Below are 72089 nucleotides of genomic sequence, written 5' to 3'. Positions count from 1 at the left end.
AGGCAAGTAGCAATTAATCATGGAGTATTGGAAGGAACGAACATTTCATTATAGAATAATTAATGACAAGTAACAAGCTACGGCATAGAAGGCAATTAAAGCATGTAACAGTTAAGACATGGAATAAGATATTCATGAAATACGAGAAAGCATGGACACAATTATGTTGACGGAGTATATATAATCGTCACCTCGTATATACGATGTTTCATACGTAAGTCACATAACATATAGTTCAAGGGTCCCAAATTCCCTCACATCAAGGTTAGAACCAACACTTACCTCGCTCTACAATCTAATCAAAGCTCAACCGGGGCCTTTCCTCTAAAATCCTCGTCCAACCCAATCGAATCTAACCAAAATCGACTCAATATCATCAAACAATACTAGTAAACCAATTATAATAGATAAAGCAAAGATCTTTATACTTTTCCTAAAAGGTCAACAAAAGTCAACCCCGAGCTCGCTTGGTCAAAACTCGAGATTCGGACAAAAACTCAATTACTCATTCACCCCCGGGCCCGATTATTTGGTTAGTTTCGAAATCTAATCTCAATTTGTGGTCTAAATCCCAATTTTACAAAACCCCTCAATTCTACCCAAATTCCTAATTTTCTACCTTGGAAGAGCACAGATTAAGGTTAGAAATCAATGGGTGTTGATGGAAATAGAAGAAAAAGAGTTAAAATATAATAACCTATGAAGTGGGGATGAAATTCTTCTTCAAGATCGCCTCTAGGCCGAGCTCTAATGTGAAGATGGTGAAAAATGAAGAAAATCCCGTTTTTGGGACATTTAAGTCACTGGGCGTCAGGCCTTCTTCGCGATCGCGACGGGCCTGACGCGATCGCGAAGTGCATCTGCACAAGTGGACTTCACATCCGTGATGGCCTGTCCCTCTGACCTTCGTGTTTGCAAGACTAGGTTCGCATTCGCGTAGAGCTACAGGCCACCTCCCCCCAGAATCCCATAAACCTTCGCGTTCGCGAGAGGGTGGTTGCGTTCGCAAAGGGTAAGCCCCCCAATGCTTCGTGTTCGCGACTGGTCCCCCGCATTCACATAGAATAAAACCACCACAGCCCCAAGTTCCCCTTCGCATTCGTGAGAGTAGCTTCGCGATCGCGAATCACAATGCACCAGATATTAGAAGCCTAAGAAAGTAGAAATTGCCTAAGTCCAAAAATTACTCTGTAGCCTTTCCCAAACTCACCCGAGCCCTTCAGGCTCCAAACCAAACTTGCACGCAACTGTAATAACATCATAGGAAGTCGCTCATGTGATAAAAATACCAAAATAACACCTAAAACTATGAATCACACATCAAAATGAATGATATTTTTAAAGAAACTCAAGAACATGCAAATTTAAAATTGTACGTCTGAATCACATCAAATCAAATCTATTTTGCACTAAATTTTGTAGGCAAGTCAAAAATGGTAAAATTAACATATTCTAAATTTCGGAACCAAAATCCGAACTCGATAGCAACAAAGTCAACCTACCGTCAACAACAACATACCTAGTAATATTCTACACCATTGGGGTCTGGAAAGGGTAGTGTATACGCAGACCTCACCCCTACCTTGTGAGGATAGAGAGTTTGTTTCAAATATACCCTCGGCTCAGAAAAGCATAAGCACCCCATTAATAAAAATATAGACAAGAAGGGACAGCACCAAAAAGCCATATAAAAGCAGAATAAAAATAACAAGATAGTAAGGTGATCAACAACGAAAGAAAATAATGATTAGTCATAAAAACCTACTACCAACATAGGTGAGACTGTGTGCCAATACTACTATTATGAACACTTTAAACTACCTACTCTACCACCCTAATCATCAACCTTCATATCTTCCTATCAAGGGTCATGTCCTCGGTCAGCTGAAGCTGTGCCATGTCTTGCCTAATCACCTCTCCTCGCCTCTTCTTTGGCCTACCTCTACCTCTCTGTATGACCTGCAATGTCAACCTCTCACACCTCCTCACCGGGGCATCTGTGCTCCTTCTCCTCACATGACTAAACCACCTATGTCGCGCTTCCCGCATTGTGTCCTCAATAGGGGCCATACCCACCTTGTCATGAATAACCTCATTTCTAATTATATATAACTTGATTTGCCCACCCATCCATCTCAACATCCTCATCTCTGCTACCTTCATATTCTGTACATGAGCGAGCTTGACAGGCTAACACTCAGCCCCATACAACATCATCGGTCTGACCACCATTCTGTAGAACTTACCTTTAAGTTTTAATGGCACCTTCTTGTCACACAAAACACCAGAAGAGAGTTTCCATTTCATCCATCTCGCCCCAATACGATGTGTGACATATTCATCAATCTCTCCATCCCCCTGAATAATAGAACCAAGGTACTTAAAACTTCCTCTCATAGGGATGACCTATCTAGCCTCACCTCCCTCCCCCCCCCCCCAAAGTCTCACCACTGAACTTACACTCCATATATTATGTCTTGGTCTAATAGCGCATTCACACCGCTTCGCGTCTCGTCAATCAATACAATATCATCTGGAAATAGCATGCACCATGGCACTTTCTCTTGGATGTGGCACGTCAGTACGTCTATCACCAGGGAAAACAAAAAAGGAATGAGTGTCGACCCCTAATGCAACCCAATCATAACCAAAAAATGGTCTGAGTCCCCACTAACCATCCTCAGTCAAGTTTTTACTCCATCATACATGTCCGTAATCACCCTAATGTAGGCAACAGGTACACCTCTAGCCTCGAAACATCTCCACAAAACTTCCCTCGGAACTTTATCGTACGCCTTTTTCTAAGTCGATGAACACCATATGCAAGTCCTTCTTCCTCTCCCTATACTGCTCCATCAATCTCCTAACAAAATGGATGGCTTTTGTAGTCGAACGCTCCGACATGAACCCGAACTGGTTCTCGAAAATAGACATACTCCTCCTCACCCTTAGCTCTACCACTCTCTCCCAAACTTTCATATTATGGCTAAGCAGCTTGATACCCCGATAACTATTGCAATTTTGGATATCACCCTTATTGTTGTATATAGGAACCAAAATGCTCCACCTCCATTCTTCGGGCATCTTCTTCGTTCTAAAAATGACATTAAATAACCTAGTGAGCCACTACAAGCCTGCCTTGTCCGCACTTTTCCAAAGCTCCACCAGAATTTCATCCAGCCCAGTCACTTTGCCCCTACTTATCTTACGCATAGCCCCATCCACTTTATCAACTCTAATCCGCCTACAATACCCAAAGTCACAACAACTCCCAGAGAGTTCCAAATTACCCAGTACAATGCTCATGTCCCCCTCCTCGTTCAAGAGACTATGGAAGTAGATTTGCCATCTTCGACGGATAATCCCCCCCCCCATCCAACAAAACTCTATCTTCTTCATATCCTTGATGCACTTCACTTATTCCAAGTCGCGGGTCTTCCTTTCTTGCGCATTAGCTAACCTAAACAAACTCTTATCCCTACCTCAGCCCTAGAGTTCCTCATACAAATGACTAAAAGCTGCAGTCTTGGCTACCGTAACTGCTAGTGTTGCCTCTTTCTTAGCCAACATATATTGCTCCCTATTCGCCCACTTCTCCTACTCGTCTACACATTTTACTAGTTTCAAATACGTCGCTTTCTTGGTTTTCACTTTTCCTTGCATCTCTCCATTTCACCACCAGTCTCCCTTGTGACCACTAGAGTAACCCTTTGAGACACCTAATACCTCTCTCGCGGCTTCCCTAATGCACTACGCAGTCGTGGTCCACATAGCGCTTGCGTCCCCACTGCTTCTCTAAACCCCCATAGTCAGCAGCTTGACCCCCAACTCCTGCGCTATAGCTTCCGTCAAGGCTCCCCACTTAATCCTATATTGGCTATACATCACCTTCTTCCTCCTCTTCCTCGTGATCTCAAAGTACATAACTAGGAGCCTATGAAGGGTCAAGAGGTTCTCACTCGGGTTGACCTTGCAATCCGTGCAAAGACCTCTATCAAAATTCCTGCAGAGTAAATAATCAATCTAAGTCTCGGCCACCGAACTCCTGAAGGTGACCAAGTGTTCCCTCTTCTTCGGGAAACTCGAGTTTGCTATCACCAAATCTAATGCTCTAGAAAAGTCCAGCAGAGACGTTCCTCCTCTATTTCTATATACAAAACCATAGCCACCATGCACATCATCATATCCCCCAGACGTCGCTCCAATGTAGCCATTGAAATCTCTTCCTATAAAAAGCTTCTCGGTATGCAGGATACCGTGCACCATCTCATCCAGATCCTCACAGAAACGCCTTTTGACTTCCTCATCCAAGGCTGCTTGGGGTGCGTACGCACTGATTATGTTCAAAGTAAAACCTCCAACAACTAGCTTAATAGTCATCAGCCTATCATTCACCCTCCTAACCTCCACCACTAATTCATAGAGGTCCTTATCAACTAAAATACCTACCATGTTCCTGCCCCCCGCCCTCCCAGAATACCATAGTTTGAACCTGTCCACATTTCGCGCCTTATCTTCTACCCACCTAGTCTCCTGTATACAAGCTATATTAATCTTCCTTTTCTCGAGAATCTTCGCTAACTCTACAGATTTTTCAGTCAAAGTTCCTATGTTCCAAGACCCCACTCTCATCCTAGTATCTCCCTTAGCCCTCTTACTCCCCTTATCCCCTGCACCCCCTCCCCCGCGATGACACCTGTCACACCTCCTTTTTACCTACACCCCCCGAAAGGGAGTATAAGGGTGTTTTTTCCCAACTTAAAGTGACAATCGAAATGAGATTATTTTATTAAAAATTCAGAGTCGTCACTTGGGATAATTTATGGTGTCCCAAGTCACCAGTTCAAATTCCGAGTCGAGGAAAAGGTTGACTCTGTTTTACAGTCCGCGAACACAGAAATCCGGATAAGGAATTCTGTTAACCCGGGAGAAGCTGTTAGGCATTCCTGAGTTCCGTGGTTCTAGCACGGTCTCTCAACTATTATATTCGGCTTAATTACTAGATTTTAGACAATTATGAACCTATGAAAATTTAACTTTTTATCCGCTTTTATTCATTTTTTAGAGAAAATTGCAACGTCATTAAAACATGTCTCAAACCACGTCACATAAATGCACCTGTGATCTTTGACATATTTTAACATCATTGTGATTTGGATTTGGGTCACATAAATGCGCACCCGAATTTAGGAAAGTAATATTATTAAACTAACGTTCCTAAAGCAATTACGAATTTGCAACTTTGCGAGGGCCATGAAAATTCGCTAAATGGCACGCCTCGATTTCTATGGATAAATAAGATTAATTAAATGATGGCCATGCAATCGTCATTTTTGTTTGGCATGGCGCACCTCAACTCTAAATTAAAGAGGTATTCCAACTAGGCTTCGGAGGGCCATAAGCTATTTTGCGTTATTTAGTATGGCTCACCTCATTTTTTTTAAAAAAACTAATTGTTTAAAGAAAACTGCAAGATTCCTAATTAATCAAATATTGCCTAATGGATTTGTTGAAGGCCAAAAGAAGGTACTACTTTATTTTAAAGAAGAACTCAAGCCCAACTAACGAGCCCAGTTCGTATGGGACATGCGCAAACAGAAGGTCAGCTGTATGTTAATAAAAAGGAAGTTTACCCCCTTTGGGTTTGACATCGATTCCCCAAACATGGTCATCCATATACAATGATTTAATTTTGGATCCTAGTAACTAACAAACATTAATTAAGAAAGATAATCCATTCATGAAATGTGACAATGAAACTAGCCCGAAATTAATTTAAAAAGAAGAACTTCATGTTGGGCTCATCTGACATAGACTCATATGTGTGACACTAAAATTAAAACCAGAAATCAATGTGACAAAGGCATTTATTCGAAATCTAAAACAACTCAAACATCCATTTGACTTAACAAAACCGGCATTTCTAATATCATTGTCTCCCCATTGTACCAATTTACGTAATGGACTTAGTGTTGTTCTATCTTGGTTTATTTGAAGAACCAATCAACATGGAAACACAGAGCACGAATTGAAACCTATGAGAGAACCATTGACGCTAATTTGAATCCTACTTGAACCTAGTACTCAATTTCACTGTAAACGTCAGGCACATTAACATGCTACCTCCACACAAATCCATTCCTTATGACCTTTCTTACACATTTGGTAGTCAACACATTGAACCAGCCGACTGGCGTTATTACATTATCCCATACTCAAAGCAAAAATATAAAGATGTATAAAAAAATTAAACTAAACTAAGTAACTTCAACAGATTAATGGAATCAAAGTTAGAATTCATGACATTTTTATTAATTTCAAGTAGGGATAAACAACTACACATTCAAGCACAGATGGTCAACTTAGATCCAAAAGCGTACCTGGAAGTAAACAAAATAAGAAAATGAAGAATCATCAGTAATAGAAGCAGGCAATCAGTAGCAGAAACCAACCAGATTCAACAATTAAAACGCAGGAAATCAACTAAAAAACCAAATGGAAGAGTAACCCTCAACCAGCTTGAATCAAAACTTTCGACAACCAAACATCAATCCATTTTGAATATCAGAATAGGAACTTTTGTTTTTCAGAAGTTAAGAAATCATTGAAGTTCAATGGAACAGTAGAATTTTGCCCTTTTGTATTTTTCTGGATTTTTTTCCATCTTTTTTCTCCTTGAAAAGCAAGAATGAAATGTCTTTATAGGCAAGGCAATAGGGCAAAAATAGAGAATCAGATTTTTCATTTTAACACTTTTGAATTTTGATTTTTGCTACTTAATCCTTGCATCTTTGACTTATCTGCCAAGTAAGGCTCTTTTTCAGCTTCTAGGAAGCTTCCTAGGCAGTTACCAACAGATTCTCTACCCCTATTTCCCCAAATTACCCCCCTTAGAGCCCTGTTTTTTACTGCAGCATGCCACATGGGTCAAGTTGACCCAAGGTTCAGCCCCAAGCCTAGGCTTGTGATCCAGACTGACTTTCCTTTCCTTTGGGCTTTCAAATTAATAGAAACCCAACCCAATTCAGCGATGCACAATAAACCTACCCCAAAATTCAAGCCAACAGGGGTTGCAAACCAACCCAATTAATGACAATCGAGTAATTTCAGAACATGCAATCTAAGCTACGAGTGATGATTTTCCTTTCTTATTTTTCCTTAAGCCAACATGCTAGATTGACATTAAAACTAAACTACTAATTCGAAAACAATCTACCTAAACTAATTATTAGAAAACTTCATAGCCTAGAATAAAAATTAAATAAAGACAGGAGAATATCGACTAAGAGAAAGAAAACTAAAGAGATGGAAAAGAACCAAATGCCCAAACACATATCAAACAAACTGCCTTAGAGAAGGAAACTGAATTCAAAATACGGAGATAGAAAAAAAGAACCAGGAAGAGACGAAGCAGAAAGACGAACAAAAAATGCGAAGAAAGAAAAAGAAATTACCAATTTAGACTTGAAATCAACGGGTAATTCTGATTTAGTCTTGAAATGCTATATATCTTCTGTTCTTTGTCAAGAACAAACGAAGAACATCACTTCGAGACGAACCAGGCTTGGAACAAACGGGGAACTTGGAGGGGTGACCTTGCATGAGGAAACCCGACTTCGACCTCTAGAACTTCGAACCCTATATTTACGATTCGAGAGGCTTTGGGGGAAATTCGAAAGAAACTGGATGGGGATTTGAGGTGAGGGAAATGAGGTGGTTATAGGATGTGATTTTGGGAAGGATTGGAGGTGGCGCCGCCAGGTTTCTAGGCGGTGGGCATGGTGGCAGCTAGGGTTTTGGGCGGTCTCTGAAGAGGGGTGGGTTTAGGAGAGATGATGAGAAGAGAGAGGGGGCCTAATTCGGACACATATATAATAAGCCCACCCCCACTTCCCCACAGTTGGATCAAACCAATCTCGACGACTGAGATTATTAGTTAACTGAACATGGTCGTTTGGGGGTGGGGTGAAGATGAACCGGGTCAGGGATGGGTTCTTGGGCTGGGTCTGAGGGAATTTCAACTGGGTTGGGGTAAGATTACACAATTTCAGCCCAAAAATTCAGCTCCCTTCTTCTTTTGTTTCATTTCTTTCCAATTTTTCAACAATTCTTTTTTACTTCTTTTTTTTCTAAAAATAAAATAAAACAAAACCCAACTTAATTCCTAAACCAAAATTATCCTAGAAAATTAAATTAATTACCCTAATAATTATTACAACTGATTAAATACCAAAATTCAAATCTAAAAATTGAACAATGCAAGAAAAACCATTTTTTGTGATTTTCCATTTTTGTAAAGCAACTAAATTACTAATTGATTTAAAAATGCAAAATTAAATCCGAAATGCAAATGCAACATATTTTGTATTTTTCATAATTTAAACAAAATTGAACATGCGCAGACAAATGCAAACAATAACAAAATATTACGAAAATCCTACAAAATTGCAAATAATGGGAAAATTATTTTGTTTTGAATTTGTGGGAGTAATTCATATAGGACAAAATCATGTGCTCAAAGCTGCCTATCTTTGCCCGAAAACACGAAGAGTTTTCGTGCAAAGATAAAGTGAGCGGATAAGAGCGATTTTTGCCCATTTGAATACTCCGTGGGAAGCATTTTTGAAAGATTTGACCGCACCCTGCTTTCGAGGTTGCCTACATATCCTTGGCTATAAAGGAATCAGGTCAGTGTAGTTCGGGGAGTTTCGGTAACTGAGACTACCATGAAGCTGTGATTTCACTGTTGCTGTTGCTGCTACTGTTTACTGAACCCCCTTATTACACCATGTCAAAAATAAAAGAAGCTAGACTAGACTATGATCTATGAGTTTACAAGAGATCCTATCTATATCTTCAAACTTGCTTCTTGTGGTTCTTGTTGCCTTGTCGACTTGTATTCTCCCGGTGAAATCCCTTTGTTGCCGCCTTGAATTGTAATCTGAGATGTTTTCCCTTTCTCCAGGTGGATGGCTGACTGCCAGCTACACTTTGAGATATTTTTACTTTGAAACTTGAACTGATTCCCTTTGTTCTCTAGGTGGACTCCTAATTGCTGAAACTTGAGTGTGTTCTTTGTTCTCCAGGTGGGCGCTTGATTGCTGAACTTGAAATATATTCCCTTGGTCTCCAGGTGGGCGCCTGATTGCTGAACTTTGAAATGTATTCCCTTGTTCTCCAGGTAGGCGCTTGATTACTGAACTTGAAATGTATTCCCTTATTCTCCAGGTGGGCGCCTAATGTCATTAAAACAAACAAAACAAACGAAATTTTCTGCCCCAGTTTGCACTAGGAAGATTTGTGAGTTGTTAGCAATATTATAAACCACTTATACTATTGATGCAATGATGAGAGTAAACTAATGACTAGACCAGGATGTGCGTCTCCTATGAGTAAAACCAAAAAACTTTGACTAGCAACTGTGTCTGCTAAAAATAAAACCTGAATGACCCAAACTAGGAAGTGCGTCTCCTAGGGATGAAATCTAAATTTAGGAAGTGCATCTCCTACAGGTGTATCCTGAAAGACCCAGACTAAGAAGTGCGTCTCCTAAGGGTGAAATCTCAATTTAGGAAGTGTGTCTCCTATAGGTAAAACTTTAATGACTCAAACTAGGAAGTGCGTCTCCTATGAATGAACTCTCAATTTAGGAAGTGCGTCTCCTATAGGTGAAACTTCAATAACTCAAACTAGGAAGTGCATCTCCTAGGAATGAACTCTCAATTTAGGAAGTGCGTCTCCTATGGGTGAAACTTTAATAACTCAAACTAGGAAGTGCGTCTCCTAGGAATGAACTCTCAATTTAAGAAGTGTGTCTCCTAAAACAAAAAGATAACCTAAAAAACCCAAACTAGGAAGTGCGTCTCCTATGGGTGAAACTCCAATGAATCAAACTAGGAAGTGCGTCTCCTACAAATGAACTTAAATGAACCAGACAAGGAAGTGCGTCTCCTAGGGGAAAATCTCAATTTAGAAAGTGCGTCTCCTAAAGCAAAAATATAACTCGAAAGACCCAGACTAGGAAGTGCGTCTCCTAGGGGTGAAACATCAATGACTCAAACTAGGAAGTGTGTCTCCTAGGAATGAACTTGAATGAACCAAATAGGAAGTGTGTCTCCTAGTGGTAAAATCTCAATTTAGGAAGTGTGTCTCCTACAATGAAATATAACTTGAAATACCAAGACAAGGAAGTGTGTCTCCTAGGGGTGGAACATCAATGACTTAAACTAGGAAGTGCGTCACCTAGGAATGAATTTAAATGACCGAGACTAGGAAGTGCGTCTCCTATGGGTGAGAACTTCAGTGACTAAAACTCATATGATCCAAACTAGGAAGTGCATCTCCTAAGGGTATTACTCTCGCTACATCTTGTTATCTAAGTCGATCTTTAAACTACACCCCATTATCCAGGAGGGTCCTGACAACTTTTAATTAAACGATAATTTTAAATCTAAGTTATATCTTCTGAAGGTATTACTTCCTCTACATCTTGTTATCTAAGAAATTATTAAAGCTACATCCCATTATCCAGGAGGGTCCTGAAAATCCAAAAGTCAAGTTTTATCTTAAGAGTGACTATTTTACGGCTAAATTATATTACCCTACACCAGAACTTATGCTAAATTTTGTTATCCAATGGAAATTTTAAAGCTAGGTTCCATTATTCAGGAGAGTCCTAACAACTCTTAATTGAATACTATCTCAGACATGCAGCCTTTGAAGCCAATTTATATTCCTTGGGGTTACATTTATGCTAGATTATGTGACTCATGATTGTTTTGAATTTTAAACTACGTCCCATTTTCCAAGAAGGTCCTGAGAATCAAAAGTCAAACCTGTCTGGTGCTTGCTTTTCCCCTACGGAGGGTTTCTCCGAAACAATCGAAACTTTCTGCCCCTATTTCAATCAAAGAAAAATCTTGTCAGTTTAAACATGGTGGTTGGTTTGTGGCCTTGGCTTTGCGGCGATTGCTCCTTCACTTGCCATGATAACTTTGATTTCACCTTGAAAGACATTGCTTGCTTATTGACTAACCAATTTCTCTGTCACCCTTATCACAGAAAATACCTCTTCTCCGTTCAGACCCAATACCCTCTATTTGTTGCATTGCTCATGAGCTGACATTTACCAAACCTTTGTGTTTCACATGAATCCCAAAACCACGTCAATTTCCACCCACTCAGTGCGTATGCTATTCTTTCTTGATTTAACCCACTGGACCTGGCCTTGAAGTCTATTGCTCCTTCACTTGCCATGATAACTTTGATTTCTGCCTGGAAGACCTTGCTTGTTACTGGTTAACCACTTTCTTTGTCAATCTTATCAGAAAAAATGCCTTTGATCCGTTCACCCTACACCCTCCATTTGTTGCATTATTCATGAATTGATATATACCAAACTTTTTTATTTCACATGAATCCCAAAGCATATTGATTGTTAACAACTCAGTGCGCACGTTGTTCTTTCCTGACTTATGCCTTGATGTGCTAGCCAAATTTCGTTTTGTACAACTGGAAAGTTGGTAGAAAATTTTGAAGTCATTTCTCACTTGTTTTGATCAAACAAACTCAGGAAGAGAAAGTAAACAAGAAAAAGGAACAGAGTAAAGGACAAAGGAAAGAGATGATTCCTAACAAGAAAACTACAAAGTAGAAACCTATCAGATGTGGATACCAACTCTAATGACCATAGCATGCACATGTGGCCTATTCTATTGAGCAAGTCTGATGTTCAACTCCTGTTATATCCCTAAACCGCGAAACTGGGCTTCAATGCTCTGATTACCCAATCTGATTCACAATCCTTATTTGACTTGTAGTGCCCGAAGGGTTTTCACCATCAAACCTCTCTCATTTTGTTCTCAACTTACCGTCGCCTTACGGTGCCTGCGAGGGTTTTCACCAATAAGACTCTCTCTTTTTCATTTCTCTCAGCTCCCATCGTCTTACGGTGCCCGTGAGGGTTTTCACCAATAAGACTCTCTCATTTTCATTATTTTTCTGCTTGGACCAGAGTATTGCCCCTTATATGAATTACCTCTCCTTGCTAGACTTAGCATCTCTCAAAGACTGATCGGAAGGTCTTTCTTTGGATCGTAAGGTGGGCTTTTGGATAGGGTTAAAAAGAAAGGATATCAAAGGCTCAAAACAATTCACATGGGTTCAAAATTACAACTTTCGGAATCAAATTTCTTACAACAAACACAAGTTCTGCCCCAGTTTCTTTGCTTGGGGACTTTTGAATTTTTATTTTGATGGGACCGAACCGTGAGGCTGCCTACGTATCCTTAAAAGGAATCAGGTCGAACGTAGTTCATGACATAGGAATTGCTCTGCTGTTGTGATTTTTCTTTTCTTTTCTTACTTCCTTTTTCTCTTTTTGTTGTTTTGTTGTTTTTTCTTTCTTCTTTTCCTCTTTTTTCTTCTCTTTTTTTTCCTTTTTTTTCAATTTTCATCTTTTCTTTTCTCTCTTTTCCTTTACTCATCTTTCGCGCTTGCGTTTCTGATCTTTGCTACTGATTCCAAAAGAAGGGTACGAAAGGAAGTAAATAAGGCTCAAAGGTGGTAACAAAGGATAAAGTGTTTAGATAGCAGAACAAAATGTCTTCGTCCTTCCAATCTTCAAAACATGCCAAATACAAACAAACACAACTTAACCAAAGAAATCATACATAATATCTTTGGACCGCATCAGAATTGATAGTCATTTCTACACATTTGCCTTCTACATCTGTTAAATACAAAGCACCATTGGACAACACTCTCACTCTCATTACCACGAACGGCCCCCTGAAATTTTGGGGCGAACTTGCCTTTAACTTCGACCCGATGCGGCAGGATGCATTTCAATAGGGTTTCTTTAAGTTCTATCTGCCAAAATTTCAACCAATTCGGGCTTGAAGTGATTTCAAAATTCCTTTACTTATTTCCCCTCGCATGTCCTTACATCTTCAAAATTGCTTCATTGCTTCATGACTAAATTGACTTTCAGAACCAGGCTGAGAATTATGTGTTCATGTCATGTCACTACAGTCAACAGAAAAAGAACTATAAAAGATAAGAGAACTAAACAAAAATGACTAGCAGTTACAGAAAACAAAAAATTGCATTAAACAGTTGGTGAAAGGATTTGAACAACAAAACAATCAAGCTAAACTGGGGTTACAAACCTAAAACAAACCTAGACAACACTAAACGAGCTGCTACGACTAAACAACTAGGCAAAATAAAAGGATAGAAGGGTTTGAGTCACAAGACAATGTCCGGATTACAACCCTGAAATAACCCGGACAAAAGAAATGACAACAAACTAAACCACCAAAACTCCTGTCAAATTACCAAGCGCGGTATCTTAGCCACTGAGTTCTGCATTAACAATACTAGGACTTTCACGAATCTTCATCACATTGTTCTGAACAAATTGCTTTTGGGTTCCTTTTGTCGGCTCGTTCTTAAGATCAACCTCTGATAGCACTGAAAGCTTAGTAGAACATGGGACTCCGAGGCTCCCAGAAGAATTCTCACATTCCTTTTCAAAATAAATCATACCCACCATATGTGTCTCATTATGCACAGGCGATGGACTTTGGCTAGTGTCTGCTGCATCTTAACTTTGTACGATAATGTCACCTGCATCAATAAGCTTCTGAATTGCTTTCTTCAGATTCCAGCACTTCTCTATGTCATGCCCCGGGGTATCTGAGCAATATGCGCACCTTTGAGAAAAATCAAACTTCTTTGAAAGAGGGTTTGGCATTTTTATCTGGATCGGCTTCAACATGTCCGATTTTCTTAGCCTCTGGAACAGACTGGCATATGACTCTCCCAATGGAGTGAAGGTTTTATTCTTCCACAACCTCTCATTTTTAAATGCTTGATTGGGCCGGAAACCTGATCCAGGGGGGTTTCGATAGGCTCGTGGGGGTGGATAGGCATTTTGTGAAGCTGAGTACTGGGAAAGTGATGTACGACTTTGAGAGTTCTGTGGAGAGAAGTAGCATTGGGGAGGATCATCTGGTACACAAGGATATCCACGGGGACGATGTCGAGGCTGGAAGTGTTGAGCAGGAAGGCCCATCGGATCATCTTTTCTATTTCTCTTTCTTCCACCCAAACTTACTGGGATGTTCTGAATGTCTTTCGTAGTATCTTTTAATGCCGAATAGCTCATGATTTTGCCTGACTTGATTCTCTCTTCTACCATATCCCCCATTTTTAACACATCATTGAAAGGCTTACCCAAGGTCGGGATCAAATGACTGAAGTAGGTGGGCCCCTGGGCTTGTAGGAAAAGCTCAACCATTTCTTTTTCACCAATCGGGGTTCTAACTTGAGCAGCTTGCTCCCTCCATCTGAGCCCAAACTCCCTAAAGCTTTCCTCCGACTTTTTTCCATTCTGGATAGGGAAAAGCGGTCTGGGGTAACGCCTGATTGTATTGAAAGTATCGAACAAAATCTTGAGCCATGTCCTCCAATGTAGGCCACTTACCAACATCTTGACTATTATGCCATTCCAAAGCTGCCCCAGTCAGGCTCTCACTGAAATATGCCATCAACAAATCATCTTTCTCGCCAACACTTCTCCTTTCACTGCAATAATCCCTCAAATGGGTTACCGGATCTCCACACCCATCATACAAGTTAAACTTTGTCACTTTAAACTCCGTAGGCAGACGAACGTCGGGGAACATAGATAATTCTTCGTAAGACATGCGACCCTGGTCTCCCATTCCTTGCTTGTTCTTTAAGGACTGTTCTATGCCTTTCAACCTCCTGGGTATCCGATCTCGCCCTTTTCTTCCTGTGAACGTTTCATTTTCAACATGAGGCTCATCCCGCAGGCCCTGCTTGTATGAGTTGGTAACCTTGTGGGCAACCTCTGAGGGATAATATTAGGCATTGTGAGCTTTGAGTGAGTGTTCATTGTTGGGGATGATGGATAAGACAGGAGAGCAATTTTTGGGAAAGGTAATTGGAAGATGAGTGATGGAGCTACTAGGGTGGTTGGGAAAGCCATGATAAGCGGGTGGATCTGGAGAGTATGGGGGATCATCTGGCACTGTGACCGGTGTTTGGGTAAGGGTAGCATTTAGGAAGCTAGGTGGTGGTGGGGGTGGTGCCTTCCCAGCCACCAAGGCCTGATATATGTCCGCCATGTGTTGTCTTAACATCCTCACCTCTTCAACCAACCCATTGTCTTGTTCGACCAATTGCTTTTGGGCACCTATATCAACCAACTCAGTTTTGTTGTTGTTAGCCATTGCCTTTTGACTTTATGTTGTGGAGAGAAGTTACTACTTCGGGAACCACAAACCAACCACCTTTCTGCTATGAAGATATCAAAAGGAACAAAATGTGGTCATCCTGTTAGCGTTAGGGCATTTAACATCAAAAATATCACATTGTGTGCAATGCACCTAGCAACAATTAATGGTTCTAGAATGACTTCGAGGGTCATAAGGTCACTTGGCATCATCCCAATTTGTCCATTTGAATCTTCTCTTTTCTTTTCTTTCCTCGCACTCCTTAGCTCGCTCATTTTCTTTCCCTTTTTTCTTTCTGATTATCACTCCTTTTTTTCCTTCTCATTTCTCACATCCCATAATTTCACCATTTTTTTCTTCTTTTTTTTTCCTTTTTCCTTTTTTTCTTTTCTTTTAATAATAAAAAAAATATTCGATCGAACCATATGTAGGTTGCCTACGTATCATGACGCCGCATGAATCAGATCTTTGCATAGTTCGAAAAAATCAGGAATAAAGGAAACAAACTAACATTCTCCTTTTTTTTACCTTAATGACTAATCCGATGAGAAAAGAGAAATAAAAGAAGCAAAACCTTTTTTTTGGAATTTTCTAGACTTAATGTTCTATAACCTATTCTAAACTCAAGCTTAACGGATTTTTTTTCTTTTTCTTTTCTTTTTGGAAACAAATACTCTATTAAGGAAAAATCTTAGAAGAGATAGATATTTTTTGACTCTTTTTTTTTTTGAATTTTCATTTGACATCCGTGAAGAAAACTTCGTAACGAGAAATGAAAAAGATAAAAACTGTTTTTGAATTTTAATTTTTAATTACCTAAAGGAGAAAATTTAAAAATAAACAGAAGATAAGGTATGTTATTTCTTCTATGTACAATGTCCTAAAGTTCTTGTAAAATAAAAAAGAAATTTTTTTCATTTTTTCATTAATTCCCCAAAGAAGAACCTCAAAAGAAAATCTTTTTGGATTTTTGATATTAATACCTTACAGAAAATTCTTTTTTTTCTTTGAATTTTTAGTCCTGATATACTAAAGGAAATATAAAACAAATTTTATTTTGATATTAATTGCCTAAATGAAAAACAACCTCAAGGGAAAAAAAATATTCATTTATAGAATTAGTATTCTAAAGAAAACTTATAACGAAAATATAAAAACGCAAAATTTCTTTTTTTTTTGACTTGTAGCACATTTCCAAATACCAAATAAGGAATACAATAACAAAAGACTAGGCAAACTTAACTAGACTATTACAAACTCTAACATCACCTAAAAGACCGAATACTACTATACATGACTAGAAAGTAAAATATGAACAATTGACTCAAAAATATAAAATGACTCCTCGAGCAACTTCTAAATGCAGTGATCCTGGGGTATCTGTCATGCCCAAACTCCAGTAAGTAAATCCACACCTGTACAAGAAACTTAAACCAACACTATGTGAGACAATAACATTCCCTACTAGACACATGCAAGACATGGTTGCGACTATGTTTTCTAAATTTAACCTATGTGGCTAAAAGTGGCTAAAAATGCAAGATTTGGCTAAGACCTCGCGAAGCCAAGAACCTAAACTCACTAGGAAGACCGGACCCTATGTGGGTTGCCTACGTATCACACCCTGAAAGACGAGAATCAGGTATGCGTAGTTCGGGCAGATTGGATACGGGCGAGAAATAAAAATAACAACTAATTCAGAGAAAAACATTTTTTATCTTTTGTTTTGAAAAATGATGAAACATGTAAAATCTTTTTGGATTTTCTTCTTTTTTCATTTTTTTATTTATTTATTTTCTGATTTTCGGAAAATGATGAAAAAGTGCAAAATCTTTTTTTTTTTGAAATTTCAAACTCTTTTTTCTTTTCTTAACAACAATGTGACAGAAAGCATAATTGGGTCTTCCTCGCTTTATCCTCACACTTTCCCTCTCTTTTTTCTTTTTTCTTTTTTCTTTCTTTTTTTTTCTTTTTCATTTGCCCTCAATTATCATTGATCCGCCAACTGACCCTTTTACCCTTGAATAAATGCAACATATAGCACATAGGATGCATCAAGATGATCTGTTATTTTGGGTACACCTGTCCTAGACAGACCCAACCCCTGTGTTGAGTCTCCAAAGTCAAAATGCACATGATGCAAACAAACATTCCTATAAGGGATCCGGCATGAGGCTGAGTTATTCTAAGCTAAAAACCTGGGTATATTGTTTTAGACTTGTGTACCCGAGCAAACAACTCGAGCCGAGGAGGGGGCTACGTACCGGGAACCAAAAGGTCATCCGGCTTTGTAACTTGTCCGAGCCTCTTTCTTATTTTAAGGTATGACACTAACAGAATAGGGAGTCACGCCAGCGTGCACATCCCCGAAGATGAGAAGAGAAGGGTTTCGTAACAGTTTATATACAATTCAAATAATATCAAAGCGGTAAAAGCGACAATTAGCACATTAGGCTCAACGTGTAAAAATCAGATAATAAATAAAAGCCAAATATAATAATTATTCTAATCTCGAATTCTTGAACCCTGAACTAGAGATTCTGGGTTCTAATCCCCAGCAGAGTCGCCAGAGCTGTCACGCCTCCTTTTTACCTACACCCCCCGAAAGAGAGTATAAGGGAGTTTTTCCTAACTTAAAGTGACAATCGAAATGGGATTATTTTATTAAAAATTCAGAGTCGCCACTTGGGATAATTTATGGTGTCCCAAGTTACCGGTTCAAATCCCGTGTCGAGGAAAAGGTTTGTCAAACCTCCTTTTTTCGCTCCGCGAGAGGGTACAAGGGAGTTTTTTCCAATTAAAGGACAATCGAAACGGGATTTGTTTATTTATTTCAGAGTCGCCACTTGGGAGATTTAGGGTGTCCCAAGTCACCAATTTTAATCCCGAATCGAGGAAAAGAATGACTCCATATTACAGTCTGCGTACCAGAAATCCGGATAAGGAATTCTGTTAACCCGGGAGAAGGTGTTAGGCATTCCCGAGTTCCGTGGTTCTAGCACGGTCGCTCAACTGTTATATCCGGCTTGATTATCTGATTTTATACAAATATGAACCTATGTGCAAAATTTTATCTTTTTACCGCTTTCTTAATTATTGTTATTATTTTACGAGAATTGCAACGTCGTGGAAACATATCTCGAACCGCAGCTTGTCCCGAATTCTAAGTGTTTTAATATATATACATTTAGATGGTCCCGCATCTTGTGCATTTTTGTTTGTCGAGGCTCGTCTTATTAAAAAAAGAATTTGCAACGTCATGGAAATGCATCTCAGACCACGTCACAATCAATGTACCCGTGATTAGAGACACATTTCGATTTCATTGAGATTTGGATTTGGGTCACATAAATGTGCACCCGAGTTTAAGGAGATAACATTATTAAATACGTGCCTAAAGCGACTAGCGTATCATTATTTTGGGTAGGGCCGTGAAATTTTCTAAACGGCCCGTCCCGAAATCTAAGTATTTAATACATATATTTTGTGAGGGCTCCGCAATCTGTACATTTTTTTTATGTGGCGAAGCTCGTCTCGTTTTTATTATTTAAGGGCAAACTTAAGACAACTACGATTTTCTACCAATGAAGTCATCCGAGGTTAAACAAAAACAACGATTCTAATAGGTAATAATATCCATGGTAAAAATGAAAAAGCAATTCAACAAAGACGACACACAAACCATTCATATGTTCTCACATTTACTTTAAGCATGCAGTAACTAACCATAAAGTAAACATTCTTAACAAAAAAACAACAAAAAATTGCATTGTTGACATTCATCAATATCAAATACTCTCATTCGCCTTGAACCATAATATGCGAAACGAACGAAATGAAACAAGGGATAAAGAACAATAACCTTTGAACCTCGACAAACCTAGAACGACAAGCAGCGCCCCCGACGGAACTCGAACCTGACCTCACTGAACGGGGAACAACGACGAAACCTCGAACAAACACCTCGGTGTACCGGTCCTCGACGAACCAAAGACGACCTCTATGGAAATAGAAAGCTCGGCCAAAACTGTCAACGCACGAAATGTTGGCTGCTGCTGGATTTTCTCGACGCAGCAGGTTGGTTTGAGAGAATGCAACAGAAGGGGTCGTTTGGATGTGAGGAAGGAGGAGGCTATGGAGGGTCGTCCGGGCAGTGGTTGATTGAGGCTGCTCGCAGCAGCAGCAGTAGCGCAATGCAGGAAGGAGCAGCTGTTTGGATTGAGGCTGGACGACGCAATGCTGGTTCGTGAGGGATGGTGGGTTGACGATGGTGGTTGTGAGACGGAGAGAGAGATGGTCGATGGAGGGAGCTGGTAGCGAGCCTGTTTGGTGGTGGTGTTTTCGACATGAGGGAGTGGGGTTGAGGGACAGTGACGACGCTAGGGAGGGGGGGCTGGGGTCCCGACGAGGGTTTGGATAGTAGGGTCGAGGGTTATGGAGGTCTGGAGACGAGGAAGGGTCTGTTTGGTGGTGGTGTTGAGACGGAGAGGGAGCTGGGCGACGGTGGTTGCTGGAGGGGTCGTGGTCTGGTGGGTTGTTGACGGAGGTGGTGTTTGGTGGTCGTTGATGGTGGTTTTGGGGTAGTCTTTGCTAGGGTGTTTTTTTTTCTTCTTCTTCTTTAGGAAGAAGAAGCATGAACAGTGCCCCCTCCCCAAAATTTCAAAGTCTGTCCCTTTTTCCTTTGCCTTCCTGTGTATTTTTGTACCCTTTGCCAAAAAAATGGACCCCACGTGTGTAGGTGTCCAAGATTTGTGTCCCCCATGCGCGGTGGGGTTCCCCGTGTACGGTGTTCCGTCCGTGTTCCCCACGCTTGTCCTCCTTGTGTGGTGGACTCGGATTATTATGGGCTAGGTCCGAAAATTAGGCCTAAAAACGGGTAGTTTGAACCCGAATATTATTCTTTTGCCCGGACCCGAGAAATAGGAACACGACGTTGCTCAACTGATTATGTAAGCAAAATAGCTACTAAAAATAAGCCTAATATTTAAAACAAAACTATATCTTTTTTAATATTTTTTCAAGATTAAAATAGCTACAAAATATTAATAAAACTATTTTTTTGTAATTTTTGTTTTTATATAAAGATAAAATATAAAGTAATATTTTTGTATTTTTCAAAAATTAAAATGACTACAAAACATTAATAGAACTATATTTTTTGGTAATTTTCGAAATTATATAAAGTACAAAAGTAAAGTACAATTTTTGTATTTTTTCAAGTTTATGAGAAATACATAAACTAAAATTTATATATATATTTTTGTAATTTTCTTTTGCGATGAAAATAAAGTAAAAATAGTTAAAATAACTATAATAGCTGTATTAGACCTAAATTAAATATTTACGCTAAAAATGTGAAAATTCCCGGGGAGGGTCAAAAATCAGGTGTCTACAGCTGCCCCTCTTTGACTGGAAACACGAAGAGTTTTCCGACAAAGAACGACTAGACATGTTTTTGACCCGACCATTACTTGGACGGACTACACTAAGGAAAGGAAGGGAATGTGACCGAGCCCTGGTATCTGAGCTGCCTACATATCCTTGGTTATACAGGAATCAGGCCACGTGTAGTTCGGAAATGAGAGAGATGGTAAAGTGTACCGAGGTGAAGAGCCGATCGAGGTGCCGTTCCGTTGAGGTTCCGGTCCGTGGTCCTGTCATTACATCAAAAATGAAAACTGAAAAAGACTAACTAAGCCTATCAGCTACTACTTACAAGGATTCCTATCTTTAAGTCTTCTGAAACTTGGTCTTGAGTCTTGAATGGTGCTTCATACAGACTTTGGATTTGAACCTTGACACTTGCTAGTTGTAGGTGCTAGTTCTTGAGCAGACCACATCTGTTCTCCACTTCCGTACTTTGGATTCATTTTTCTTTTTTTTCTTTTTTTTTTTTGTGACCCGCTTTTGTTGAACATCTCAGACTGTTGACTCGCATTCTTGAGGCGAGCTTCTGCTATTTATAACTTGGTTGAATGCTGGGGATTTTTGTTGTAGCCTTCTGCTTCCCGGTGCTGGGGATTTTTATTGTTTCCTGCTGGGGATTCCTGTTGTAACCTTCTACCTTCCGGTGGGGTTACTGATTTCCAAAATCTGCAGTATAAGACTAAAAAGTATTCCTCTTGTTATACAGGTGGGCGCCTGAAACATGAAATGTAAAGACTGAAATGTATTCCTCTCGTTATACAGGTGGGCGCCTGTTTCAACACTTGTAATGAAAAGACTGAAATGTATGCCTCTGTTCTATGGGCGGGCTCTCAACTTCAACACTTGAAATGAAAAGACTGAAATGTATGCCTCTCGTTATACAGGTGGGCGCCTGGCGTTAGGAAAACTAAACATCGATAATTTTAAGAAAACTAAAAATGACTCTTTTTTTTCAAACGTTTTTTTTTTCAAATTCAAACGTTTTTTTTTTGATATCTTAGGAGAAAGATTCATCAGACTAAGATTTTGATCCTAAGAGAAGGTTCATCAGACTAGGTCTCTATCTTAGGAGAAAAATTCGTCAGACTAAGATTTTGATCCTAGGAGAAGGTTCATCAGACTAGGTCTTTTTTTTGGTATCTTAGGAGAAAGATTCATCAGACTAAGATTTTGATCCTAGGAGAAGGTTCGTCAGACTAGGTCTCTATCTTAGGAGAAAAATTCATCGGACTAAGATTTTGATCCTAGGAGAAAGTTCATCGGACTAGGTCTTGTTTTTTTTTTGGTATCTTAGGAGAAAGATTCATCAGACTAAGATTTGGATCCTAGGAGAAGGTTCATCAGACTAGGTCTCTATCTTAGGAGAAAAATTCGTCAAACTAAGATTTTGATCCTAGGAGAAGGTTCATCAGACTAGGTCTCTATCTTAGGAGAAAAATTCGTCAGACTAAGATTTCGATCCTAGGAGAAGGTTCATCAGACTAGGTCTTTTTTTTTTGGTATCTTAGGAGAAAGATTCATCAGACTAAGATTTGGATCCTAGGAGAAGGTTCATCAGACTAGGTCTCTATCTTAGGAGAAAAATTCGTCAGACTAAGATTTTGATCCTAGGAGAAGGTTCATCAGACTAGGTCTTTTTTTTGGGTATCTTAGGAGAAAGATTCATCAGACTAAGATTTGGATCCTAGGAGAAGGTTCATCAGACTAGGTCTCTATCTTAGGAGAAAGATTCGTCAGACTAAGATTTGGATCCTAGGAGAAGGTTCATCAGACTAGGTCTCTATCTTAGGAGAAAAATTCGTCAGACTAAGATTTTGATCCTAGGAGAAGGTTCATCAGACTAGGTCTTTTTTTTGGGTATCTTAGGAGAAAGATTCATCAGACTAAGATTTGGATCCTAGGAGAAGGTTCATCAGACTAGGTCTCTATCTTAGGGGAAAAATTCGTCAGACTAAGAGTTTGATCCTAGGAGAAGGTTCATCAGACTAGGTCTTTTTTTTTGGTATCTTAGGAGAAAGATTCATCAGACTAAGATTTGGATCCTAGGAGAAGGTTCATCAGACTAGGTCTCTATCTTAGGAGAAAAATTCGTCAGACTAAGATTTTGATCCTAGGAGAAGGTTTATCAGACTAGGATTTTGATTGGGAGGAAAATCTATCATACTAGGACTTTTTATCCTAGGAGGTAATATGTGAAGATCAATGGCAAGATTTTATGCACAATAGCAAGACAAATAAAGGCAAAGATTTGAGAAACTTCCCTTTGTCGGCTCTTCTCGTTTTTTCTCCTTCTTCTCTTTTTTGTTGTTTTTTTTTCTCTTCATTTTTTTTTGAATCACTTTCCCTGCACCACTTTGTACCTGTTTCATACAAAGAAATTTGTCAGTTTTAAAAATGGTGGTCGGTTTGTGGCCTTGAGTCTTGTGCAGCTTGGCTTCTGCTCAATCAGCTTGAGTCAGCTTCAAGAGACTTTTGCTCTGAATCAACCCTAATTGTTTCCCACCCGGTACCATTGTATTTCTGGCTCAATCAGCATTATCCCAACTGGAGATCTTTTCTTAGATGACCTTTTCTGATATCTTGAATGACTTCCTACTTTTGAGAAATTTGTCTCTCAGAGAGAATCACAAGTTATCTTTGTTTGCGCCAAGCAAGCTAACAAGAGTCTTTTGGGGGAGCCTTTGTATGAATCCTCAAGGCATGTTGACATTAACAACTGAGTTTGCTAGCCAAATTTACTTTGTACAACTGAAAAGCTGGTAGCAGATTTTGAAATCCTTTCTTTCTTGTTTTGAGAAGGACTAACTCAGGGTGAAGGACACAATGACGCAAAGAAACAAATATTAACAAAAAATGCTCCTGTCAGAAGGACAGAAGGAAGAAATTTTTTTTTCAATAACTAGCCTTAATGATCATGACATGCATTTTGGACTCAACGGCCTGATCTATCAAACTAATACAATCCTCTCTTTTACCATTCTTATGATCTTTGAAGTCGGGCGTATCCGTGCCAATTCTTTGCATCAACTTCGCGACTCACTTTCGACTAGTGGTGCCCCGAGGGGTTTTCACCAACAAGTCTCTCTCATTTATTCATCTCTGTTTACCGTCGTCTTACAGTGCCTGTGAGGGTTTTCACTAATAAGACTCTCTCATTTTTCTTTTCTTTTTCTTTCCCTTTTTGTGAGAAACTCGACGATGTTCTACGTCATGCGACAACCGTTGCTCATTGCATGCTTCTCTTGGCATTCTTGAAGGCATATCGGGAGGTCTTTATTTGGAAGGATTTTGGATAGGGTTGGAAAAAAAAAGGACATCATGAAGGCTCAAAATAAACTCAAAGAAAAGGGGGTTGTGGACTTACAACTCTTGGAATCGACTCTTTCAAACGTGAAATAAAATCTCTGCCCCAGTTTTAGATGCTGGGGATTTTTTTTGGATTTTTCTATATTTTTTTTCTTTTTTTCTTCCTAAATTCTTATTTGGTTGGACCGAACCGTGAGGCTGCCTACGTATCCCTTTTTAAGGAATCAGGTCGAACGTAGTTCAAACATCTGACCTAAACTATTTTCATCATTCTTTCTCTTTTTTTCTTTTTTTTTCCTTTTCTCTTTTTTTTCTTCTTTTTTTCTTCCTTTTTTTTTGTTTGCCCCAGCTTCTATTTTTTGAGGGCATGGACCTTTGACAAAACTCTTTTTTTTTCTGAACTTTCTAAGAATTGTCCCATTTTGTACTCTTGGGACATCTATTTTGTACTCTTGGGACATGGATTTTTCCTTTCTTCTTTTTTTTTCTTCTTTTTTTTTCTAATCTTGATTCCAAAAGAGGGTAGTCAAAGAAAAATAACACAGGCTCAAAAGGGGTAGCAAATGGTATAAAGTGTTTGGGTAGCAGAAAAAGGGCCTCCTAGCCTCGAGAATGCCAGTCATGCTATCTTCTTGGTGTGTCGTGGTCACAAGACACTTTCCATCCCTTAATGTCAAACCTTACAACAAACTTCAATTGATCCTTCTTCAAGCCCGATCTTCACAATGATTGGAAGGTGAATTTTACCCGAAGTACTTCGACTATTTATTCATCCTAAAAAGTGTTTTTTTTATTATTATTTTTTTTGTTATCCAATTCAAGATTAATCAGTTTCTAAGATCTGGCCAAAATTTCCGCATGCATGTCATGTCATTAGAACTAGAATGACACAATAGGACAAAATGTATTTTGTTGAATAAGGATGGAAGGGTTTGACAACTAAACAAGCAACCTAAAATCCGAGTAAAACCCTAAAATAACCCGGCTAATGGAAAATAGCCACAAGACAAACAGACAAGACTCATACAAACAGAATGGAGGGATAGAAGGGTTTGACTCAATAAAACAAATAAAATCTGGATCACAGAACAAGCTTAGGCCTGATATTTAGACACAAATTTGTTCATCAAAATCAGTAGAGCCTTCTCCAATTTCGGCATCATTATCTACAGTTAGCAAGCTCCCGAGAGGATTCTCAAACTCCATGTCACCAGGCGTCTTCCCCACAAAGTGTGCATCGTGATGTGCAGGTAAAGGATTTTGCGCGATATTCTGGGTGTCACTATCTTGGATCACAATCAGATTTTCCTGGATCATCCTTTCTATTTCTCTTTTCAAATCCCGACAACTTTCAACATTGTGCCCCTGGGCATTGGAATGGTATTCACACCTTTTAGACGGGTCAAAGCTTCTTGCACGTGGGTCCACATGATTTGGAGGAATAGGTGCAATCATGTCATGATACTTTAACTTCTCAAATAAGCTTTCATAGGACTCTCCTATTGGTGTAAAATTATCTTTCAACTTTTGTTCCCCTTTATACCTCTGGCTTGGATGTGGGTTATAGGACACCTGAAAATTTTGTGGAGACTTCTGAAGATTTTGTGATGCTCGTGCTCGCCTCCTGGGGCGTTTTGGTGGCTGGACAATATACTGAGGTGGAGCGATAAAGTATTAAGGGTTCTGAGGTGGATAATACTGCTCAGGGGAGCCATGGAAAATCTGAGGAGGCTGTTCATACCTTCGAGATGTACTCCTGGGACCTTTTCTAGACCCTGATGTCATCATGATTTCTTCAATCTCCTCATTTGTGTCGCTAAGATTATCAGACTCAACCCGGACAGCTTGAGTTGCGGCTTTTAAAGCTGTTTGGCTTATAATTTTGCCTGTCTTAAGACCATTCTCTACCATTTCTCCCATTTTGATTGCTTCCGAGAAGGATTTGCCAACTGCGGACACCATGTTTTGAAAGTAATCTGGCTTTTGCGCTTGAAGGAAGACAGTTATTAGCTCGGGGTCATCCATGGGTGGCGTAACTCGAGCTGCTTGCTCTCTCCATTTAATGGCATATTCCCTGAAACTTTTACTTGGTTCCTTCTTCAGGTTTGAAAGGGAAATGCGGTCTGGAGCAATGTCGATGCTGTATTGGAACTGCTTGACAAAGGCCTGTGCCATGTCATCCCAGACATACCAGCGAGACGTGTCTTGATCCATAAACCATTCGGAGGCTACTCCCGTAAGGCTTTCCACAAAATAAGCCATCAACAATTTTTCATTTCTTCCCGCACCTCTCAGTTGATTGCAATACCTTTTCAGGTGGGCTATGGGATCTCCATGTCCATCGTACTTTTCAAATTTGGGTGTCTTGAAACCAGGCGGCAAGTGGACATCGGGGAACATACATAGATCTTTGAAGGCAACACTCTTTTAACCTGCCAACCCTTGCATGTTTTTCAACTATTGTTCTAAGCTTTTCACTCTTTGGGCCATTTCTTCCTGTACCATCTTTCGGGCAGGCTTCTCAATCTTTGCAGGAAGATCAAACGAGTACGAGTGGTACTCAGGAGCGTGGTACCGCTCTTGTTGTGTCGCAAATTGTGACTCATGACGAGGCTGTCCTTGACCACCGGCCCATGCTTGACACATTTCGGTCATTTACTGTTTCAATATTCTATTTTCCTCAACCATAGTAGACTCGTGTTGAACCCTCCAACCCTAAGTCTCTGGAGCACTTGTAACAGCTTCGACGTCAATTGTCATTTTTCTTTGGACCTTGTATTGGCCGCTTACCACAAACCGACCACCTCAACTTTCTTCACAATTCAAAACAGAACATGTTAGAATGGACTCAGTCGGTCCTTATAAATCAATATATTTTTTCATCATTTTTTCGATTTTTCATATTATTTTTTCATCATTTTTTTCATTTCATTTTTCTGTTTTATATATTTTTTTTTGTTGTGGTCGAATCTTATGGAGATTGCCTACGTATCATGACCCCGCATGAATCAGACCTTGCGTAGTTCGGAACAATAAGAGATAAACAATACTCAACATTTTTTTTTTAATTTTCATATTAAAACAAACCGGGTTTCAAAGGTTTGAAGATGACCTACAAACTCGAAAATCAAACAACCCACGTGTTCTAATTAAAAGATTTACAAACTCCAAAGCAAATGGCCAGCTTCCTTTCTCCATTCGACAAATGCAACCGAACGGTTATTTTTGCAAACGTGGCCCCTTCCAAATTCCATATGAATTTTGAGGCCGGGGAGGATTATTTTATGACACTTCTACAAACTTGTCCGTTCTTTTACGAAAATAGCCTTTCGACAACTGAGAGATACTCTAAGGCTATTTCGGCAAGAACGGTTTAAGACGCGGCCGAAGCTGGCTCGGCTTATTTTGACTAAAATTCAAACGGTATTCACTTGACCGCTGACTCTTTGTTTTTTTTTCTTTTCAAATTACAATAAAATCTGGTGTTGCAAACACGGCCTTTCAGCGCCTCGGGGACGAAGATTTATAGGGTTGTGTGGGTCAAGACCAAAATTCCTGTCCCTTTCGGGAACATTCGGCTATTTATGACAAAACAGAATCACCCGGCTTATTTATGACTCTTTTTATCGTTTTTCAAATTAGAAAACTCAATATTGCAAACACGGCCTTTCAACGTCTCGGGGACGAAGATTTTTTAAGGCTGTGTGGGTCAACTGGACCAAATCTTAAAAAAATGACCCGAAGGTGGCTGTTTATGCAAAGTCAGCCTTCCGGCGTCCCTTTCGGGAACATTCGGCTATTTATGACAAAACAGCATCACCCGAACTCTTTATGACAGAATTGAAATTTTGACATGTTTTTTTTTTAATTTGTTTTTGGCTATTTTAGCAAAAGGTGGGTTGGACATCACCCGACTTATTTATGACATGTTTTTTTATTTTATTACTTATTCGTTTTTGGCTTTTTTCGCAAAAGGGGGTTGGACCTGATGAGGGTTGCCTACGTATCTCACATCCGGTGAGAATCAAACCCGCGTAGTTCGGGCAAATAAACTATTTTTGAGAAGACGCTTTTCCATTTTCTATTTTTTTTCACAACAATCAAACAAACTCTTATTTTTCATTCATAACAAACAAACAAACTAACATAAAACATTACTTCTTCTTTTTTTTTCAAAATTTCGGCAGAGTTTCGATACTACTTGGACATTGGTTTTTTCTTAAAAATAAGTAGTTATATCTCTACACTGTTATTTTCTCATCTTTTTCACGATTTTCTAACTTATGGAAAATGGAAAATGATGAAAACATACGAAACTCTTTTGAATTTTCATGCTTTGTTTTTATATGTATTTTTATTTTTTATATTTATTATTATTTTCAAAAATGTGGCATGGGAGACATAAGGATTTCCAAGACATCTTGGACTCCGCGAATGTTCCCCATGTGTTTTTCCCAAAATATGAAGCATGGGGGACATAGGGAATTCCAAGACATCTTGGACTCCGCAAATGTTTCCCATGTGCCTTTTCCAAAATATGAAGCATGGGGGACATATGGAATTCCAAGACTTCTTGGATTCCACAAATGTTCCCCATGCTTTTGATTAAAATAATATCATGCTGGAAAAAACGTGCGGACTTCTTATTAAACGTGATCAACATAACAAGGTGTGTCATTTGTCCGCAACTATCATTGGTCCGCCAAATGACCCATTCACCCTTGAATAAATACAACATGTAGCACATAGGATGCCAAAAGATAGTCTATTATTTTCAGGTTGTTTGTCCTAGATGGACCCAACCCCTGTGTTGAGTCCCCTAAGTCAAATGCACATGATGCAAATAAACGTTCCTACTAGGGATCCGGCAGGTGGCTTTGTTATACTAAGTTCATAACCTGGGTATTTGTTCTAGACCTGGCTTACCCGAGCGGACAACTCGAGCCGAGGATGGGAGCTGTGTACCGGTAACCAAAAGGCCATCCGGTTTTGCAACTCCTCCGAATCCTCGTTCTATTTTGGTATATGACACTAACAGAAAGAAGCCACGACCAGCGTGCACTCCTCAAGAGAGAGAAGAGAGGGGTTTCGGCACAGTTTATATATACAGTCCAGATAATATCAAAACGGTAAAAGCATCATTTAGCACATTAGGCATATATCATGTAACAGAATCAGATAAAACCAAATATAACAATTTATCTAAGCTCGAATTTCTAACCCTGAACTAGTGGTTCTGGGTCTTAATCCCCAGCAGAGTCGCCAGAGCTGTCACACCTCCTTTTTCCGCCCCGCGAGAGGGTACAAGGGAGTTTTTTCTAATTAAAGGACAATCGAAATAGGATTTGTTTATTTATTTCAGAGTCGCCACTTGGGAGATTTAGGGTGTCCCAAGTCACCAATTTTAATCCTGAATCGAGGAAAAGAATGACTGCATATTACAGTCTGCGTACCAGAAATCCGGATAAGGAATTCTGTTAATCCGGGAGAAGGTGTTAGGCATTCCCGAGTTCCGTGGTTCTAGCACGGTCGCTCAACTGTTATATCCGGCTTGATTATCTGATTTTATACAAATATGAACTTATGTGCAAAATTTTATCTTTTTACCGCTTTCTTAATTATTGTTATTATTTTACGAGAATTGCAACGTCGTGGAAACATATCTCGAACCGCAGCTTGTCCCGAATTCTAAGTGTTTTAATATATATACATTTAGAGGGCCCCGCAGCTTGTGCATTTTTGTTTGTCGAGGCTCGTCTCATTAAAAAAAAGAATTTGCAACGTCATGGAAATGCATCTCAGACCACGTCACAATCAATGTACCCGTGATTAGAGACACATTTCGATTTCGTTGAGATTTGGATTTGGATCACATAAATGTGCACCCGAGTTTAAGGAGATAACATTATTAAATACGTGCCTAAAGCGACTAGCGTATCATTATTTTGGGTAGGGCCGTGAAATTTGCTAAACGGCCCGTCCCGGAATCTAAGTATTTAATACATATATTTTGTGAGGGCTCCGCAATCTGTACAATTTTTTTATGTGGCGAAGCTCGTCTCGTTTTTATTATTTAAGGGCAAACTTAAGACAACTACGATTTTCTACCAATGAAGTCATCCGAGGTTAAACAAAAACAACGATTCTAATAGGTAATAATATCCATGGTAAAAATGAAAAAGCAATTCAACAAAGACGACACACAAACCGTTCATATGTTCTCACATTTACTTTAAGCATGCAGTAACTAACCATAAAGTAAACATTCTTAACAAAAAAACAACAAAAAATTGCATTGTTGACATTCATCAATATCAAATACTCTCATTCGCCTTGAACCATAATATGTGAAACGAACGAAATGAAACAAGGGATGAAGAACAATAACCTTTGAACCTCGACAAACCTAGAACGACAAGCAGCGCCCCCGACGGAACTCGAACTTGACCTCACTGAACGGGGAACAATGACGAAACCTCGAACAAACACCTCGGCGTACCAGTCCTCGACGAACCAAAGACGACCTCTATGGAAATAGAAAGCTCGGCCAAAACTGTCAACGCACGAGATGTTGGCTGCTGCTGGATTTTCTCGACGCAGCAGGTTGGTTCGAGAGAATGCAACAGAAGGGGTCGTTTGGATGTGAGGAAGGAGGAGGCTATGGAGGGTCGTCCGGGCAGTGGTTGATTGAGGCTGCTCGCAGCAGCAGTAGCGCAATGCAGGAAGGAGCAGCTGTTTGGATTGAGGCTGGACGACGCAATGCTGGTTCGTGAGGGATGGTGGGTTGACGATGGTGGTTGTGAGACGGAGAGGGAGCTGGTCGATGGAGGGAGCTGGTAGCGAGCCTGTTTGGTGGTGGTGTTTTTGACGTGAGGGAGTGGGGTTAAGGGACAGTGACGACGCTAGGGAGTGGGGGCTGGGGTCCCGACGAGGGTTTGGACAGTAGGGTCGAGGGTTATGGAGGTCTAGAGACGAGGAAGGGTCTGTTTGGTGGTGGTGTTGAGACGGAGAGGGAGCTGGGCGACGGTGGTTGCTGGAGGGGTCGTGGTCTGGTGGGTTGTTGACAGAGGTGGTGTTTGGTGGTCGTTGATGGTGGTTTTGGGGTAGTCTTTGCTAGGGTTTTTTTCTTCTTCTTCTTCTTTAGGAAGAAGAAGCATGAACAGTGCCCCCTCTCCAAAATTTCAAAGTCTATCCCTTTTTCCTTTGCCTTCCCGTGTATTTTTGTACCCTTTGCCAAAAAAATGGACCCCACGTGTGTAGGGGTCCAAGATTTGTGTCCCCCATGCGCGGTGGGGTTCCCCGTGTACGGCGTTCTGTCCGTGTTCCCCACGCTTGTCCTCCTTGTGTGGTGGACTCGGATTATTATGGGCTAGGTCCGAAAATTAGGCCTAAAAACGGGTAGTTTGAACCCGAATATTATTCTTTTGCCCGGACCCGAGAAATAGGAACACGACGTTGCTCAACTGATTATGTAAGCAAAATAGCTACTAAAAATAAGCCTAATATTTAAAACAAAACTATATCTTTTTTAATATTTTTTCAAGATTAAAATAGCTACAAAATATTAATAAAACTATTTTTTTGTAATTTTTGTTTTTATATAAAGATAAAATATAAAGTAATATTTTTGTATTTTTCAAAAATTAAAATGACTACAAAACATTAATAGAACTATATTTTTTGGTAATTTTCGAAATTATATAAAGTACAAAAGTAAGGTACAATTTTTGTATTTTTTCAAGTTTATGAGAAATACATAAACTAAAATTTATATATATATTTTTGTAATTTTCTTTTGCTATGAAAATAAAGTAAAAATAGTTAAAATAACTATAATAGCTATATTAGACCTAAATTAAATATTTACGCTAAAAATGTGAAAATTCCCGGGGAGGGTCAAAAATCAGGTGTCTACAAGGTTGACTCTGTTTTACAGTCTGCGAATTCAAAAATCCGGGTAAGGAATTCTGTTAACCCGGGAGAAGGTGTTAGGCATTCCCGAGTTCCGTAGTTCTAGCACGGTCGCTCAACTGTTATATTCGGCTTAATTACTTGATTTTAGACAATTATGAACCTATGCAAATTTAACTTTTTATCCGCTTTTATTTATTTTTTAGAGAAAATTGCAACGTCATTAAAACATGTCTCAAACCACGTCACATAAATGCACCCGTGATCTTTAACATATTTTAACATCATTGTGATTTGGATTTGGATCACATAAATGCGCACCCGAATTTAGGAAAGTAATATTATTAAACTAACATTTCTAAAGCAATTACGAATTTGCAACTTTGCGAGGGCCATGAAAATTCGCTAAATGGCACGCCTCGATTTCTATGGATAAACAAGATTAATTAAATGATGGCCATGCAATCGTCATTTTTGTTTGGCATGGCGCACCTCAACTCTAAATTAAAGAGGTATTCCAACTAGGCTTCGGAGGGCCATAAGCTATTTTGCGTTATTTAGTATGGCTCACCTCATTTTTTAAAAAAAAATTAATTGTTTAAAGAAAACTGCAAGATTTCTAATTAATCAAATATTGCCTAATGGATTTGTTGAAGGCCAAAAGAAGGTACTACTTTATTTTAAAGAAGAACTCAAGCCCAACTAACGAGCCTAGTTCGTATGGGACATGCGCAAACAGAAGGTCAGCTCTATGTTAATAAAAATGAAGTTTACCCCCTTTGGGTTTGACATCGATTCCCCAAACATGGTCACCCATATACAATGATTTAATTTTGGATCCTAGTAACTAACAAAAATTAATTAAGAAAGATAATCCATTCATGAAATGTGACAATGAAACTAGCCCGAAATTAATTTAAAAAGAAGAACTTCATGTTGGGCTCATCTGACATAGACTCATATGTGTGACACTAAAATTAAAACCAGAAATAAATTTGACAAAGGCATTTATTCGAAATCCAAAAAAACTCAAACATCCATTTGACTTAACAAAAGCACCATTTCAAATATCATTTCCTCCCCATTGTACCAATTTACGTAATGGACTTAGTGTTGTTCTATCTTGGTTTATTTGAAGAACCAATCAACATGGAAACACAGAGCACGAATTGAAACCTATGAGAGAATCATTGACGCTAATTTAAATCGTACTTGAACCTAGTACTCAACTTCACTGTAAACTTCAGGCACATTAACATGCTACCTCCACACAAATCTATTCCTTATGACCTTTCTTACACATTTGGTAGTCAAAACATTGAACCAGCCGACTGGCATTATTACATTATCCCATACTCAAAGCAAAAATATAAAGATGTATAAGAAAATCAAACTAAACTAAGTAACTTCAACAGATTAATGGAATCAGAATAGAATTCATGACATTTTTATTAATTTCAAGTAGGGATAAACAACTTCCACACATTCAAGCACATATGGTCAACTTAGATCCAAAAGCGTACCTAGAAGTAAACAAAATAAGAAAATGAAGAATCATCAATAATAGCAGCAGGCAATCAGCAGCAGAAACCAACCAGATTCAACAATTAAAACCCAGGAAATCAACTCAGAAACCCAATAGAAGAGTAACCCTCAACCAGATTGAATCAAAACTTTCGACAACCAAACATCAATCCATTTTGAATATCAGAATAGGAACTTTTATTTTTCAGAAGTTAAGAAATCATTGAAGTTCAATGGAACAGTAGAATTTTGCCCTTTTGTATTTTTCTGGATTTTTTTTCATCATTTTTCTCCTTGAAAGGCAAGAATGAAATGCCTTTATAGGCAAGGCAATAAGGCAACAATAGAGAATCAGATTTTTCATTTTAACCCTTTTTGAATTTTGATTTTTGCTATTTATTCCTTGCATTTTTGACTTATCTACCAAGTAAGGCTCTTTTTCAGCTTCTAGGAACCTTCCTAGGCAGCTACCAACAGATTCCCTACCCCTATTTCCCCAAATTACCCCCTTAGAGCCATGTTTTTTGCTGCAGCATACCACATGGGTCAAGTTGATCCAAGGTTCAACCCCAAGCCTAGGCTTGTGACCCGGACTGACTTTCCTTTCCTTTGGGATTTCAAATTAACAGAAACCCAACCCAATTCAACGATGCACAATAAACCTACCCCAAAATTCAAGCCAACAGGGGTTGCAAACCAACCCAATTAATGACAATCGAGTAATTTCAGAACATGTAATCTAAGCTACGAGTGATGATTTTCCTTTCTTATTTTTCCTTAAGCCAACATGCTAGATTGACATTAAAACTAAACTACTAATTCGACAACAATCTACCTAAACTAATTATTAGAAAACTTCATAGCCTAAAATAAAATTCAAATAAAGATAGGAGAATATCGACTAAGAGAAAGAAAACTGAAGAGATGGAAAAAAACCAAATGCACAAGCATATATCAAACAAACTGCCTTAGAGGGGGAAACTGAATTCAAAATACGGAGACAGAAAAAAAGAACCAAGAAGAGAGAAGCAGAAAGACGAACAAAAAATGCGAAGAAAGAAATTACCAGTTTAGACTTGAAATCAACGAATAATTCTGATTTAGTCTTGAAATGGTATAAATCGTCTGTTCTTTGTCAAGAACAGACGAAGAACATCACTTCGAAACGAACCAGGCTTGGAACAAACGGGGAACTTGGAGGGGTGACCTTGCATGAGGGAACCCGACTTCGACCTCTAGAACTTCGAACCCTAGATTTACGATTCGAGAGGCTTTCGGGGGAAATTCGAAAGAAACTGGATGGGTATTTGAGGTGAGGGGAATGAGGTGGTTATAGGATGTGATTTTGGGAAGGATTGGAGGTGGCGCCGCCGGGTTTCTAGGCGGTGGGCATGATGGCGGCTAGGGTTTTGGGCGGTCTCTGAAGAGGGGTGGGTTTAGGAGAGATGATGAGAAGAGGGGGGGCCTAATTCGGACACTTATATAATAAGCCCACCCCCACTTCCCCACCGTTGGATCAAACCAATCTCGACGATTGAGATTATTAGTTAACTGAACGGGGTCGTTTGGGGTTGGGGTGAAGACGAACCGGGTCAGGGACGGGTTCTTGGGCTGGGTCTGAGGGAATTTCAACTGGGTTGGGGTAAGATTACAAAATTTCGGCCCAAAAATTCAGCTCCCTTCTTCTTTTGTTTCATTTCTTTCCAATTTTTCAACAATTCTTTTTACTTCTTTTTTTTTTCTAAAAATGAAAATAAAACAAAACCCAACTTAATTCCTAAACCAAATTATCCTAAAAAATTAAATTAATTACCCTAATAATTATTACAACTGATTAAATACCAAAATTCAAATCTAAAAATTGAACAATGCAAGAAAAACCATTTTTTATGATTTTCCATTTTTGTAAAGCAACTAAATTACTAATTGATTTAAAAATGTAAAATTAAATCCTAAATGCAAATGCAACATATTTTGTATTTTTCATAATTTAAACAAAATTGAACATGCGCAGACAAATGCAAACAATAACAAAATACTACGAAAATCCTACGAAATTGCAAATAATGGAAAAATTATTTTGTTTTGAATTTGTGGGAGTAATTCATATAGAGCAAAAATCACGTGCTCACAAAACTCTCGAGGACAAGACTTTACCCTACCATCGCTCACCAAAGCCACTATAAACTAAAAGTCACTAGGCAAGCACTATCCCGAAAACAAGCTACAAAATTAAAATGAATAACCAAAATATAATTTGCCACTAAAGGTCGCAAAATAGGTGAAGAACTAATGGGAACTATAATCTACAACTAAAGGTCAAAAAAACAGGTAAAGAAATAAAATAAAGGCACTAAAGGGAATTATAATCTACAACTAAAGGTCAAAAAAATAGGTGAAGAAATACAAAAAAGAGCTAAAGGGGACTATAATCTATAACTAAAGGTCAAAAAAAAATGTGTTAAACTAGAGCAGAACTATTAGGGGATATATTAATTAAAGATTCAAAATAAAGAAGTAAACAGGTTCAATTAATTGACAATGTTAGGACAAGGCTATCACTAATGCAATTAATTGACAATATTAGGGCAAATACTAATTAAAGATTAAGAACAAATAGGTTGGCAAGGAGATACAATTACTCTAAAATATCAAGACAAGAGAGGAAAATAGAACCTGGATTGCTGACCCAAAATTCCGAGCGAGATGTAAATCGCTTCAGCCACCAAGTTTTTACCGACCAAATTCGTTCTTTCTAGAAACTGATTGCTCCTCCCAATCGTTATTGCCGGCCAAGAATGTGTAAAAACTAAAAAAAAAATGTGTATGTGGGTTCTCTTTTTTCTGCCTTAAGTTTCTGTTTGACAAATGGATCAAAGAAGGGCCAAGAATACTTGGCAATGGAGTAAAAAGAAAGAGAAGGTATGCGCAAATTGCAGGACCAAATGTGAAAATTTGAACGACGAAAAACACCTTAGATATTTTCTTGATTATGTCCTAGTATAGTCAATCCTTGATTTTGAATTCAAATTCATGCAAGTCTCTCTGTAAGTAGCCTCTGACGAACCAAATATGATTTCAATATTTTTGTCCTGAAATCAGGCTGGTTTCACTATATCTGTTCTTGAAATAGCTCTTCTTCCTGTAAAATAGCTATATCAGCAGTAAATAGCTACAAAAGAAAATTATGACATCCACAAACACAAGGAATCTTGAACAGAAGTTTTTTTAAAAATCCAATTTTTTAAACTGGGTTGCCCTTTTTTTCAAAGAAAATCCAAAATCAACCTACGGTCAAACTTAAGAATTTTTTAAACCTTTGAATTGCTAGTTTTCAGCAAATCACGTTAATTTAACTTAGGGACTTCTTAATTTGATTTCGGACATACATCTATGTCCCAAATCACGATACGGATCCACCAGGACCGTCAAAAAACTGATCCGGATGTTTTACGTAAAATATTAACCGTAGTTAACTCAAATAAGTTTTAAGGCAAAATTTCATATTTTCATAAATTTTCCACATAAAAACTTCCAAAACAGATACTGATTGTGCACGCAAATCGAAGAAGGATAAACGAATCTATTCGAGATCTTGGAACACATAAATAAAGGCTAAAACTCAAAGTTACCTATCGGGTCATCACAATAGCAAATCATAGCAAGATACATTCATAGATTCAAGTTGATCAACTAAAGAACATGCTCTAGAAGACGAAAATGCTGAAGTTCTTTAGTTATTTAGGTTGAGTTAATTGTTCTTGAGTTGTAACTTATTTGCTTTTAAAGAAGCGTAATAATAGGTTAGCGTAAACTTTGAGTTTTTATTTAACTTTCTAGACTTGAGTTAGTTTGGAAACAGGTAGCTACAATTGAGTTGATTGTTGGAAAGATACTAGATTTAATCTACTTGGTTATTGAGCTGTAACCACTCTTTGAAGTTTGTAAAGTTTTGAAGGAAAATCCTAAACATGTAGGTTGTGCTTTTTACTCCCTTGAGTAAGGAAATTTTTCACGTAAAATTATTGTGTTCTTTACATTTCTCATTGCACTTTTTACTCCCTAGTTTTGCATATTAATCCAAAATGATGCATCTCTCTCTAACATAATCAACATCTCTATCTACCATAACTAGTTAACATCAAAAGGCTTCTTTAGAGATGATGGCTATAGAACTGAAGGGCCAATCGGGGAGAATCTTTTAATGTTGGAACCAATCCGTCACAATAATTCAGTACAATAATTGCTTTGTGAAATTCAAAGCCATGTAACAAATTCTTAAAGCTCCCCTTTTTAAACAAACAAGATTTTCATTTTGTATAATTCATAAAACAGTGTCATGTATACTAAAGCTTTTGCGGTCATCCAGAGCAAGTGATTGGTCTCGTCGTTAAGTTTTTATTATTCTTCCATGAAGTTTTGGAAAATTATACAAGTTGTCTAGAGAGAGCACTAGTGTCTTATACAGTTCTATTAAAGCAGTAGGTGCAACAGGAGTCTTTTCGCTTCAAATTTAGTATTTTGTTTCATAACTTGAGCTTTATCAACCCCTAATAGTTCATCTTCTTTATCAATCCTGAAGCTTGAAAAGAAGTACAGAAGCTTTGCTTCTACTGGCCACGAGTATATTGACAATGTCAGAAGATTTATTTTTACCAGCTACAAAAAGCATAAACACGTGAAATGCATCTAGCTAAATGTTCTTACTAGAATCCCTAAAAAGATTTATCAAAATCCTTAAATTATCCTTTGAGCTAACACAAGATGTCATCACAGCAGAATTTGATTGATTAAATAAAATATCTTCTAACCGATTCCAAAAGCTTTGCATTACATTCGATGAAGAACCTGTCATAATTTTCGAAGAGGAATTTAACAACTGTAGACTTATGCCTGGTCATAAGCTTCTAAAAGGTCGTTATAGCATTTGCACCCGACATCAAATTCTAGGATTTGCATGTAGTCAAAAAGCTTTTGCATATGCTCATACTTCAACACATATCTTGCACCTGATGTCAAATACACTCCCTCAACATTGCTCTATAATGCAAAGCAAGATCTAGATCGTCATACCCAGACACCAAGTGATCCATAAGGTGTCGGTTGGCTTCCAATTAATAAGAAGCAACCAAGCATGAATTAACCGGTTGCATTTGCATGTTTGCTACAATGTGAGTGGCGTGTTTCCTCCAAGATCATTATTGTCATACAAGATTTTTATCTCATGTATAAGAGAATCCAAATCTTGCATCTTCTCGAAACGCTTGGGATAAATATTATCGTTAAAGGAATCAAGGGTGGGCAGCAAGAATGTTACCCGATGAACAACATCAAGGGGAACCTTAGGAGGTTTAGTCTTGGATTTGACATAGGTGTAATCCAACATCTTGGTAAATAACTTCTTTAAATTACCCGAAGATTGCTTCACAGCCTTGTGAAACCCTTTTCCCCATTTATCTAATCTTGAGGTCTTATCAGTAATTTCTATCGTCGCCGATACCGGCATTATGTTTTACTTATCGCTGATATCGGCATTGTAGTTCACTCATCGACGATGGTGCAAGAATGGAATTGTTTGCAAATTGGGTGAGATCTCATTTATGCTCCAGTATAATAAGAAAACATCATCCTACAAGGAAAAGAAAAAAAAGACTTTTTTATTATCTAAAAAATTGAATAAAATTGACTTCTTAAAAAATATTATTACAGTTGATAGTTGTTCCTCGTTGAAAGGAAGCACACTAGTGCAGCAATAAATAAGGTCCACTATGCCAAGAAGCAATCCAAAGGATGAATACTTTCTCAACCACCTAGTAAGTAAACAAGGAGAACATATTTAAAGGCAAGAAAGTTCACCCCTGCTTTCTCCAGATAACAAAGTGCAATTATTTTCAACAATCTTTAAACGATGAAAGAATAAATTTATAAATCAAAGCAAAAAGTTGAAAAAATAGATAAAGTATATTGTACGGAAGATGCGGTAGTAATCGAAATTTGGATTAGATTAAGTGTCTTAATTATATTAGGAGTATTTTCTAAACCAAAAGTTTGGATTAGATTTAGTGTGTTACTTACAGATAATTGCTAAAATGTTTCTTATGTTGTTGATTATTCCTCACTATTATCAAATACTAGATTTAGTGTACGTGTGTTGCACGTATTTTTTACATCTATCAATAAATAAGTGTATAAAATTTAGAGTAAAAATATTATGTGTAATACCAATTGACGTCGAGATAGTGCAACATTCATTTAATTGAAAAATAAATGTTATTGACAAAATAGTTGAGTGAAGAGTTATTAGATATCCTCTTTACTTGCAAATATTAAGAATTTAGGTAGGTTAATTATATAATTTTTGTATTTAAATATATTTTATTGTGCAAAGATAATTATGATATGTTATATTTTTATATCTGATCTAACATCTCTTTATAAAGAGCGTTCTTGGTGTAAAAAATACTATTCCAAGCATTAAGTGTTAAATATATCATATAGTATGTATGATTATCCTTGGTAAAATATTTTTAAAATTATATGCTTTTTTTTATTTGGTTAAGGTTATTCAAATGAGCGAATAAATTATGATAAAGTTTTCTTTTCTTATTAATTACTTAGTACTTTATCTCCCTCTTCAAGTGTTATTTTTCCTCCTCTAAGTATATTTATTTTTATACTTCTAATGATTTAACTTTTCAACGTTAATTAACTTTTTCTAAAATAACTATTTTTCTTATCTCTTTTTCAAGTGAAATATTTGATCATTTACTCGTAAAATGTGGTCACTGGTGCATTATACATATAAAAAGTGATAATCAGACCATACCCTCATGGGTGGCCAAGTTGATTGGGCAGGAAATCCCCAAATGAAAGGTCCTAGGTTCAAACCCCATGCATGTTTCTCGGAGGAGTGATTCCCTAATTTACAAAAAAAAATCTATATCTCTAAAATAATATTCATGCTATAAAAGATTACAAAATGTGATTTAAAATCACAGATGAATTATAAAGTTTATTATGAAAGAATATAACATATATTATACTAATATTAAGAAAGTTGTCACATTTGGTTTTATTTGCTGAAGTAATTCTTTCCAAACTTATTTTATACTCAAGGGAGTAATATATCTCTTCTAAAAAATTATTAAAGTATATATTATCTAATTTTATTTACCTGTAGGTTATAGAGTATTTGACTTCATATCCAACGCATCTATCTTCGTATCCAACATATCTATATGCGCATGGTCATCACCAAGAGGAGTCTTGAATTGTCTATCACAGAATAAGAATTACTAATACAAAAAAGTGGTTTCAAATAAAGAACACAAATAAAAGAAGAAGAAAAATTATATAAACTAAAATTTAATCGATTTTAAAGTCCTAAATATTAGGACTTTCAACATAATTCAAATAATTAAGGAAAATTTAATAATTAAAATTTTAGTTGATTTTAAATCCCTAAATATTAAAAAATAATTAAATTATAACTTTTTCCATTGAAATCGATTTATTTCACCCTTTAAAATAGCTTTCACATTAGATAAAATAATTATTAAATTATTTCTCTAAAAAATAAAAATTTAAAGTCAACAAAAATTTTGCATATTAAATCCTTCTGTGTTTGAACTTCTATGCAACAAGTCATAATATATAGGGCTCACGCATTCCATAAGCATGAAGAGCCGAAATAAAATATTTCCTTTTATGAGAAAAAGAAAACTTAAAGTTCAGCAAGATGCAATTTTCGTCGTTGACCAATGAAAAAAGAAAGATGTCATGCTTTGTGTCCTAATTTTAATAAAAAAACATATTCTAACTTATAGACAAAATCTGTTCTTAACGAATTGTCATTATTTTTTAATTATTTCAATAAATGATAATTTTTTATATTTTTATATATTTAATTATTTAGCAAATACTATTTCAGATCAAATAGATATCAGTACCTCTCATTCAAATACAAAAAAAATATTAACAAAAGAGGAAGAAACTGAAAAACCAGGAAGAAAAATAAAAAGTTGACTACTCATGTAGGTTTAACCAAAAAAATTTGTTCAACACCCAACAGAAAGACGTGCATTAATAAATACTATTTCAGATCAAATAGATATCAATACCGCTCATTCAGTTACAAAAAACATTAAGAAAAGAGGAAAAAACCTAAAAATTAGGTATAAAGAAAAATAAAAACTTGACTATCCATGTAGGTTTAACCCAATAAGTTTGTGCAACACACAACATAAAGACATACATTACAGATTTTTAATTAAGCTTCAATGAAAATGGGTAAACAACTATTTACTGAAGATAATTTTAAAGTGATATTGGTACATGGAATATCATAAATAAAAATCAAAACTAAAAAGCACAAAAAATTACCTCCACACAAGTCCACGTTATCAAGACTTTATGATAAAAAAATATGAAATACTGGCTCCTTTTATAGAAGTGTTTAGCTCGTTATGATTTTAAAATTGTAGAAAACCTAACCTTTTTCTGTGTTTGTATCCTTAGGCAATTTTAGTAAAAGAAGACTAAACCTAAACTAACATTAATTGATTTCTTGTTCGATTTTGGTAAAAGAATACCAAGCCTAAAGCAAAAATAAATGCTGCTTCTGATTTCGTTTTGGTTTAAAATTCTAGACAACAAAAAAACTTTGTAACCTACGAAAATTATTATAAGTACAAAAAGAATACTAAACCTAGTGTCATTAATTGTTGTTCCTTATTTACTTTTGGTTTAGAATTCTAGAAGACCAAAAAGTGGCTTTAATTATGATAAAAGAAACTAAATCCAGACTAACATTAATTGCTCGGTAATTCTGGTTAAAGAATCCTAATCTAAAATGGCACTAATTACGGTAGAAAAATATAATGCTAAAACCTAAAGTGACATAAATTGTTGGGCAATTTAATTTTGGTTTTCTCGAAATACCTATTTGTATTATAATTACGAATTTATCCAATATAAATTGTATTTACAAAGGGTAAAAAAGGCGAACGACATTGTTTAATAATTTTGTATTATAAATTGTATTATAATTTTGGTTTTCTTAATAAATATTAATGATTGTCCTGATAATTATTATAAATTTTTCTCTCTTCCCAAGCCTTGAAGAAAAAAATTCAATTGCCTAATTATATTTTCATAGCTTTTACTCAGTCAGAATAATTTAAGTTGAATTCAAAAATCGTAAAAGAAAAAGACTTGCTTTTGGTAGAAATTTTCTGAGGAAATTAAAGCTTATTTTGCCAGTACTATTGTACAATCTAAAGAGACAACACTAGAACCAAGACATGGAGAATCGAGAGCTGGAAGTTGTATGTGTATCACAAAAGAAATGTATCCATAATTTCATTGACAATACATATAGGAAATTTTACAATAAGAATGGGCCAAGAAAGAATAGAAAGAAAGAAAGAAAGAATGAATGAATGAATGAATGAATGAGCTATTCTCCCGTACATGCAACAACAACAATATACTCAGTATTATTCTATATTGTGGGATCTGGGGAGGGTAATGTACGCAGACCTTACCCCTAATTTGTGAGGATAGAGAAGTTATTTTCAATAGACCATTGGCTCGGAAAAATATATGCACCACATTAATGAAAATATAGACAAGAGACAGTACCAAAAATCCATATAAATGCAAAATAAAAACAACAAGATATTAAGGCGATCAATAATGAAAGAAAACAACGGTTAGTCATAAAAACCTACTACTAATATAAAGCGAGACTGCATGCCAATACTACTGTTATGAACACTCTAGACTACCTACTCTACTACCCTAATCCTCGACCTCCGTACCTTCCTATCAAGGGTCATGTCCTCGGTCAGCTGAAGTTGTGTCATGTCTTGCCTAATCACCTCTCTCCACCTCTTCTTTGGCCTACCTCTACCTCTCCGTAGGCCCTCCATTGTCAACCTCTCAACCTTCTCGCCGGGGCTTTTGTGCTTCTTCTCCTTACATGACCAAACCACCTAAGCCGCACTTCCCACATCTTGTCCACAATAGGGGTCACACCTACTTTGTCGCAAATAACCTCATTTCTGATCCTATATAACCTGGTGTGCCCGCACATCCATCTCAACATCCTCATCTTCTAGACATGAGTAATCTTGATTGGCCGACACTCAGTCCCATACAACATCGTTGGTCTGACCACCACTCTATAGAACTTACCCTTAAGTTTTGGTTGCACCTTTTTGTCACACAAAAAAACCGGAAGTGAGTCTCCATTTCATCAATCCCGCTCCAATACGATATGTAACATCTTCATCAATCTCCATATCCCCCTAAATAATAGACCCAAGGTACTTAAAACTTCCTCTCCTAGGAATGACCTGCGAATCTAGCCTCACCTCCCCTTCCCCTTTTTGAGTCTCGCCACTGAACTTACACTCCAAGTATTCTGTCTTGGTCTTGCTCAACTCAAAACCTTTAGATTCCAGGGTCTGCCTCTATATCTCTAATTGCGCGTTGACACTGTATCGTGTCTCGTCAATCAATACAATATTATATTCAAATAGCATGCACCACGGCACCTCTCATTGGATGTGGCACGTTAGTACGTCCATCGCCAGAGCAAACAAAAAAGGGCTGAGTGCCGACCCCTGATGCAACTCCATCATAACCGGAAAATGGTCCGAGTCCCCACCCACCGTCCTCACTCGGGTCTTTAACCCATTATACATGTCCTTAATCAACCTAACCTAGATAACAGGTACACCTCTAGCCTCCAAACATCTCCACAAAACCTCCCTCGGAACTTTATCATACGTCTTTTCTAAGTCGATGAACACCATATTGTGAGCACGTAATTTTTGCCCTATATGAAATACTCCTATAGAATCCCAAGAAAATAGATTTTTTCCTAATTATTTGCCACTTTTAGGAATTTTTGTGAAATTTTATTAATTATTTATATTTTCTATGCACATTTAATTTTATTAAAAATCATGAAAAATGCCAAAAATACCATGCATTACATTTAGATTTGTTTTTTATATTTTTAGGATTAATCGGTAATTATTTGTTTTATAAAATGAAAATCACAAAAAATGCTTCATTTTTACACTTTTGCTTTTTATTTTTAGGTTATTGACTTTTCTCTTTTAGTTTAGGATTAAGTAGATTTTATAATTTTTGTAAATAGTTAATTAGTTTAATTTCACACTTTTGGATAATTTAGGATTTTTATTTTGTAGGATTTTTAATCAAAAGAAAAGGAAAAAATAGAAAATAAAAGAAAGAAATTGAAGAAAAGATTTAATCAGATATTGGACTAGTTCTTGCACCCAAATTAGGCCCAAATTTTCCTAACCTACCCAAAACCCCTACCCTTTAATTAAAACCTAGACCTAAGCAAATAAAAGGACCTAATAAAGGGGATCCTCTCCTGGACAAAAAAAGGATCGGACTCTCTCCTCAAAAATAGGGACAGCGACGCAAGAGAGAGGAGAGAAAGAAATCAGTGCAGCTTTCCCCATTTCTCACCTCATTCTCAGAAAAGAACATGCCTAAGAGAGCTACTAAAAGAACTTTAGCATTTTCCGTGACTAAGCTCCAAATTTTTTTAGAAAGAAATAATCAAATTGTGAAGTAAAATCATATAGCTTGATTCAACGCTTCAATTTCATGTCCTCGTAGTTTTTCGGGGATTCTCAAGGTTGTTTGAAGCTGTAGCGGAGTTGTTTGTTTACTGATTTAGGTAGTGCTGGCTGCTGAGCTCTGATTTCTGATGTCGGCATTTACTTGGCTCTTTTCCCTTTTCTAAATTTGAACCTTGTGCTACTAGGTATGTATTCCTTAAAATGCCTTCAGATCTAGTTTTGGATATGTAATTCTAGATGTCTTTTTTAGCCTATTCACTTGTTATTATTTGAACATGTGACTATTTCCTAGTCCGTTTCTCATGTTGCTATGACATTTGCATTTATTTCACTTATTCACGTTTTCTAAGTCTGGAACGAAATTTGGAGGGGTGGGGGTTATGTGTTTTATCTGTTTTCAATTAAGTTATTTACGCATCCGTTCAAATGTCCTCTGCATATTCAGATAATTCTGAATTTGAAGTCAATTACTTATGTTGCTTAGTTGAGTTTTCTGTTAACAGTACAAAAATGAATAGATTTACTCTTGTCTACATGTGACCTACCTTTTAATTTATTTTTTTTTACTTATAATGTGACTTGTCTACCAAGTTGATGCCAAATAGAATCTTATTTGAAGTTTGGTTTTTGATTTTATAAAATATTCAAGGTCATAACAACAGATTTTTATACACGTGGAAGGAGTGAAATTTTTGTGATATAGATTAGTGTGTTTGGGTTTGTTAAAATATAAATATTATTTGTCTCCTTGAAATGGGATTTGAAGTTCGAGTATTATCTTCAAGATTCTGTTACATTGTAGTTAGAACATGAGAGCTACTGACTTTTTTATAATTTGCAATTCAATTGACCATGGACTGATTTGTTAATTAACATGGACTCCGATAACTGAATGCAATTAGTGTTAAAACTCTAAGCCAAGTAACGAATTATACATTTTTTCTACCATGTTGCAATTTCTATAATTCTTAAACTTTACAATAATCTCAAACTTAGAAAGAACTAATTATAAACCCCGTAGCTTGCTTTAGGCGCGATTAATAATAAATCATTGTGACTATGGGTACGGTTCCCGTGACATAGTTATGATTCCTAATTCCAAAATTCAGGGATGCATTTCATGTAACACGATTATAACAATTTCGAATAATAAAACCCTTTGGAATAATTTGAGGCGTGTCATGCCAACAAAACCCTTAAGCTATGGCCCTCATATAATTAGTTAATTTTTGTAGAACATTTGAGGTGTGCCATTTTCCCTTTAATAACCCATGGCCCTCATGAAATTAATTCAATCCTTGTAAAAATTGAGGTGTACCGTCAATTAAATCATCCATGGCCCTCACAAATGTTGCTATTGAAAATTGAATCTTCGTAGTTGCTTTGGGAGGGTTATTTAAATAATTCATCATAGTTACGGGTACGATTCTCATAATGTAGTTGTGATTTTTAACTACTAAAATCCGGGTGTACATTTCATGTGACGTAATTTCGATTTCTCAACAATAATAAATAAATATATCGCGAATCGCGGGTGCATTTCATGTAGCGTAATTTGCGTCGTATTTCAAAACAAACAAGCGTACGACAATCATAACTTGTTCAAAAAAGAAATAAATCCATAAATCTTAAAAGCGGTTTAAAATAATTAAAATGTGGTTATAAAGTTAAAAATACATAATAGGTTTAAAACATATAGTAAATCAGATAATAGGCCAATATTAATAGTTTAAGCGACCGTGCTAGAACCACGGAACCCGAGAATGCCTAACACCTCCTGGGTTAACAGAATTCCTTATCTAAAATTTCTGGTTCACAGACTTTAAAATAAAAGTCGAATTTCCTCGATTTGAGATTTTAAAATAAACCGGTGACTTGGGACACCAAATAAACTATCCTAAGTGGTGACTCTGATAAATAAATAATCCCATTTCGAATAATGTCAGTTAAATTGGAAAAACTCCCTTATATTACCCCCTCGGGTGTGTAAAAAGGAGGTGTGACATATATGTAAGTCCTTCTTTCTCTCCCTATACTGCTCCATCAATCTCCTAACAAAGTGGATGGCTTCTGTTGTCGAACGCCCCGGCATAAACCCAAACTGGTTCTCTAAAATAAACACACTTCTCCTCATCCTTAGCTCTACCACTCTCTCCCAGACTTTCATAGTATGGCTAGGCAGCTTGATACCCCGATAGTTATTACAATTTTGGATATCAACCTTGTTCTTGTATATAGGAACCATCGTGCTCTACCTCCACTCTTCGGGCATCTTCGTCGCTCTAAAATGACATTAAATAACCTAGTGAGCTATTCCAAGCCTGCCTTGCCCGCACTCCCAAACTCCACCGAGATTTCATCCGGCCTGGTCGTTTTGCTCTTGCTCATCTTACGCATAGCCTCCTCAACTTCATCAACTCTAATCCACCTACAATACTCAAAGTCACAACAACTCCCAGAGAGTTCCAAATCACCCAGTACAATGCTCATGTCCCCTCCTCGTTCAAGAGACTATGGAAGTAGGTATGCCATCTTCGACGGATAAGCCCCTCATCCAACAAAACTCTACCTTATTCGTCCTTGATGCACTTTACTTGGTCAAAGTCACGCGCCTTCCTTTCTCATGCGTTGGCTAACCTAAACAACCTCTTATCCCCACCTCGTCCCTAGAGTTCCTCATACAAACGACTTAAAGTTGTAGTCTTGGCCGCCGTAGCTGCTTGTTTTGCCTCTTTCTTAACCAACTTATAATGCTCCCTATTCGCCCTCTTCTCCTACTCGTTTACACTCTCCACTGGTTTCAAATACGCTGCTTTCTTGGTTTCTACTTTTCCTTGCACATCTCCATTCCACCACCAGTCTCTCTTGTGACCACCAGAGTAACCCTTTGAGACCCCTAATACCTCTTTCGCGGCTTCCCTAATGCATTGCACAATCGTGGTCCATGTAGAGCTTGCATCTCCATTACTCCTCCAAGCCCTCATAGTCACCAACTTGACCCCCAACTCCTGTGCTTTAGCTTCTGTCAAGGCTCCCAACTTAATCCTATGTTGTTTATACATCGCCCTCTTCCTCGTGATCTCAAGGTCCATGACGAGGAGCCTATTCTCCCGTACATGATCCGGGGCTATTCTATGATGATCAATTCTGAGACTAACAGGCACAGTACGAGTATGTTCGACCCCGTAGGTGCTTTATATATCATCTTTACATATCATTCTTTACTTTTCTCATAACTTTGCTAACACGTGTCGCCATTTAATAGACTCACATGGCGAGTCTATTTTTAACTAATACATTGGGGTCCCTATTAATTGCATAAATGTTTAGCAAAAGTCTAAGAATTTTTAGGTATTTTGTAACCATTGACCACACAATCTTCTCTACATTTTCGGAACACTAAGGGCAATGGGGGATGCACTCTTAGGGGCGTTTGGTTTGAAAATCTCTTATGCTAAGATAAGTTATGTTGGGATAAGTTATGTTGGGATTAGTTATTCCCGTATTATTTTTTATCTACTTTTTGGTATGTTGTATTAAAAATAACATGCATTGCATAATTTTTAAAAGGAAGTTTTTTGTTTACAAAAATACCCTCCATCTTATTTAGCCTCCATCTTCTTGCTCCTTTATCCAATTGACATACGGCAATTGCCAATTCTTACATCAACAAGTATTAAATAACTTTTTGAGGCTCTAGTTTTCAATTATTTGAAATATATCTGTTGATTTTTTCTTCTAAATCTTCTTCCTTACTTTAATCCCTGTTTCCTTCATATGAAAGATAGCTAATTGCCATGTATAATACTACTGATTTTAATTGTTTCAGATTTTTACTATTTTGGTAGAGAAGAGGACTATACCCAAATTATGCAACAGGGAACTTATAAATGATAACAAGAAAGAATAAGAAAAATAGAATTTGATAGAAGTTTTAACCTTGTGGGAAAAGCAAAATGGAAGATAATATCAGAGTTGTTCTTCAATCACTACAACATAGCTTCTGCATCCAAAGAAGAGAAGAAATCTTCCCCAAGAGCAGAGTAATTTGTAGCGGCATTGCTTTACCAATATTGGGTAAGGAATGGAAAAAGTGATGTAGAAAAGGGTTTGAGGACCTTAGGGCTATTTTGGTGAATTTCGCTATTTTGTCGGGGGATAATAATCCCAGCATTAATTATCTCACCTCTTAAGAGGTATAAGTTATTCCGGGATAACTTATACCAGATTTGGTAACCAAACAAGGTATAAGGTGGTATTAAATTTTATACGAGTACTATTTTTACTTATACCTCATACCAAACGACCCCTTAGTGTTTCCTTGACAACAGCCTAAAGATAAGGAAGATTTTGGATGTCTGAATCCTCAACCAACCTGTTTAAGCCAACCATTCTGTTTAGTCTTTTTGATTATCATCATCAAAAAAGAGGAGATTGTTACACCTAAGTTTCAATGATGACAATAGTGCAAATCTAACTGTATCCATTTAATCCAATTAATTGCAGGAAATTAGGAGGATAATACTACTTTAAAGGAAGTTCTTTTGGTAAGGGCATCAGAAAGGAAACAAGATCAAATGCCACAAGAACAATGCTAAATCAAAGGACGTCAAGGCCATCAAAAAGGAAACAAAATCAAGCACATGCACTAAAGGAAGTTAGAACAATGCTAAATCAAAGGACGTCGAGGCTATCAAAAAGGAAACAAATCAAGTGCAGCCGCTAAAGGAAATCAGGCCCTACTTCAAGGATTGATTTGGAATTTGGAGATACTGAAGATTGCTCGATCAAGTCAAGCCATAAATCACTCCCTTGATTATGGATATGAAAAGGAAGGACGTAAACGAATCCACCCCATCCCTTGTGCAAGATTCGGAGACACCCCTTGGGTCAAATCTCTTAGAATATTTTGTGCCTCAATCAAGGGTAAATCTGCAACGGCTACTCAAAACACTCCTATAAGAAGATTGGCCAACTCAAGAATTCGATCACGTAACTACATCATCTGTTTCTAAGCCTTTCTTATTCTTAGTACAAACATTGTATTCTTGAGTTTACAAGTGTCACAAAAGATAGGAAGAATTAGAACACAAAATGAGTGTTGTGTCAATATTGGAAAGAATTACTATTTTTGTATATCGTTGGTGGTGAACGAACTAAAACCATCGATGTTGTAAACATTTATCAAAGATCTAAGAGAACTCTTGTGACCCTAGGGAACTAGATACAGGTACCACACCGGTACTGAACCAGTATAAAAATTGTTGTGTCTTTTTTATCTTTCTGCTCATTTAGTTTATTTTGACTGAAATCAATCGTTGCGCAAAGTCTAGTCGACTAAACTCATACTTAGTCAACTAAGATTTTTAAATCAGTAACAATTCACCCCCTGTACTTTCAGTTTGTCTTCATGTCCCCCCCCCCCCCCCCACATACACATCCTACTTTCATTTTGTCTTCGTGTTTCTTTATGATCCATCCATGAACTTATCAAACTTAAGCAACAAAGCTTTTGCCTTTTTTCCAGCCCCAAGCACATCATATTTCTTCAAAGGACCAAAAACTTCACCTAACCCCAACTGCCCTGCAAGTAATACTATCCCCTTTGCAATTTCTCTTATATCCGTGCTCTCGTTGACATTAGTTGATGTTCTTTGTACTCATGCTCAGCCTGCAAATAAGATTATTTGTCATGGCCATAAGCTGAATTCCAACATCACAAGCCTCCCCTTGTCCCGACAATTGACGAAAAATTCCAACAGTTTCATCATCTCCTCTTTCCTAACATCAGCAAATTTGACAGAATTTCTGTCATGCATATTTTCTTCAAGAAAATCCAGAGCTTGTTGTAGTCCAAAATAGTGAACATGGTGTCATGGTAAATTTGGTAATCTGAAGAGCCAAATTCAGGCCTAGCAGCAAAATTGATGTCATTGGTTTTAAACACTTCTTTTGCTATGGTACCATTTGACACAACATAGGAAGTCGATGCACCCGCGCAAATCAACATGAATGGACCATAGCACAGTGCTAATTTCTGGAAGGACTGATGCCAAAGAGAACCAAGAAGATGCAAATGGCCTATGATTGGTAATGCTGGTGGGCTTGGAGGAAGCTGGATTTTATTATGTGATCGTTGGCGCTGCTTCTTGATGTAGGATTGAAATACTAAACAGATGAAGAAAAGCAAAAGATATATAGTTGACCTTCTATGGAAACAATTGCCATGACTGCTAATGAGATGGTTTACAGTACTCTTGTCTTACTGTATTTTAATTTATAGACACAAGGCCAAAATAATTTTGTTTTAACAGTTTTTTAATTTGTATCATTTTAATTTTCTATCTCACAACGTTTTTGGTCATAAAATAGGAGTATTATTTGTACATCATGTTGTTGAATTTGACAAAACATTTTGTCCCACATCGGTGGGAAAAGAAGGGTTGGGGGGGTTTTCCCCCTATAAAAGAAGGCTTAATGTTTAGGATTTAAACACACCTCTCATTTGCCTTCTCATCTGTTTAAGGCATTTGTATCTTCTCTCTTTAGTATTATTTCACTTGTATTTTTGGAGTGAAATAAAATATTGGTTGTGTCCGAGGAGTAGGCAAAATTAGCCGAACCTCGTAAATTCTGGTGTTCCCTTTATTGTTGTTTTATTGTCTTATTTATTATTTGGTGGCTGTCATAATTTTTGGTATAGTAGTTGTGACTTATTCACACTATATACATTTGGCTTCCGCAACAATTGGTATCAGAGCCAAGGTACTGTCTAAGTATGCTCTGTGGTTGCAGCATAGTCTGATCTTCCACATCAGAAAAGATTTATCATGGTAACTGAGTCAAGGTTCTGTCTGAGTATGCTCTGTGGTTGCAGCTTAGTCTGATCTTCCACACCAGAAAGGAAATAATCTTGATTTGTGTCGTCAGCTATTAAATAATATTTGTGTCAAAGATGGGAGACAATAAACAAGAAGAATCTACATCAAGTGTCAACAATACGTCATCATTGGCATCTTCGCTTATGACAAGAATTGTGTCAAATGCGAAATTTGCGGTAGAAATATTTGACGGGTCCGGACATTTTGGGATGTGGCAAGGCGAGGTTCTAGATGTCCTTTTCAACAAGGGCTAGATCTGGCCATTGAGGAAAAGAAACCAGATGTTATTGGAGAAGAAGATTGGAGAATTATCAACCGTGTTGCTTGCGGTACCATTCGATCCTACCTTGCTAGAGAGCAGAAATATCCATACACAAAGGAAACTTCTGCAAGTAAATTATGGAAAGCACTGGAGGATAAATTTTTTAAGAAAAACAGTCAAAATAAATTGTACATGAAGAAGAGACTGTTTCACTTCACCTATGTTCCTGGTACCACGATGAATGAACATATCACCAGTTTCAATAAGTTGGTCACAGATTTGCAAAATATGGATACAACTTATGATGATGATGACTTGGCCTTAATGTTGTTGGCGTCACTTCCTGATGAATACGAGCACCTTGAAACTACTCTACTCCATGGAAATGACGAAGTTTCTCTCAGAGAAGTTTGTTCGGCTTTGTACAGCTATGAACAAAGAAAGCGAGAAAAACAGAAGGGCGGAGAAGGAGAAGCACTATTTGTGAGGGGTCGTCCTCAAAATCAAATGAGGACAAAGAAGGAAAGATCCAAGTCAAGATCCAGACCCAGCAAAGATGAATGTGCTTTTTGTCGAGAAAAAGGGCACTGGAAGAAAGACTATCCGAAGTTGAAGAATAAGGCCAAACATTACAATGGAAAGGCCATTATGGATTCAAATGTAGCTGATTGTGATGATTCAGACTTCTCATTAGTTACAACAGAGTCATCAACATCATCAGACATATGGTTGATGGACTCGGCTTGTAGCTATCATATGTGTCCCAACAGGGACTGGTTCGTGGAATTTCAAGAAGGAGAATATGGAGTCGTCCACACAGCGGATAACAGCCCTCTTACCTCATATGGCATTGGTTCAATACGATTAAGGAACCATGATGGAATGATCAGAACATTAACAGATGTTCGATATGTACCGGATTTGAAGAAGAATCTCATCTCAGTGGGAGCCCTAGAATCAAAAGGGTTCAAAATCATTGCAGAAAATGGAGTGATGAGAGTATGCTCCGGTGCACTAGTGGTAATGAAGGCTAATCGGAAGAATAATAATATGTACCGCTATCGTGGCAGTACAGTTATTGGGACAGTGACAGTGACATCCAGTGACGACAAAGAGGCAGAAGCAACCAAGCTATGGCACATGCGCTTGGGACATGCTGGAGGAAAATCCTTGAAAACTCTATCAGATCAAGGATTGTTAAAAGGAGTCAAGGCTTGTAACTTGGAGTTTTGTGAGCATTGTGTCAAAGGGAAACAGACAAGGGTTAAATTTGGTACAGCGATCCATAATACTAAAGGCATTTTGGATTATGTACACTCTGATGTTTGGGGTCCTTCCAAAACACCTTCATTGGGTGGGAAGCACTATTTTGTAACCTTTGTTGATGATTTTTCTCGAAGAGTGTGGGTGTATACAATGAAAAACAAAGATGAAGTGCTAGGAATTTTTCTCAAATGGAAGACGATGGTGGAAAATCAAACAGGCAGGAGGATCAAGTGTATTCGCACAGACAATGGAGGTGAATACAAAAATGATCATTTCAATAAGGTCTGTGAAAATGATGGCATCGTCCGACACTTCACTGTTAGACATACACCACAACAGAATGGAGTGGAACAACGTATGAACCGGACCTTGCTGGAGAAGGTACGGTGTATGTTGTCCAATGCTGGCTTGGGCAAAGAATTTTTGGCTGAGGCAATTACATATGCATGCCACCTCATTAATCGTCTACCATCTGCTGCTATTTATGGCAAGACACCATTTGAAAAATTGTATGGAAAACCTGCTGTAGATTATAACTCTTTGCACGTGTTTGGCTCAACTGCATATTATCATGTGACGGAGTCAAAATTGGATCCAAGGGCAAAGAAGGCTATTTTTATGGGAATTACTTCTGGAGTCAAAGGATATCGCTTATGGTGTCCTATGACAAAGAAAGTAATATTCAGCAGGGATGTTACCTTTGATGAATCTGCTATGGTAAATAAGGTAACAGAAGATACCAAACAAAATAAAGGTGCTTCTAAGCAGGTGGAGTTTGAGGGAAAATTTATTTTTCCTACACAAGAAGCAGAGGAGGAAACAAATGAAGATTACCCTCTGGAAGGAGAGCCAGTAGAGGAGATTCCAACTCAGGAACCTCAACAACAACTTGAATCAATAGCAACCAGCAGGCCAAAAAGAACAATAACGAAACCTGTTCGTCTCATAGAGACAGTTGCTTGTGCAACCTCAATTGTAGCTGATGATGTTCCTACCACTTATAAAGACGCAGTCCAAAGTTCAGAAGAAGATAAGTGGAGGATTGCCATGAATGATGAAATACAGTCCCTTCATCAGAATCATACATGGAGATTGGCCAATCTCCCGAAGGGAAAAAAAGCAATTGGGTGCAAATGGGTATTTGCAAAGAAGGAAGGATTTCCTAACCAAGTAGATGTTCGCTACAAAGCAAGATTGGTGGCCAAAGGATATGCTCAAAAGGAGGGAATTGATTACAATGAAGTATTTTCTCCAGTTGTAAAACATTCCTCCATTAGAATTATGTTGGCTTTGGTAGCAAAATTGGATTTGGAACTAGTTCAGATGGATTTAAAAACTGCGTTTTTACATGGAAACTTGGAGGAGGAAATCTACATGACTCAGCCAGAAGGATTCAAAGTTGCTGGAAAAGAAAATGTGGTGTGCAAACTTGAAAAATAGTTGTACGGATTGAAACAATCTTCTAGACAATGGTACAAGCGATTTGACGAGTTTATGTTGCGGCAAGGGTACAAGAGAAGCAAATACGATCATTGTGTGTATTTGCACAAGCTTAAAGATGGTTCCTTTGTATATCTTCTCCTATATGTTGATGATATGTTGATAGCTTCCAAGAATTCGGAAGAAATTGATAAGTTGAAAATTCAACTGAAGAAGGAGTTCGAGATGAAGGATTTGGGTGAGGCAAAGAAAATTCTTGGCATGGAGATAATAAGAGATAGACGTTCAAAGAAACTCTGTTTATCTCAGAAAGAATATTTGAAAAGAGTACTACAACGTTTTGGCATAGATGACAAGACTAAGCCAGTTAGTACTCCACTTGCTCCCCATTTTAAGCTAAGTACTAATATGTCGCCAATGGATGAAGTTGAACGAGAGTATATGTCAAAGGTACCATACGCAAATGTTGTTGGTAGCTTGATGTATGCAATGGTTTGCACAAGGCCTGACATTTCACAAGCTGTTGGAATTATTAGCAGATATATGCACAATCCAGGGAAGGAGCATTTGCAAGCTGTGAAGTGGATTCTACGGTATATTCATAATACTGTAGATGTCGGGTTAGTTTTTGAGCAGGAAGACAATCAGTCTGTAGTTGGATATTGTGACTCCGATTTTGCGGGTGATCTGGACAAACGAAGATCAACTACTGGTTATGTGTTTACTTTTGCAAAGGCACCAGTTAGTTGGAAGTCTACTTTGCAGTCAACAGTTGCTTTGTCTACAACAGAGGCAGAGTACATGGCTATTACAGAGGCTGTGAAAGAGGCAATTTGGCTTCAAGGATTGCTAAAGGAGCTTGGTGTTGAACAAAAAGGTATCACAATTTTTTGTGATAGTCAAAGTGCTATTCAATTAGCGAAGAACCAAGTTTATCATGCAAGGACGAAGCACATTGATGTTCGGTATCATTTCGTACGAGAAATCATAGAAGAAGGTGGAGTCACAGTGAAGAAAATTCATACTACGGAGAATCCTGCTGATATACTGACAAAAGTGGTGACTGCGGTCAAATTTCAACATTGTTTGGATTTTATCAACATTGTTGAAAACTGAAGATTGAAGATGAAGACACAATCAAAATTTGTTATTGAGAGAAAATTGAAGATGTGGAATTTTGCCAAGGTGGAGATTTGTTGAATTTGACAAAACATTTTGTCCCACATCGGTGGGAAAAGAAGGGTTGGGGGGGTTTTCCCCCTATAAAAGAAGGCTTAATGTTTAGGATTTAAACACACCTCTCATTTGCCTTCTCATCTGTTTAAGGCATTTGTATCTTCTCTCTTTAGTATTATTTCACTTGTATTTTTGGAGTGAAATAAAATATTGGTTGTGTCCGAGGAGTAGGCAAAATTAGCCGAACCTCGTAAATTCTGGTGTTCCCTTTATTGTTGTTTTATTGTCTTATTTATTATTTGGTGGCTGTCATAATTTTTGGTATAGTAGTTATGACTTATTCACACTATATACATTTGGCTTCCGCAACACATGTCCCTTTATAATTTTGAATTTAAGAAAATGACCTTTTTAGATCTCTTATGTGTAAAAGACATGTCTCTTACGTCTAAAAAGTAAATATCTCATGTGTAAAAAATGAGGTAGGGTCATAAAACTAAAAACAAGTTTGTAAAAAACCAATTGACCCGATGAGAGGAATAAATCACAAAGAAGAACCCACAAGAAAACGATAGATTCCTTCCATATAGTAGACAAAAAGAGATGATACGATGACTAGTCTCATCCTTCAATGAAATTTGATTAACTACTATTTTTCTTCTGATGTTAGCTCCTTCTTGACATTTCGGATGCTAGAACCCTTTTCCTTCTCGTTAGTAAAAATGGTATTACATCTAAAATCTATAACGACAAAGGTGGTATTTACATTTATCAGAATTCATCTTTATATATTCAACCAATTAATATCTTCTTCACTATGAGTAGGAAAGGTAGAAAGTGGAACACAGATAGTGCAGATTCCATGACAAGGAAATTTAATTATTTAATGGCGAGAATCCATATTAATTTCCTTCTTTTCCTGTCCTCTATTGTTATTATTGCCAAGAAAACATACTAGTATGTAATAGATCCGCAGACATTTCAACTATAGAAAATAAATGTCAGAATGAAATACAGCTACTTATCATAAAAGTAACAATTGTCAACTATAGAACAAATGTCAGGCACTTTGTACATGTTCAAACACCTAAAACCATCAAAGAATGATAGAGATAAAACTACAGAACTTTCAAAACTTCAGCAAGATGTGAAGCACTATTATTACATGGATAATATTCTAACTGTGTGTCTTAGTATACTATAAGGATTGGAAAGATATCAAAGTGTGTCTTAGTTCAACTGAGAGCTTGATCATCAGAAGATGATCAACTACACCACACTTGCTCAGCTGCTCTCTTCTCCTTTCCTCCAAAATTTAAGAACCCTTTGTGCCTCAACCTTGATTGAGCTGCGGATATCAATTGGCGAATCAGCGCATGGACATTAAAGTCCTAACTCTTTTTTCCCTCTCTTGTTTCTTAGCAGAGGGAGTCCTCTTCAACTTATGCAGTTCTTCCATCACTGCTTTCTCAACTTTGTCGATTGAGTTTAGCAGCTTTCTCTGTGGTGTGAGGCAATCTATGTCTCCAGAGTCGTTCTGATGGGTGATATTGAGCAATATCTTTGGCACCTTACCTACAGATTTGGGATAAATCCTGCTTCTAATTGTAGGATGTGGAGTCATAAATGAATTATTGTGCTCAAGTTGAGCACCTGATGTAGATTCAGAAGGATCAAGAACAGTCAGGTCCTGTGATATTGGACTCTCAAGTTGTTGGCCTTCCCTCTCTCCAAAGCGAGCTCTTCTTCTTTCAATAGCCTATATAGAGAATCTTATAACAATCAGATTCATCCAGTTTACAAGAGACCTCACAATCCCAATGATATGCTATGCAACAAGAAAATCCCCAAAACCTATTTCATACATAGTATTGGCAAAGTGACAACCAGTTAGCTCGAGTTGAGCACCTAGCAAGTGCAGTAAAATTGGTGGTCGAACAACCAAAATATAAGACTCGACTGGCATTTCAGAGTATTAAGCCACACGGCGCAACAGACCTTTCACTAGAGATGCAAAAAACTTCACTGGACTCTTTGTATTGCAATGTCAGTATATGAAAATTTGAAAGTTGAAAGCATTAGGCAACTACCAACATTCATCAGTACTTTCTAGTTAAGATGTATTCCTGACTAGATGGAGCAACAAACCATAAGCTGAACTGTAACAAGAACATGAGCTCTATTAAGAAGCAACATCCAGATAATCCAATTCAAATTGGGAAAAAGAAGTACTATTAAAACAGGATTTATGACCGTGAATTATCTAGACAAAAGTACAACTTCCACTTGTTAATTACAAACCCATTATTGTGATATATTTGATCACAATAATGTTCCATCATAACCAATGTATTGCCAAAGCTAAATCATAGAGCAAATCGTTGAACCAACAGAGTACTTATTTATCAACATTTTACCCTAGACGAAAATTAAAGAATCAACTGGCATTACAGCATTAAGCAACAAAGCATAGAGATTTAACTGAACTCACTGCAAAATTATTATAAGAATTCTAGGGTAAAAGCCACAAATCGACTGTCTTCTCATTGCAAAATCATTATACGAATTCTACTTGAAAGTTGAAAGCATTAGTACTTGTCTTGTTAAGATGTATTGCTGACAGTCGAACAACAATCCGCAACTAAACTGTAGCAAGAACATGAATTCTATGAATTAAGAGGGCAGATCCAGAGACTCCAGTTCAAATTGGGAATATAAATTAAAGACAAAAATTTATGACCATAAATTATCTAGCCTGAAGTACAATTTCTACTTGTTAATTACAAGCAAATCATCATGATATATTTCATCAGACTGATCCCATCTAAAAATTTTCGCATACAAATTGAAAGTTGCATTTATGACCATAAAATTGAAAGCAAAGAAAGGAACTACAAATGTTAAATTCACAAGTCTCAATTTAAAATCGAATATGCCATAATATTACTATTTGTACAACCTTTTACCCCTAGAAACATCTACACTAAAATACCAATCTCAATTTACTTCCAAACACAAATGTTAAAAGATTTCACAACGAAGAAAGAACTCAAAGGCAACAATGTAACATTCTTGGATACAAATTGAAAGTCGCATTAGTGACCAATAAGCCAAAAAGCTAAATCATAAAACAAAAATTGAAAAACGTTAAATTCACAAGCCTCAATTTACTCTCGGACACAAATGTAACAAGATTTCACAATAAATGAAGTACAAAAAAGGCAATGCTATATAACATATCATCTAGCCAATGATTATACAACACATTGAGCAAAATGTAGAAGCAGTAAATCAGGAACTAACTATTCAATAAGCTTGGAGAAGTGAAGAGAAGGCATTACCCTGACAATGGAAGTGATATCACGAAGAGGAGTTCTTGGATACCAAGAAGGAAGCACACTATGCTGTCCTCCTCGCCCTCGTCCCCGGCCTGACGGCGAAATGTTCTCTCGACCAATCACCCTAGCCGGCGTTCTATGCGAGTTCCGTCTTGGCGTCCCAAAATTAACTCTTCTCCCAATACCACCACCCAAACCCACCCTCGCCGTAGTACCTGGCCGGAAAATTGTTCTAGTAGCTGACGCATCCTCTAGTTCATCCTGAAAAATCACAATGCCGCCTCCTTCATTCCTTACAGTTGTCCTCCGTCGACGACTATAGATGTCCATTAGGTCCTCCTCCGTCCTTGATATTCTATCTCTTGCCTCTGTCATTTTTATAAAATCTGCACACAAATCCAAGAAAATGTTAGTTTTGATGACCATTTAGTTGAAACAAACAGAAAAAAGTTATTGTTAGATCTATAAGTAAAATCGAAATGAGCCGGAAATGGGGGGGTTTTCCGGCCACCTGCCATTTTTACCGGCAAGAGGATTACCTTTAAAATCTTATGGGTTTATTGAGGGGTTCCTGGAGATGGGAAGTGGAATGGGATTTAGGTTTGGTGAAGAAAGAGAGCTTAGAGAGAGAGGCGTCTGGGCAAATTTTCAAAATGGAGTTTGGGCGGTACTTTATACAGAAAAGTTTAAAATGAAATTTTCAGAACTGATTTTTTTTTTTTCAAAACTGCGGAAATTAGGGGAAATAATTAGCAGCTTAAATCAGATTTCAAATTTTGAATTTTTAGTTCGTTTAGCTGTTTTAACCGTCGGTGAAAAAAAAAAAACTTATTTTAACCGTCAAACGGGCTAGTCAAACGGGCTTCCATTTTCCGCCTATTTGCTTGTTTGGTCCATGTTGAAGCTCGGTAAGCTTTGCTGCTAACGTGAAAATAGGGCTAGCCAGTTTTCGAATTGGTAATTAAAAAAGGGAGTTTTATAACTTTATCCATAAAAACTAAACTAATTATCCTTGTCTGCCCATTAGTTTTTCTACCCACCAAACTAATTACCCTTCTTACTCATTGCAGCTTTCATGGGTAAATGTTTCTTTTTTTTTCTCATTTTCTTTTTTATTTGTGTGCTTTTTCTTTTTTCTCTTTTTTTCATTTTTTTTCTTCTTTTTTCTGTTCATATATTTCTTTTTTCAGAATCATATTTTTCTTTATTCACCAAGTTTTATACTCAATGGTGGATCTTCATACACACAAAAAAATAGATCTAGGAAAATTGATATATAACCATAACACATGGGTTCAGAAATATAAATAAATATACAAAAAAGAATATACTAATATAGAAAGGGGATTTTGGAGTGAAACTCATGTACAATAATATAAAACTTTTGTCTTAAAATTTATATAGAAAATTCTTTAAAAATGGGGGTAAATGCATGGGTTTGTCCTGGATTTTCATCATCCACTAAAAAGACTAAGCTATGAGTGTTTTTTCAAAGAGGAAAGGAACGTTTGGGGTGTGGGACTCTGCTTGTCTAGAGAAACTGAAAAGGGAAAGAGGATTGGGTAGGGGTAAATAGTTTAGACCGTATAGGTAGGAAAAGTAAATCCTTTGGGTTTGGGTATTAAAGGAAAAACTCCCTTTCACCCCTGTGAGCACGTGATTTTTGTTTCGCACGACAATCGCTCCAAAAGAAATAAAAAATAATAATAATTGGTCCTGCTGTACAATTTTTGGATTTCTGTGCAGCACTTTGTTGATTTACTTGTAACTTTTGTCCATTTTTATGTATTTAGCTATTTAAAACAAAATACAAAAAAAAATGTGTGGGTCATGCATAATTCGAACCGTAATCCGGTCGTCAAGTAGAAAATCATAAATAGGCATCTTCGTCCGTGATTTTGATTGGTTTGATTTTACCTGTTCTGAAATATTTTAGTATGTGTGCAAATAATTGTATTGAGTGTGTATTTAATTTTTAATTTGATTTTTTGCTTAAGTTTTGTTTTCAAAATAAAAAAAAAGAAAAAAAAGAAAAAAGAAATAATCTTCTTCCTCCGGATTGGGCCAATTTATTAAAATTGGCCCAAACAAACAATGCCCAAACCAGGCCTGCCGGTCCAGTCCAGCTGATACCCAGGGTGTCCAAACGACGCAGTTTTGGTCCAAACTGATCTGGGTCGTTGATCTCAGATTGATCAACGGCCACGATCACCTCCCCTTAACCCACTAATGGCCCCGACCCATTTTCACCCGGACCAACCCAAACCCTTTACCCTCAAAACGACACCGTTCCACTTAAGCCCTCAGATCCAGACCGTAGATCTAGATTGATCTAACGGTTGAGATCCGCCCACCCATTAACTATATAAACCTTTTACCATACCCTGCCCCCCCTAGCCAACACCCCTGCCTTCGTCTTCACCAAACCCGTCCCCTTCAAACCCTAGCCGCCCCTGTATCCTTCACCATGAAAGCCGGCGGCACGGACGCCGGTGACCTTGCCCTTAACACCATAGAACCCCCTTGCCGTCCTGAACCCAAATCTATCAACCACACACCTCGAATCCTATCCCACCTTCTCGAATCTTCATTTGAAGATTCGAGTCGGAACCTAATCTACACCGATCGGCCCTAAATTCATACCAGACACTCCCCAGACCCCCCTCGTGACCAAACCATACTTGGTTTGGTCCGAATCTGACCAGGGAAGCACGAATCCCAGATCTGAGTTTTGAAACCACAAGGTTCCTCGTCACTGGTTCATACCCGTTCGAGCCAAAGAAATTAAGGTCTAAGGGACCTTAATCGAAGTGTTTCTCATCTGAGAAACACTTCGATTAAAGTCCGTTCAGCCTTAAGAAAAGTCTGTCCAAATCCGAGTTCAAACTTTTGATTTTTTTCGAGTTTTAAGGTGAGTTTGCTTTCTTTCCTTTACTTGTTTTAGTCCGTGTGATTTGTTTTAAAAGTCGGTTCATGTTTGTCTTTGAATTTTTACCAACTTCTGTTTGTCCACTTTGCCTAAACCACTGTGTTTGTTTGAATCCCTCCTTTATTCTGATAATGCGTGTGTATATGCTGTGCGAATAATTGAGCTCCAAATTTTGGACTGACTAGTTGACTCCTCGAGTACATTTCTGCTTAGTCAGTATAATTCGAATCATGCATCGATACTGTTTAAATGTCTGATTTTTGGCTACGATTGTGTATGTTAATGCTAATATAGTCGAGTCGACATGTGTCGTCAATTAGTTTCAACTGTCCGAACAATAACAAATCGACTTACTTCTGCTAAGCATTTGTTGAATCAATTAAGAACCAGTTTTGTTTACTTATAGCTGTTGATTTGGATCAGTAATGTAAAAGGGATGTTTGGTTTAAATTCTGAATTGGAGGGCATGTGCACAGCATGTGCATTGGTGCACCTCATGTGCTTTGTGCACAACCTGTGGCCTGCATAAAGGTCTTTGTTAAGTTTTAAATAATTTGACAGCATATGCTGTCAGATATATTCTACTGCCCATACTTTGCTTTAGTTTAAAAGTATTAAACCTTTTAAAAGTTAAGCCTGCGAAGGGAATGATGGGGTTTAATATTTACTTAGCTAAAATGGAACTGAAAATGGAAGGCACATGAGAGGGGTATTGGTGATAATCTATCAGGCTGTAAAAGGGGTAATGTGAAGGCTTATAAGAGGGCAGACATCTGACTAAGGGGGGACAGGTTAGAGAACCCTGAAGAGTTAGAGGAAAGAAACACACACATTGTGAGGATAGAAGAGAAAAAGAGAGAGCTGATAGAGATACACAGACAGAGCATACAGAGATAGGGAGAGACACTGAGAAGGAACATCTGAGAGTTCAAATTTTGGAAACAGAAAACTGGAAAAGAATTTTTGTCTGATAACTCAGACAGACAAAAACTAGAAGTTGCTTCCTTTCCTTTTGTTTTAATTTCACTAAACCTGGACCTGTTTTGTGCAACACTGATTTCTCCCAACTGAGTCTACTTGGTTGTTGCTTGTTCTACTCGAGAGTTTGGTTTAGTTGGGGTGTTTGATCTCACTCCAATTGTTTTGTGAGTCGTGGCTGCTACTCTTCTGTTTCTTGTTGCTGCTGCTATTCTGTCCTGCTGTTACTGCTAGTGCTGTTATTGTTGCTGCACCTGTTGCCATTGTTGCTCTGCTGATTTCCCCCTTTTCTTCAAATTTTCAAATATTTCCAGGTACACAACTCCTGAAACCATGTGTTGTTGAAAGTTCGAAGTTGAAGCAGAAAATAAAGAAATGAACATCTGTTTATGTTATAATATTGGTGTTCAAAAATAGGTTGAATGCTAGTTTAGCATGTATTTGTTTAACTGCAAACTGCAAACATTCTGTATAAACTAACATACATTCTGTTTGAGATGAACTATTAGATAGTATTGTTCAATAGTAATGACAGTATGACATAGACAGTATGTTTGATTTAGTATACATTCAGTTCAGTATAACATCCTGTTTGACTTAGTTATGACTGTATAACATAGAGTCATGGCAAGCACTTGTATGTATTTTGCCTAAGACCACTGAACTGACAAATCTGTGGTACTAGGTCTGGGATAAATGTATCCCAAACAAACTCTCATGCAGTCATATTAAGAGTCAGGCTATGAATGCCAGCTCTCCTGTCAGATTGTTTGTTCCGATATAGGTTCGATATCGGGTCTCGGTATAGATTCCTTGTTTCGAAATAATGCGAGGACTGTTGAAAAAAAACTAATAGTCGTTTTGAGTTCAATTAGTAGTAATTTTCCTAAGAAACAACCAATTTCGTTTATCAATTTCAGATAGGTTAGAGTTTAAAATAAAACTTGGAGGTCGTTAAATATAACTCAGTATATGTTGTTGGTTTGCTTGCAATCTCACTTAGCAAATTAATAAGCGTATTCACTCGATGAAGACAAAGCATGAGGTAACTCTCACCTCATAAACAATCAATCAGGTAATCAAACAAATTTAGGTTCGGCAAACATAATAAAGATTCAGTCTGTATTTGTTCAAACAAGCAAAGTTCGGTATCATCTTTCTTTTTAAAGACAAACGTAGTAGAAATGTAGTCACTGTAGGATACCCTTCTAAAATAATGAGACGAGCCTCGCCAAATAAAAATGCAAATTGCGGGGCCCTCAATAATTGATCATGATAAATACTTAGAATTTGGGACGGACTGTTTAGTGAATTCCACTGCTTTCCCCAAAGATAATAACGCGTTAGATTCTTTAGGCGCGACTTTAAGTAAATTATATTCTTAAATTCGGGTGCGCATTGATGTGACCCGAATCCAAATCTCAACGGAGTCGAAATGTGTTGACAACCACGGGTGCATTGATTGTGACGTGGTTCGAGATGCATTTTCACGACGTTGCAATTCTATAAAAATAAATGATAATAATAAAAGCGGTTTAAACTTAATAAAAGCACGTAAGTCATAACATGTATTTAAATCAGATATTTAGCCATTATAACAATTTAAGCGACCGTGCTAGAACCACGGGATTCGAGGGTGCCTAACACCTTCCCTCGGGTCAACAGAATTCCTTACTTAGAATTTCTGGTTCGCAGACTTCATTTGGAAAAGTCGAAAATTTCCTCGATTTGGGATTCAAGATAAACCGGTGACTTGGGACACCAAAAGCCAAACCTTTCCCAAGTGGCGACTCTGAATTAAATAAATAATCCCATTTCGAATATTGTCACTTAAATTGGAAAAACTCCACCCGCGCATCTTACCCTTCGGGGCGGGCGCGCAAAAAGGAGGTGTGACAGCTCTGGCGACTCTGCTGGGGATTAAACCCAGAACCACTGGTTCAGGGTTCAAGAATTCGAGCTTAGAATATTTGTTATATTTGGCTTTATTATCTGATCTTTATTACATGTTTTTGCATAACGTGCTAAATGTTGTCTTTTACCGCTTTGATATTATCTGAACTGTATATAAATTGTGCCGAAACCCTTCTCTTCTTACCTCCGGGGAGAAGCTCGCTGGTCGAGACTTTTTATTCTGTTAGTGTCAATACCTGAAATAAGAAAGAGGTCGGACAAGTTACAAAGCCGGACGATCTCGCGGGTCCCCGGTACGTAGCCCCCTCCTCGACTCGAGTTGTCCGCTCGGGTACACAGTCTAGAACAAATACCCAGGTTACAAACTTAGAATAACTTGACTTCATGCCGGATCCCTAGTAGGAACGCTTATTTGCATCATGTTGCATTTGACTTAGGGGACTCAACACAGGGGTTGGGTCCGTCTAGGACAGGCAACCTGAAATGAAGAAGACCACCCTGCTGCATCCTATTTGTTTTGTGCATTTATTTGCTTCGGTTCCGCATGCTGACCGGTTTCTAAAAAAGGGAAAAATAGCAGCGTAGGGAGATAATTACTTATTTTGAAAAAATAAAACCAATGTTCAAGTATTGTCAAAACCTCGCCGGAATTTTTTCTAAAAAAAAAAGAATAAAAACAAAATTTATCTTCTTAGTTTGAATTATTAAAAAAAAAATGCAAAAAAAAAAAATTTCTTTCATGTCCAAAATAAAAAAAAAAGAAGGTATTTATTTAAAAGTAAAAAAAATGGAAAATTCATAATTCAAAAAATGTTTTGTTTCTTTTGTAGTACCCCTTTTATAAATTCAGACTAATAGTCCAAATATTGCCTAAAAAAAATATTTTTCTTTAGTCTTTATCTTTTTTTCAAAAATAATAAAAATACTTATTCTTGATTTCTAGGTTTATTTGATTTTCTCTATTCATGATATGCCCGAACTACGCCGGTTTGATTCTCACCGGATGTGAGATACGTAGGCAACCCTCGTCGGGTTCAACCCCATTTTTCTAAATAGCCAAAAATTAATAAATAAATAAATAAATAATGTGTCAAATTTTTAAAGAGTCGTAAATAAATCGGGTGACGCTGTTTTGTCATAAATAGCCGAATGTTCCCGAAAGGGACGCCGGAAGGCTGACTTTGCATAAATAGCCACCTTTGGGTCTTGTTTAGCATTTTTATCCAGTAGACCCACACAGCCTTAAAATCTTCGCCCCCGAAATGTTTAAAGGCCGTGTTTAAAACTCGATCCCCTCTGTAAAAAAAAAATTTGAGTCAGTTCGTTTTGTTAAAATCACCTTAATAAATGTGCAGGATGAGCACGATGCGAAATGAACATTTTTCAATAATGACCAAAATCCCTGTCAAGTTACGGCTATGGTGGAATGATCTAGGTGTTGAAGGACAAAATGAGGTTAAGAAATATCTGAAAGGTCTTGTGGGTTTATTGGAAATCCAGCCTCGGGGAGATATCATAAGAGCTTTGGTTACCTATTGGGACCCGGCGCACAATGTTTTCCATTTCTCTGATTTTGAACTCACTCCGACTTTGGAAGAAATGGCCGGGTACATCGGGAATACTGAACTTCCGTTGAGGGAAAAAATACTTGGTCGCCCCGAGAGTCGTCACGGTACATCGATTCCTAGATTCATTGAAGATACCTAGAACAGTCCACAACCCGGATCTGGCAGCCGGATTTTGTACTCCATGCTTCATATATGATAGGTACGGTCATGAGGGGGATTCAATAATCCAATCAACAAACTGTGCAGCAAGGGAGTTCGTCAGAAGTGGGACAAGCACAGACGGGTAGCATTCATGATGGTGTTCCTGGGCCTTCTGGTATTTCCAAGGAAAGATGGAAACATTGATTTGAAGATATCTGGGGTCGTCAGCACTTTACTCACGCAAAGTGACAGTACTCTCGCGCCTATGGTGGTATCCGACATCTTTCGAGCTCTCACAGCTTGTAAAGCCGGGGGAAATTTCTTCGAAGGTTGTAACTTGCTCCTACAGATATGGATGACCGAGCACCTCTGCCATCATTCCGAGATTTTGAGCCATGGTTCCCCGGAAAAAACCCGCATAGAAGAATCTTACACGAGAACCAAAGAGATCATTTTGCCCAAAGGAGTCCTGGCATGGACCTCGTTCTTTCAAGCTCTTACTGCCGGCCAAATACAATGGACGTTGGGATGGTTGCCTGTAGATAAGATCCTATATATGTCTGCAGCTAAAACTCATTTCTTACTAATGGGGCTTAAGAGCATTCAACCTTACGCACCCGGCCGAATTTTGAGACAGTTCGGAAGATGCCAGACAGTACCTCATGAGGAAGACCTTAGCGCTCAAGCAGTTGAGATAAGTCCTAACGGACAGTTCCCAGAAGCAAAGATTCGCCAAATCTGGAATGAGGGTCAATATTTGAAATCAGATACTTGCGTGCGGAATCGAGCCAAAGGAGAAACGGCGCCAGGTTACCTTGCATGGTACAGAAGGGAACTTGAGCATGAAAGGCCAGCTAAGAGACCCCACATCCGGAATTTCACCGAGTCATCGCAAAGGCATTGGGATTGGTTAGCAAAGGAAAAAGGCTATTGTGCCGAAATCAGCAGGTTAAAGCAACAAGTAGAAGACATGAAATACGAGCACAACGTGCAAATTGCTACCGATCTGGGAGAGCGGAACAGGTTAATTCAAGAAAATGAAATGCTCAGAGCCCGGATCAAACAGATAAGGTTGGATGCAGATAAACAACCAAGGTGTCGATCAGACGAGCACCTGATAAAAAGGCTAAAAAGCGAGATCAGAGAATGGCAAGATGGTTTGGAGAAATCTGAAAACGTCATAGTAGAGCTCAAAGCACAGTGGGATACAAGAGCAAATAAGCATCGTCGATACATGAATCAATTGGAAGACGACCACGAGAAAACTGTTGCTAAAATAAAGAGAGAGATGGCTGCACTTGAGATCAAAGCAGCTAATCAGGCCAAGGATTTCCAAATTGAGAGCAGATACTGGTATGACTCAATAGCCCAGATGAAGTTGGAAGTACTGCGACTGAAGCATCAGCATGTACAAGATGCTCAAGTCTTCAAGATATGCAGCGATCAGATAAAACGCCTGCTCGTAGAGAAGAAGCAAACCAGAGATAGGATCAAGGCCATTGCCCATGCCATCACCAGACGATGCCTACGATGTGAGAACATGTCCAGCGTTACCGTCCTCTCGGCAGTAATGGGTTATGTCAAGCAGACTATGCACGAGCTGGAGCAACTTGAGAGGGATCTCACGCCTAGGACCGCGGTGAGGCCGAACGATGCCCCGCGGACACCAATTTTCAAAACCATAATGCGTTCATAGGTCAAATCTGTATCTTAGCATCTTCTGTTTGTTTTTCCCATCAGGGTGATTTTTAGTCTATTTTGAATCTAGGTTTGTTTTCAAAGTTCGCTTTTTCTTTTGCAAAATATAGCTTGTAATAGAACGTTTCAACAATAAAGAGGTTGTTTCTTTTACGCTCATTTGTGTTATTCGAACTACGTAATGATCTGATTCACGTAGGCATCGTGATACGTAGGCAATCCTCATCGGATCCGGTCGCATTTCTTTTACTGCAAAAATAAAAAAAATAAAATAAAAACACATAAAAGAAAAACAAAAGAAAAAAAAAGAAAAACAAAAAGAAAAAAAAGAAAACTAACAAAAAACGCCGGAATGACGCATGCTCTCGTAGCAAACATATAGTAATCCACTTAACTGTATAGGTGCATCATGCCCAACGTGAGATTAACTATCTGTTATTTGCTACAAATTAACCGTGCGTTTGTCATTGAGCATTTCCAGGGTTTTTGAAAGGACGGTTGGTTTGGTGAAAGTCTGGCCTCGCACTCATATTTCACGAGGTCAAGGAGAAGTGTTCAACTACCTGTTGTTAGGGCCAGAAGCAGTACTCACACTTACTTCACCAGGTCAAAAGGAAGTGTGGAAATGTCTTCAGAAATTCCATTGCAAACGATCCCTGTTTTTGAGGAAAGCTCAATCTCAGCCGTCCTCACACCTGAATCCGCAACTGCGGAGGAAAATAGAATCCTACGGCTCCGCATGTTGGAAATGTTGGACGACTGGAACAATGGGAAAGAGCCGCCAAGTGTCGTCCCCGGATTCCCTGAATTATTCTCCAGGTCAAGTGGGACTTCTAATGTCCCCATAAATTATCCTGCTACCCTATTCGGGTACCCATCCACCTCAGCCTTCTCCGCTGGATCGCCTTCTGAACCTCATCCCCGAATGTCGGCCACTGATGCAAGCATGAACATCTTTACTGCATCGCCTTGCCCAGTTACGGCACAGCCTACCACGTACAAGCCAAGCTTTGACTCATCCTCTTTTACATTCCAAGCACCATCGTTCTCAATGGAACCAACTAGGTTCGCTACCAGTACTAATCCTCTACCGCCTCAGTGCGAGCTCGCACCAGGGCAGGATCAGAACCCCAGATTTGCAGAACAAAATGAGATTGCCAAAAGGATGAGAAGCCTTGAACAAAGTCTGAAGAATATGCAAGGATTGAGCGGGCAAAAGAGCGTCTCTTACGCCGACCTGTGCATGTTTCCTCACATGCACCTGCCAACGGGTTTCAAGACCCCCAAGTTTGAGAAATACGATGGGCACGGTGACCCCATTGCACATCTTAAGAAATACTGCAACCAATTGCGGGGAGCCGGCGGAAAAGAAGAACTGCTAATGGCATATTTTGGGGAAAGTCTAGTAGGGATAGCTTCGGAATGGTATATGGATCAGGAAATGTCCCGATGGCATATATGGGATGATCTCGCCAGAGATTTTGTAAAGCAATTCCAGTATAACATCGACATTGCGCCAGACCAAAACTCTCTGTCGAATTTGAAGAAGAAACCTTCTGAAAGCTTTAGAGAGTATGCTATTAAGTGGCGTGAACAGGCGTCGAGAGTGAAGCCTCCCATGGATGAAGCGGAAATGGTCACTACCTTTCTCCAGGCTCAAGAGTCTGACTATTTCCAAAACATGATGTCAGCCATGGGTAAGCCATTCGCGGAAGCGATCAAGATTGGAGAGATGGTGGAAAATGGCTTGAAAACAGGTAGGATTCTGAGTCAAGCAGCCATAAGGGCAACCTCCCAGGCTGTCCAAAGCGGGTCCGGAGGAACGACGAGGGGGAAGAAGAAGGAAGAAACGACTATGGCGGCCTCTGAAGCAAGGGAGTATCGTCATCCCAGGCCCCATTTTCCGGAAAGAGCCCCACAACATTACTACCCCCACTCAAATTTGGCATATGCTCATCAACCTTATATGGTCATGAATGCCCAACCTTATAACCATCCACCACAACAAGCCAACCGAGGCCCAGCTCCACCTCCCAGAAATCAGCCTCCTTACCGCAACCACTATAACCCACAGCCCCCGCAGAATAACTACCGCCCCCAGGAGCCACCTCGACGGCGGACTTTCACGCCCATCGGTGAACAATACTCTACTTTGTTCCCTAAGCTAGTCCAGTTGGGTTTCTTGCAACCAATTCCCTAAACGAGGCAAAACCCAACATCGCCTTCTTACAAAGCCGGAGTCAGATGCGCCTATCATTCAGGGGCCGAGGGACATGATACGAACGACTGCTGGTCATTGAAAAGAGTGGTCGAAAATTTGATAGAGTAGGGGAAAATAGTGCTTAGGGACGAAAAGATCCCAAATGTGACTAACAATCCATTGCCCGCTCACAATAATGGGCCGCTGATCGGAATGATTTGTGAAGACAAAGAGTTTGACCCTGCTCTGAAAGCCATAATTGCCATTGTCGACACAGGGAAGAGGCCTGAAATAGACCAGAAACCAGAAAAGGGGGAAGAGGCCAAAGCTATAAAGAAAGTGCTTGAGAAGAAGGTGGAGAAGAAAGTGGTACCAGCAAAAGGTGGAGTTTTTTACATACCACGAGGTCAAGTTGAGAAGACGCAGAACTCCGGGATCAAAAAGACAAAACCTATGTACATGCCAAAAGGGGCCTATGTGGTCCGGGGGACGATTCAACCACCTCGGCTGAATGAGCCAGTGGTTATCGGACGCGTGCCACAGAAGCCAATGACCAACCCGTCCACAGTGCCGTGGAATTATCAAAAGACTTTGGTAATGGACAAAGGTAAAGAGATCATGGGAGAACTTCCAGAAAATACTTTCATTGGAAGGTATTCAAATACCCAAGAACTGAACAACACCACACAAAGGCGCTTCCCTCCAAAGAAGCCCGTGAGTGTTGAGGAAGCGGAAGTGTTCTTCCAACAAATGAAAATGCCGGATTACGAAGTGATAGATCAGCTGCGCAAGTACCCTGAGCAAGTATCCATGCTGTCATTATTGATGAGGTCAACCGAGCATCAAAGGATCCTACTGAAAACCCTGAATGAAGCATATGTACCAGTTGAAACCTCGGTGGAGCAACTAGAGCGGATGACAGAAAGATTCTTCGCCATTAACCAAATCTCTTTCAGCAAGAATGATCTACCCCCGGAGGGAGCGGCACACAACAAGGCTTTGCATTTAACAGTTAAATGCGAGGACTACTATGTCAAGCGGGTAATGTTGGATGGGGGATCAGGTGTTGACATTTGCCCGCTCTCCACGCTACAAAGAATGGAAATTGAGACCGGAAGAAATCCGACCCAACAATGTCTGCGTAAGAGCTTTCGACGGCATCAAGAGACATACCATGGGAGAAATAGACCTGTTGTTGGTCATAGGACCAGTCGAATTTCGAGTAACCTTCCAGGTGATC

At 38.2% G+C, this 72089-nt stretch overlaps 1 protein-coding gene, 1 long non-coding RNA gene and 2 pseudogenes across 2 annotated transcripts; 1 reads left to right on the top strand and 3 right to left on the bottom strand.

Annotated features, from left to right (window-relative positions):
- Positions 1-37904: 37904 nt before the first annotated feature.
- On the bottom strand, positions 37905-39343 carry LOC107771660 (putative MO25-like protein At5g47540; annotated as a pseudogene).
- A 5504-nt stretch (positions 39344-44847) lies between these two features.
- Positions 44848-50273, top strand: LOC107771661 (uncharacterized). Its single transcript, XR_001644860.2, has 2 exons — positions 44848-45243; positions 49565-50273. It is a non-coding gene; the product is annotated as an uncharacterized LOC107771661 (long non-coding RNA).
- Positions 50274-50455: 182 nt separating this feature from the next.
- On the bottom strand, positions 50456-51654 carry LOC142181724 (3,9-dihydroxypterocarpan 6A-monooxygenase-like; annotated as a pseudogene).
- A 5444-nt stretch (positions 51655-57098) lies between these two features.
- On the bottom strand, positions 57099-60096 carry LOC107806643 (protein POLYCHOME-like). Its single transcript, XM_016630842.2, has 3 exons — positions 59961-60096; positions 59425-59807; positions 57099-57842 (listed from the first exon to the last, which is right to left on the bottom strand). The coding sequence occupies exons 2-3, from the start codon at positions 59794-59796 to the stop codon at positions 57453-57455; spliced, it is 762 nt and encodes a 253-aa protein (XP_016486328.1). The 5' UTR covers positions 59797-59807; positions 59961-60096; the 3' UTR covers positions 57099-57452.
- Positions 60097-72089: the final 11993 nt, after the last annotated feature.

The sequence above is a fragment of the Nicotiana tabacum genome, chromosome 6 (genome assembly GCF_000715075.1).
Source record: "Nicotiana tabacum cultivar K326 chromosome 6, ASM71507v2, whole genome shotgun sequence".
NCBI lineage: Eukaryota > Viridiplantae > Streptophyta > Magnoliopsida > Solanales > Solanaceae > Nicotiana > Nicotiana tabacum.
This window is presented reverse-complemented; position numbering and strand designations above follow the sequence as displayed.

Bases quoted from the DNA above. Each gene is read 5' to 3' on its own strand.
- LOC107806643 (XM_016630842.2), bottom strand. From the start codon at position 59,796: ATGACAGAGGCAAGAGATAGAATATCAAGGACGGAGGAGGACCTAATG. The intron at 57,843-59,424 runs GTAATGCCTTCT...TTCTCTATATAG, and splicing joins ATATCACTTCCATTGTCAGG to GCTATTGAAAGAAGAAGAGC.